Source organism: Notamacropus eugenii, chromosome X (genome assembly GCF_028372415.1).
Source record: "Notamacropus eugenii isolate mMacEug1 chromosome X, mMacEug1.pri_v2, whole genome shotgun sequence".
Taxonomy (NCBI): Eukaryota; Metazoa; Chordata; class Mammalia; order Diprotodontia; family Macropodidae; genus Notamacropus; species Notamacropus eugenii.
Genome location: NC_092879.1, coordinates 4,461,091 through 4,533,179, shown reverse-complemented (window position 1 = coordinate 4,533,179; position 72,089 = coordinate 4,461,091). Strand labels below are relative to the sequence as shown.

General features: G+C 39.2%; 2 pseudogenes; one reads left to right on the top strand and one right to left on the bottom strand.

Annotated features, from left to right (window-relative positions):
* Positions 1 to 46,844: 46,844 nt before the first annotated feature.
* Positions 46,845 to 49,574, bottom strand: LOC140515831 (putative phospholipase B-like 2 pseudogene; annotated as a pseudogene).
* Positions 49,575 to 66,016: 16,442 nt separating this feature from the next.
* The window catches only part of LOC140515830 (peptidyl-prolyl cis-trans isomerase FKBP7-like), a 20,004-nt pseudogene continuing 13,931 nt past the window's right edge, over positions 66,017 to 72,089 (top strand).

Below are 72,089 nucleotides of genomic sequence, written 5' to 3'. Positions count from 1 at the left end.
GAGACTGGCCCTCTTTCCTCTTCTGAAGGCATATGGCACCCAAGATATGAGGCTGCATCCTTGACCTTTCTTGGTCTTTCTTTGCAAATTGAAGTACAGTATGTGGAGTCTCCAACGATGGCGGAATGAGCAACAGAAATGTTGGAGATGGCTTTGAAGCCAGGTCAGCCCTAAGGAGTAAAGATGGGAACTGACTTTCTGTATCCCAGACCAGTGCTGAGATTGCAAGTATGACTTGTAATCATCTTTTCATACTGTGACGGGGGCATTCTATCAATCTACTATCACATAGGGTCAGTATTATCTCTGGACACAACTTTGGTGGGACTATATAAGAATATAGTGCTAAATTTTAAACGTATTCCAGCAGAGATGGTGCTGGTATAGAGACACATGTCAAAGTATGTCCTGGGGGTCCTGAAGAAGATAATTGTACATTTGTTCTAGCTAAATCTGAAGACAAAATAATTTCACAGTCAGTGGTCAAATGTGACCAAGGTATTAGTCACTTGTGACCTAACAATGGAGGCTGGAACAAATAGAATACCCAAACTCCTCAAGGTTTAGAACCCTGAGGGTCAGAAACAGCAAGCGAGCGACAGAGAGAGAGAGAGAGAGAGAGAGAGAGAGAGAGAGAGAGAGAGAGAGAGAGACAGAGACAGAGAGAGAGACAGAGAGAGAGACAGAGAGACAGAGAGACAGAGAGACAGAGACAGAGACAGAGAGAGAGACAGAGAGAGAGAGACAGAGAGAGAGACAGAAAGAGAGGAGGAACGAGTATATCACAACAGTGATATTTAAAATGTCTAGTTTTTTTTTTCTTTTCCTTTCTGAATTCTTTCAATTTGTTTTTCGTTTTCTGTTCAGTCTCTGTATGAGTGGAATAGTTCTATTTTTGAAGAATGCTATGATGGTAGTGACTGGAGTAGCAAACTTAATGTTAAGAAGACTTAGGTTCAAATTCTACCTCAGATACTTTTTGACTTTGTCATCCAGGGAAAGTTACATAACTACATTGTCTCAATTGCCTAATTTGTCAAATGACAAGATCAGTGGTATTGAACCTCAAGGTGATATGACATGTAATGTCCTTGACAAACTTAGAGCTAAATATAAACATTCTTTGGTAATTATAATTATTACGGTTGATTTCAAGTAAATTCATATCAACCCAACGTAACACACATTTATAGAATATTCACTAGGGTCAGGATCCTAGCCTTCAAAAGAAATGCTCCCCTTCTCACATCAGCCCAAAATCAACAACTTTTCATCTCAATCATAGGTTAAAATCTCACAAAAGTATATGATTGTCACTAAGTACCTTCACCAACAGTTCGCACTTGTACTGTTTGAGGTTTCCCACACAACTCCTGACTCATCACAGTTGAAATTTATGCTGTTGCCATTTATGGATCCTGTCTTGGCATTACACTGCTCAGCTCTGGAAATAAGACTGTGCTTCTTGCAGTAAGTTATTCTTATATGTATATTCTTATATATAAGAAATGATGATGAGATTGGAAAGTGACTGTTAATTAAGTTAGATACTTTGTGTTGAGAAATTCTCCCTAGAAGAGACATTTCAGCTGTGATGCATTCCACCATGGGAATTCATCTCCAACAGTCTGGAACTTACTTGACAATTAAAATAAAATTATTATTTTACTTTAGAGGTAGTACTTTGATGTTTATTTGAAATCTTCCTATTTTGTTTATTTTTCAATTATTGTAATTTGAGAGGGTGGCGGAGCCAAGATGGTGGAGTGGAAAGATGCACATACACATAGTTCCTAACCCACAACCCACAGAACACCTTTAAAAAGGAACATACGGCGAATTCTGGAGAAGTAGAGGCCACAGAACAGTGGAGCGAAGGAGATTTCTGTTCCAGAGGGACCTGCAAACTTCTCACAAAATGTCCTTCGCGCCACAGACTGGGTGCTGGGACTGGGAGCCGAGTAGAGCGCAGCACCGAGAGGACCAGATCCGAGTGGGATTCAGGGACGGGATCCCCAGCAGCCTCGCGGGTCCCTCCACCCACAGGTGACGGGGGTCAGTGAGAGGGTCTCTTTGGCAGGTCGAGAGGGGAGTGGGGTGCCCCCACAACTCAGGCCTCCTCAGGAGGCAGCAGCTGAGGCAGCGGCAGACCAGGGCTACCCAAGCAGGCAGGAGCCTGGATCCATTGTTGAAGGTCTCTGCATAAAGCCGCTGAGGGAACTGAGCCCGTGAGGAGGCCCTGCCCCCACCTGAGCATCTGAACTTAATCTCACACTGAATAGCAGCCCTGCACCCGCCCAAAGCCCTGAGGCTGAGAAGCAGCATTTGAATCTCAGACCCCAAGTGCTGGCTGGAAGGATCAGGAGGCGCGGTGGGTGTGAGGAGAATATTCAGAGGTCAAGTAATTGGCTGGGAAAATGCCCAGAAAAGGGAAAAGAGATAAGACTATAGAAGGTTACTTTCTTGGTGAACAGGCATTTCCTCCCTTCCTTTCTGATGAGGAAGAACAATGCTTAGCATCAGGCAAAGACACAGAAATCAAGGCTTCTGTATCCCAGACCACTCAATGGGCTCAGGCCATGGAAGAGCTCAAAAAGGATTTTCAAAATCAAGTTAGAGAGGTGGAGGAAAAGCTGGGAAGAGAAATGAGAGACATGCAGTCAAAGCATGAAGAGGAGGTCAGCACGCTGCCAAAGGAGACCCAAAAAAATGCTGAAGAAAACAACAACTTGAAAAATACGCTAACTCAATTGGCAAAAGAGGTTCAAAAAGCCAATGAGGAGAAGAATGCTTTCAAAAGCAGAATTAGCCAAATGGAAAAGGAGATTCAAAAGCTCACTGAAGAAAATAGTTCTTTCAAAATTAGAATGGAACAGATGGAGGCTAATGACTTTATGAGAAACCAAGAAATCACAAAGCAAAACCAAAAGAACGAAAAAAATGGAAGATAATGTGCAATATCTCTTTGGAAAAACAACTGACCTGGAAAATAGATCCAGGAGAGACAATTTAAAAATTATGGGACTTCCTGAAAGCCATGATGAGAAAAAGAGCCTAGACATCATCTTTCATGCAATTATCAAGGAAAACTGCCCTGAGATTCTAGAACCAGAGGGCAAAATAAATATTCAAGGAATCCACAGAACACCGCATGAAAGAGATCCAAAAAGAGAAACTCCTAGGAACATTGTGGCCAAATTCCAGAGTTCCCAGGTCAAGGAGAAAATATTGCAAGCAGCTAGAAAGAAACAATTCAAGTATTGTGGAAATACAATCAGGATAACACAAGATCTAGCAGCTTCTACATTAAGGGATTGAAAGGCATGGAATAAGATATTCCAGAAGTCAAAGGAATTAGGACTAAAACCAAGAATCACCTACCCGGCAAAACTGAGTATAACACTTCAGGGGAAAAATTGGTCTTTCAATGAAATAGAGGATTTTCAAGCATTCTTGATGAAAAGACCAGAGCTGAAAAGAAACTTTGACTTCCAAACAGAAGAATGAAGAGAAGCTTGAAAAGGTGAACAGCAAAGAGAAGTCACAAGGGACTTACTAAATTTGAACTCTTTACATTCGTACCTGGAAAGACAATATTTGTAACTTTTGAAACTTTTCAGTATCTGGGTACTGGGTGGGATTACAAACACACACACATGCACACATGCACACACACATAGAGACAGAGTGCACAGAGTGAATTGTAGAGGATGGGATCATATCTTAAAAAAATGAAATCAAGCAGTGAGAGAGAAATATATTGGGAGGAGAAAGGGAGAAACGGAATGGGGCAAATTATCTCTCATAAAAGAGGCAAGCAAAAGACTTATTAGTGGAGGGATAAAAAGGGGAGGTGAGAGAAAAACATGAAGTTTACTCCCATCACATTCCACTAAATGAAAGAATAAAATTCACACTAATTTTGGCATGAAAACCTATCTTACAATACACGAAAGTAGGGGATAAGGGGACAAGCAGGGTGGGGTGGATGATGGAAGGGACGGCATGGGGAGGAGGGAGCAATTTGAGGTCGACACTCATGGGGAGGAATAGGATCAAAAGAGAATAGAAGTAATGGGGGACAGGATAGGATTGAGGGAAATATAGTTAGTCTTATACAACACAACTATTATGGAAGTCATTTGCAAAACTACATAGATTTGGCCTATATTGAATTGCTTGCCTTCCAAAGGGAAGGGGTCGGGAGGGAGGGAGGTAAAGAAGTTGGAACTCAAAGTGTTAGGAACAACTGTTCAGTAATGTTCTTGCCACCAGGAAATAGGAGATACAGGGAAAGGGGTATAGAAAGTTATCTGGCCCTACAGGACAAAAGAGAAAATGGAGACAAGAGTAGAGAGGGATGATAGAAGAGAGAGCAGATTGGTCATAGGGGCTATTAGAATGCTTGGTGTTTGGGGGGGGGAGGGGACAAAAGGGGAGAAAATTTGGAACCCAAAATTTTGTTAAAATGAATGTCAAATAAATTAAAAAAAAAAAAAAGAAATGATGCCTTTTTCACATAAACTAGTTGGAAAAATTCTTTCTCAGTTTTCTGGTCCCCTCCTAATCTTGGCTTTATTGCCTTTGTCCAAAAGCTTTTCAATTTAATGTAATCAAAATTATCCATTTAGCATTTCATAATGTTCTCTATCTCTAGTTTGGTTATAAATTCCTCCATCCTCCATAAATTGGGCAAATAAGCTAAAAAAATTATTTTATTTTGAACTTAAGAAATAAAACAAATATTTGTGAGGTGAGTCAGTCTAATGAATGAGTGAATGGATGAATGAATGAATGCACTTTATGCTACTTCCTGTTCCTCACATAAGACAGGGCACGCCAAGTCTCATTTCCATGCTTGTGCACTGGATTTCCCTTATTCCGTGCATACCACCCCTCCTCAAGTACACATTTTAAAATCCCTCCTGTTGTCAGCTCAACACAAGTAAGTATCAACTTCTACATGAAGCTTTTGGTCACAAAAATTAAGGGCTTTTTGTATGTACTTATTTGTATGCATTCTGTTTGTTCCCTAGAAGGTAAGCTTTTTGAGGGAAGGGACTGTTTCATTATTGTCTTTGCATCGCTGGCACCTAGTCTGGAAAGTAGTAGTTGACTAATAAATGCTTGTTAAATGTTTATGATTGACCAAATGATAGATTTTATTGCTTCAATAAAACCACACACTGGTCATTAATCAGAGCATAGAGCCAGCTTTGGATTCTTACAGGATATGCCAAGCAAAGCATTTTCAGTTGCAGGGCCTACTCAACTGCAAAAACCCAGATGAGCCTCCAGAAAGGACTCATGCCTGCGATGTGAGGGAGAGCCTACCTTAGCTCATAGAGGCTAATCATCATGTTGGCCACAGGACTATCAGTTCCTCAACCACAGCACTTCTCAAAGATTCATTTATGAAATTCTAGAGAGGTTGAGACATACATCTCTGGCAGGAGAAGCCAGACCAAGCACTGAGGATTACCAAAGACAGGATCCAAATGCCAAAGGGATAGACCTAGGATTTGCTAGCAGAATGGCTCAGTTAGAACGAAGAGTTTCAAAGGCTCATTTCATGTTAAACTATCTTCGAGACTGGATGGGTCACAGAATCTACCTTTTACTCTTATATCAACTAGCCTAGTAGAAAGAACAGCAGTTAGAAAGCAGTTAGAAAGAAAGTAGTTAGAAGAACTGGCTAATATATTTGCTAGCTTTCTGAAAATTGGCAGGTCACTTCAATGTTTTCCATGTCAGTTTCTTTCTTTGCTTACTGTGGCAGTTGGACTAGGTGAATCTCCAGGATTACTTTCAGGTCTAACATGCCATCACTCTCTCGGCATTTCAGTACATATTTTGTTTTCCAAATTTGATCAGGGACAGAGGTTTTCCTTTTTTTTCCTTGTCTCCTACACTTCATATGGCACAGTGTTTGGCACATTGTGGGTACTTACATACTGGCACAAATGAGAAGAAACACAGCATAATGTATAGAGAATTGGCCTAAGGTCCAAGTAGACTCGATCTAAATCCCACCTTTATTATGTATTGACTGGTTGACCTTCCTCACAACCATTAATCTCAATCTCTCAGTGCACTAGCACCTAAGACTATCTCTTAGAGGAGCCAAGATGGTGGAATAGAAAGACACACATATGCTACCTCCGAACCCACAGCCCATAAAATATCTGTAAAGAAGAACTCCCAACAAATTCTGGAGCAGCAGAAGCCACAGAACAACGGAGTGGAGGAGATTTCTGTTCCAGAGAGGCCTGAAAAACTGACCAGAAGTGTCCATCGAGCACCAGACCCGCAGCGGAGCCCAGCCCTGCCTTGGCTGCACGGCACCGAGAGGAGCATATCCAAGTAGGCTTCAGGGACAGAATCTCAAACAGCTGCGCAGGTCCCTCCACCCACAGGTGACAAGGCTTGGCGAGAAGGTCTCTTTGGTTGGTCCAGAGGGGAGTGGGGTGTCCCCATAACTCAGGGCCCCTCTGGAGTCAGTAGCGGGGACAGCAGCAGATAGGGGCTCCACAAGCAGGCAGGAGCCCAGATTCATTGCTGAAGGTCTCCACATAAACCCCATGATGGAACTGAGCCCCATGCGGCAGCCCTACCCCAACCTGAGCACCTGAACTTAATCTCACACTGAATAACAGCCCCGCCCCAACCAAAAACCCTGAGGCTGGGAAGCAGCATTTGAACCTCAGACCCCAAGCGCTGGCGGGGAGGATCTGGAGGTGAAGTGGGTGTGAAGAGAATATTCAGAAGTCAAGTCACTGGCTGGGAAAATGCCCAGAAAAGGGAAAAAAATAAGACTATAGAAGGTTACTTTCTTGGTGAACAGGTATGTCCTCCCTTCCTTTCTGATGAGGAAGAACAATGCTTACCATCAGGGAAAGACACAGAAGTCAAGGCTTCTGTATCCCACACATCCAAAATAAATATACCATGGGCTCAGGCCATGGAAGAGCTCAAAAAGTATTTTGAAAATCAAGTTAGAGAGGTGGAGGAAAAACTGGGAAGAGAAATGAGAGAGATGAAAGAAAAGCATGAACAGCAGGTCAACATCTTGCTAAAGGAGACCCAAAAAATGCTGAAGAAAATAACACCTTGAAAAACAGGCTAACTCAATTGGCAAAAGAGGTTCAAAAAGCCAATGAGGAGAAGAATGTTTTCAAAAGCAGAATTAGCAAATAGAAAAGGAGGTTCAAAACTCAATGAAGAATATAGTTCTTTCAAAATTAGAATGGGACAGATGGAGGCTAATGATTTTATGAGAAACCAAGAAATCACAAAACAAAACCAAAAGAATGAAAAAATGGAAGAAAATGTGAACTATCTCATTGGAAAAACAACTGACCTGGAAAATAGATCCAGGAGAGACAATTTAAAATTATGGGCCTACCTGAAAGCCATGATGAGAAAAAGAGCCTAGACATCATCTTTCATGAAATTATCAAGGAAAACTGCCCTGAGATTCTTGAACCAGAGGGCAAAATAAGTATTCAAAGAATCCACTGATCACCGCCTAAAAGAGATCCAAAAAGAGAAACTCCTAGGAACATTGTGGCCAAATTCCAGAGTTCCCTGGTCAAGGAGAAAATATTGCAAGCGGCTGGAAAGAAACAATTCAAGTATTGTGGAAATACAATCAGGATAACACAACATCTAGCAGCATCTACATTGAGGGATCGAAGGGCATGGAATAGGACATTCCAGAAGTCAAAGGAACTAGGACTAAAACCAAGAATCACCTACCCAGCAATTCCCTGAGTATAATACTTCAGGGGAAAAAGCAGCCTTTCAATGAAACTGGGGACTTTCAAGCATTCTTGATGAAAAGACCAGAGCTGAAAAGAAAATTTGACATTCAAACACAAGAATGAAGAGAAGCTTGAAAAGGTGAACAGCAAAGAGAATTCATAAGGGACTTACTGAAGTTGAACTCTTTACATTCCTACATGGAAAGACAATATTTTTAACTCTTGAAACTTTTCAGTATCTGGGTAGTGGATGGGATTACACACACACACGCGCACACTTACAGAGACAGAGAGCACAGAGTGAATTGAAGAGGATGGGATCATATCTTAAAAAAATGAAATTAAGAGGTGAGAGAGAAATATATGGGAGGAGAAAGGGAGAAATGGAAAGGGGCAAATTATCTCTCATAAAAGAGGCAAGCAAAAGATTTGTTAGTGGAGGGAAAAAGAAGGGAGGTGAGAGAAAAACATGAAGTTTACTCTCATCACATTCCACTAAAGGAAGGAATAAAATGCACACTCATTTTGGTATGAAAACCTATCTTACAATACAGGAAAGTAGGGGAGAAGGGGATAAACAGGGTGGGGGGGAGGATGGAAGGGAGAGCAATGGGAGCAGGGAGCAATTTGAAGTCAACCCTCTTGGGGAGGGAGAGGATCAAAAGAGAGAATAGAAGCAATGGGGGACAGGACAGGATGGGGGGAAATATAGTTAGTCTTACACAACACGACTATTATGGAAGTCATTTGCAAAACTACACAGATATGGCCTATATTGAATTTCTTGCCTTCCAAAGGGAAGGAGTGGGGAAGGAGGGATGAACAGAAGTTGGAACTCAAAGTTTTAGGAACAACTCTCGAGTACTGTTCTTGCTACTAGGAAATAAGAAATACAGGTATGTGGGGTATAGAAAGTTATCTGGCCCTACAGGATAAAAGAGAAGATGGAAGCAAGGAAAGGGAGGGATGATAGAAGAGAGGGCAGATTGGTGATAGGGGCAATTAGAATGCTCAGTGTTTTGGGTTGGGGGAGGGGACAAATGGGGAGAAAATTTGGAACCCAAAATGTTGTGAAAATGACTGTTAAAAGTTAAATAAATTAATTTAAAATAAAATAAAATAAAATAATATAAAACTATCTCTCACAGAGAAGGAGCCAGTCTGTATTGGTAGAAGATGTTCTTACTGGGACCTATCTATACTAATGAAATCAGAGGTCCAGTTGAAAAATGTTTCAAAAGAAAAAGAAGTGAATGAGTGAAAGAGACAGGAATAAGAAAAGAATGATCTTTAAATATTAGAGGTTTTGCTTCCGTGTCAAAAAGCTCAGATAAGGAGACATGGGGTCAAAAATGAGGACCTGTGCTTTGAAAAGCTTTTATTTGCCTACGGAATAGAAGGCAGAGTAAAATTATTCCTTGATACTCTGAGATTTTCTTTAAAAGAAATTATTGTTAAAATAAAGGGCTTTTAATGGGGATATTTTATAGTATTTATAATTCTCTTTCTCATGTTTAAATAGGCACCCACAACTTTCTGCTTATAGATTAGATATTCCGTTAGATTATCAGCAGTTTTTTAGCACCATTCTCTTAGTAGGATAAGATAAGTGAACTCTAAAATTAGATTCAGAGAAATTGCCTGAGCTATTGGTAGTTGGTGCAGCAAAAGTATTGCTTGATACAAAATCAGAAGACCTAGATTCTAGTCCCAGTTTGTCTGTTCAATTGCTGTGTGCCCTTGGGAGAGTCTTTTCCCATCGCTGTGTCTCAGCTGACCCATTTGTAAAATAAGGATACTGGACTGGATGATCTCCAATTGATCTTCATCCTTTGCGTAAGTTATACCTTTTTATGTGAAGCAGTTAGTAGTCTTCTAACATTTAGATACATACAGATGAGCATTGGCCTTTCAGCAATTAGTATGACCTTGGCTGTGAGTCATCAAGTGACTTTTCCTCTTCCTGTGAAAATCATATCATATCAATTTAAGTTGTTTCGGAAGAAATCTTGTATTTGTGAATTGTTATTATTGTCATAGGATAATATCTCCAAACTTAAGACTATTAAAATGTCCAGGTGATTTTGTAATGCATCAGTTCTGGCTAAATTGTAAGTGCAACTGCTTTATTGCAGTTATATTTTATCATGGGATAGAATTACCTTATTTTCAGAAGGTAGTTGTTTATTAAATTTTGCTGTTATATTTTAATTATATTTTTCATTGGGAATCAGTGTGGCAAAAAGAATATTGCATATGCTTTAGAGTCTTCCTTAATCAAAGTCTTCTTGACCTGGGTTCAAATTATAGCCATGTGACCATGGGCAAATCAGTTACCCTCTTAGAATTTCAGGCAACTCTATAACTAGATTAGAGATGATTGATAAATCTATATCACTAGAGAGTATTTCTGTTGTGATAGCTTCCTAAACTGATGATCACAGAATCATAAATAGAGTGAGAAGAGATCCCAGAGCAAAAAGAGAGACTCGGAGAAAGACTTGCTCAAATTTCGAGGGTAATATATGTTAGCATCATGACCTGAACCCAAGCTCATATTTGGATGCAGTAAATGTAAGGGTTTATGATTTCCCTTGTGAAATATGGTGTTTTTAAAAGAACACTCATTGGTGATGCCATTGTCTAAAAAAATCACTAAGTGATTTCTAACAAAACGAAGATTTTTCAAATCCTTGGGAAGTGATGTGATCGCCAGAATCTGAAGTAAACAGCTCAAATTAGTCACCATACACAGCCACATAGCAAACTCATAAATTTTCTCTCTTTCAATGAAAATGTGCACTTTATTTTTTCAGGTATCCCAAATTACACCAGCTAAGTTGAGTTGCATGTAGAAAGAGGGGCATAGACTCAGCGAGATCTGAGTTTCAATTCTGACTTGAACCTTGGGTTAATCACTGAACCTTTCCCAAACTCAGTTTCCTCATCTGTAAAACAGAGATAATAGCACTGACTTCATGGGGTTTTTGTGAGGATCAAATGGTCTCACTTGATATATGTAAAGTGCTTTTTAAACTTTAAAGCACCATGAAAATGTTAGCTATTATTAAAATGTAGGAAGTTTATTGCTTAGGAATGATCTACCTTCCTCAGTCTGTGTCATCTAAAATACGAATATAAAGGAGATGTATATTAATTATGCCAGGGCTCAGCAGTAGGTGTTAAATGTGGCATTGAAACTCTTCATTTGATAACCTGTTCAGGATGGAGTTGTTTCAATTCTATGAACTCCTAAGCGTTTTAGAAGTCATATCTCCATTGAACAAACCCCAGGAAATCACTGCAGTGGAGGCTTACACATTTTTGTTACTGCTTCAGGCCAGATTGAGATTTTCAGGTAATATTTTGTACTTAACTACATTAACTAATGAAGTCTTTCTTAAAGTCCAGAGGGTTTTACAAAACTCAACTCAACTGGTTCATAAATATTTCACTTTATGGAAATTGAAATGTTAAATAAGACTAACCTCCAAGGAAACATTGTCTTGAAATTCTAACATAAACTAGACTTATTGACTAAAACACAAAATGATTTGCACCTTTTGTTGTATATGTAGTCAAAATTCAATAACAGCAATGTGACAACAGATCAGATAGAAAGTTGACTACAACACAAATATTACCAGAAGGCCTGTTCTTAGGGTCTTCTGATTGCTTAGTAGAGAAGCAGTATATCATCAAAGTGACTGTCGACTAGAAAACAAGACATACGAATTTCATTTTCATCTTTGTTATCAATTGCCTGTAGTCAGTGTTTCACCTCGGTGAATCAGTTTCTCTTTAGCTAAATTTCAGCTTGCTCATCTTTAAAAGGGCAGTAATGTGCTCCTCCTATCTAACAGGGTCATGGAGAAGACTGAATAATACAATAATAGACGTAAAATTCTTTATTGTTTATTAATGAAATATAGTTTCAAGAAAGGCAGTATGGCATACAACATAGGAATTTGCCATTGGAGCCAGGAATAATCGGACCCAAACCCTACCTCTAATAGAGATCCGTTGTGTGACCAAAGAGCCCAAGGGCAAGTCGTCTGATTTTTCAGTCCCTTTGGACAGTATTCTCAGACAGAAGTTTGTATCCTGGATTTCATGAAATCTCTAACGAATTTTCACAAGATTTCACAAGGTTGTGATTTTGATTTGTTTTGTTTTGTTTTGTTTTTAATGTTTATTTACTTAGTTTAGTTTTCAACATTCATTTCCACAATATTTTGAGCTCCAAATTTTCTCCCCATCTTTCCCCTCCCCTCACCCCATACCTCCTTGCATTCTGATTATCCCTTCCCACAATATGCCGTCCCCTCTGTCACACCCCTCCCTTCCCTTATCCCCATCTTCTCTCTTTTCTTGTAGGGCAAGATTGATTTCTATATCCCATTTCCTGAATTTCTTATTTCCCAGTTTTATGCAAAAACAATTCTAAACATTTCCTTCCTAAAACTTCGAGGTCCAACTTATCTCCCTTCCTCCCTCCCCACCCATCCCCACTGGAAAGGCAAGCAATTCAATGTAGGCTGTATATGTGTAGTTTTGCAAAAGACTTTCATAATAGTCATGATGTGTAAGACCAACTATATTTCCCTCCATCCTATCCTGCCCCCCATTTATTCTAGTCTCTCTTTTGACCTTGTCCCTCTACAAAAGTGTTTACTTCTAATTACTTCCCACTCCCATTTGCCCTCCTTTCTATCATCCCCTCACCCCACTTGTTCCCTTCTCCCCTACTTTCCTTTAGTGTAAGAAAGATTTTCATATCAAATTTAGTATGTTATTATCTCCTTAATCCAAATGTTAAGAGAATAAGCTTCAATTTCCCCCTCTCACCTCCTCCCTTTTCTCTTCCAATGAAAAAGCTTTTTCTTAACTGAAAAGTTTTTGCACAACCAAACCTAATGCAACCAAGATTAGGAGAGATGCAGAAAACTGGGGAAAAAAATTGTCAGCTAGTGTCTGCGATAAAGGCTTCATTTCTAGAATATATAGAGAAGTGAGTCAAATGTACAAAAATACAAGTCATTCCGCAATTGATAAATGGTCAAAGGATATGTACAGGCAGTTTTCAGAGGAAGAAATTAAAGATAGCTATAGTCATATGAAGAAATACTCTAAATCACTACTGATTAGAGAGATGCAAATCAAAATAACTCTGAGATACCACATCACACCTGTCAGATTTGCAAACATGACAGAACAGGAGGATGATAAATGTTGGAAAGGATGTGGGAGAGTTGGAACACTAATTCATTGTTGGTGGGACTATGAGCTGCTCCAAACATTCTGGAGGGCAATTTGGGACTATGCCCAAAGAGGTACGAACATATGCATACCCACTGACCCAGCAATATCGCTCCTAAGACTGCATCCCCAAGAGATCATAAAAATGAAAAAGGGTGCCACATGTACAAAAATTTTTATAGCAGCACTTTTTGTGGTGGCCAAGAACTGGAAATCAAGGGGATGCCTATCAATTGAGGAATGGCTGAATAAGTTATGGTATATGAATGTAATGGAATACTATTGTGCTATAAGAAATGATGAACAAGACAAATTCAGAGAAGCCTGGAAAGACTTACGTGATCTGATGCTGAGCAAAGGGAGCAGAACGAGGAGAACTTTGTGCACAGCAACGACCACAGTGTGCAAGAGTTTTTTTTTTTTTTTCTGGTAGACTTGTAACTTCATTGCAATGCAAGGAGTTAAAAAAATTCCCAATGATCTTTTACGTCAAACTGCCTTCCACATCAAGAAAAAAAAAACAACTATGAAATTCAATAGCAGAATGTAGCAGATCATTTTCTTTTGTATTACGTTTTGGTTTTTTTATATGATTTTTCCCATTCATTTCAATTCTTCTATGCAGCACGACTGTGGTGAAAATATATTTAATAGGAATGTATGTGTAGAACCTATGTAAAATTGTATGCCATCTCGGTGAGGAAGAGGGAAGGTAGAGGGGATGGAGGAAAAAAGAAATCTAAGTTATATGGTAGTGATTGTAGAACACTGAAAATAAATAAAATTAATAAAAAAAAGAAAAAGCTTTTTCTTGCCTGTTTCATGAGAGATAATTTGCCCCATTCCATTTATCCTTTTCTCCTCTCAATATATTCCTCTCTCACACCTTAATTTTATTTTTTATATATCAACCCTTCTTATTCATATCACTGTGCGCTCTATGTCTATATGTGTGGTGTGTGTGTGTGTGTGTGTGTGTGTGTGTGTGTAATCTCTCCAAGTACCCAAATATTGAGAAAAGTCTCAAGAGTTACAAATATTATCTTTCCATGTAGGAATGTAAACAGTTCAACTTTAGAAAGTCCCTTATGATTTCTCTTTCCTGTTTACCTTTTCATGCTTCTCTTGATTCTTACTTTTGAAAGTCAAATTTTCTATTCAGTTCTGGTCTTTTCATCACAAATGCTTCAAATTCCTCTATTTCACTGAATGACTATTATTTCCCCTGAAGTATTATGCTCAGTTTTGCTGGGTAAGTGATTCTTGGTTTTAATCCTAGTTCCTCTCACTTTTGGAATATCATATTCCAAGCCCTTCAGTCCCTTAATGCAGAAGCTGCTAGATCTTGTGTTATCCTGACTGTATTTCCACAATATTCAAATTGTTTCTTTCTAGCTGCTTGTAATATTTTCTCCTTGATCTGTGAACTCTGGAATTTGGCGACAATATTCCTAGGAGTTTCTCTTTTTGGATGTCTTTCAGGAGGTGATCAGTGGATTCTTTCAATATTTATTTTACCCCCTAGTTCTCGAATATCAGAGCAGCTTTCCTTGATAATTTCATGAAAGATGATGTCTAGGCTGTTTTGTTGATCATGGCTTTCAGGTAATCCCATAATTTTTAAATTGTCTCTCCTGGATTTATTTTTCTGGTCAGCTGTTTTGCCAATGAGATATTTCACACTGTTTTCTATTTTATCATTCTTTTGGTTTGGTTTTGTAATTTCTTGGTTTCTCATAATGTCATTAGCTTCCATCTGTTCCATTCTAATTTTTAAAGAACTATTTTATTCAGTGTGCTTTTGAACCTTATTTTCCATTTGGCTAATTCTGCTTTTTAAAGCATTCTTCTCTTATTTGGCTTTTTAGACCTCTTTTACCAATTGAGTTAGCCTATTTTTAAAGGTGCTATTTTCTTCAGCATTTTTGGGGGTCTCCATACGGTTGACTTGCTTTTCATGATTTTCTTGCATTGCTCTCATTTCCCTTCCCAATTTTTCCTCCACCTCTCTTACTTGATTTTCAAAATCCTTTTTGAGCTCTTCCACGATCTAATACCACTGTAATCCACTTTGGAGGTTTTGGATGCCGAATTATTTACCCCTAAGTCTTCCTCTGATAGCATTCTTTGCTCCTCCTCATCCAAAAGGATGAAAGAAAATACCTGCTCACCAGGAAAGTAACCTTCTATTGTCTTATTCTTTTTCCATTTTTTGGGCATTTTCCCAGCCAGTTACTTGGCTTTTGAATCCTTTGTCAAGAATAAGGTATACTCTGACTACTTGTAAGATCTCAGTTCCTCCAAGGTGGCATAATCAAGGGAAAGGAGTTTACTCCTCTACTGGCCTGTGCACTGGTCTGGGAGCAACCAAAAGCTTTTCTGGTCAGAACCTGTGAGTAGTAGAATTCCCTCTCTATAGCCACCTCCAACTCTGCCAGCACTCCTCCTCCTCACCCCAAGGCCCAGCTCAGGGCTGAGATTCAGATCAGGTGTTCAATTCCCCCAGGGGCTCTAGAAAATGGGCAGGGCCACCTTTAGGGGCTCAGAATTAGATCAGCATCACAATTCCCCCAGGGACTTTAGGTTGAGGGCTCCAAAAATGGACACTGCCACTGCAGTGGCTGATGGTGGCAGGGCTGGACAGCATTTTCTTCTAATCCAAATAAAAAAGCTTTGTCACTGACCTTTGAAGTTTTCTTTGGCATTTGTGGATTAAGGGATCTGAGAACCACCACTGCTGCTGAAGATTTCACGCCCGATGCCTGTTCTGGTCCTGTCCCTGCTCTGCTGTGTGGCCAAGGCTCCGTGGGCTGTGCTCTGCTTCGTGCCCTGTGTGATAGACCTTTCCTCTTGGCTTTCTAAGATACCTTGGGCTGAAAATTTCTTTCACTCTTGTTTTGTGGTCTGTGCTGCTCTAGAATTTGTTTAGAGTTATGTGATTTTGATTTTTAAAATATTTGAAGACTTCTCCAATATAATTGGTTTCCTTCTTAATCCTATTTAAATTAGTTTATGAATTTAAAAATATTCTTGTGACGTGGTCCCCAGCCTTCATCATAATGCGAAAGGGGAGTCCATGACACAAAAAAATTAAGAAAACTGCTTTTGATATATATGTTACAGACAGTTGTTTTTCTGAATGAGTGGAAGGAATTTCCATCCCTAGAGTTCCCCAAAATAATTAAATCGCAGACCCAGATAGAGGCAGAAAAAAGAGTTCCCGTGTTGTGTATCTTTGCTTTGATACCTTCATTTGTGTGCTGTTATTTTCTTGGTTCTGTTATTTGTTTGCAGTTTTTCCACATTTCTTCAATTTCCATGGCTAAAGCATTCGTTGCATAAGATGGAAGGTATGGAATGTGTTGTAAGCAGTGATCAGAGTGAGTACCTACATTAAAGAGACTATAGATCACTTGGAGTACTGAAGTGTAGCAGTCCTTTGAGGGGAAGTTACTTTTCATCACTTTACAAAATTTCTGGCTTTTCTTCTTGCCAATTCTGTTTTCCTCGCCTACATCACCCAATTCCATCTTGATTGTGCCTAGTGCCTGTATTTGTTAAATGGGTTTTAGAGTTTTTCAGAAGCCCAATATCTATGCCAAAGAGGTACTACTCAGGACTTTAAATATACAAACGTACATATGTATATGAGTACATCTGACAGGGACATCAGAACTGAGGATTCAGTGTATGGGACAAAATTCATACCAGGAAGCTTTATTGGTAGAATCTAGACTCTAGCTCAAGAAATTAAAAGGGAAGGGAGGGGGTTAGTTTCTCTCGTCAATACACAAAGCAAACCAAAAATCACCGCCAAGTTTACCATGAAATCATTTCAGTTTGTTTTCAAATGATCTGATAGGGGAGAGAGGTGATTTACAACACAGGAGACTTTTTTAAACAATTGTAGACTTATATGTGTTGTACTGCAAGTCACCTAGGCACGGTCAGCAAGAACTAGCCTAGTGGTAGGTTCCAAAAGGCAACCCCCAAATATCTTCATTTGATGGAGCCTTTGGCAATTGTTTATGGTAAGAAATACCAACTTCTTCATTATTTTAAACAATCATTGTGTCTGTTGTTATCTTCACCATGATAAGCCCATGCTGAGTACCTTAGTTATTGTGAAGATATTCTAAATCCATAGAACAGCAGACGCTTCTATTCTGTAAAATAAAGAAGCAAGTATTAGCACTGCCGGGCATGGAATACTCTGAGAGCAAGTTAGACCCTTGCAGTACATTTATACTGTATATATACAGTATGTATGTGGCATGGGGTGTATATGTGTGTGTATACATATACACATATACATGTGTGTATGTACATAAACACAGTATATATGTAAATATATACATATATATGATATTTATATACATATATATGCGTGTGTGTATTAGATATCATGTATGTATGCACATATATGCATGTATATCTCCAAAATTACACTTGACAATTTTGAAACCAACTAAAGGAGGAACTAATTGTCAGAAAAAGAAGTAATGAGATAAAATACGTGGCAAATAACAAGGGGCTTGGCTAACCTTTTGAAAAGGAAACTTAAATTTATTTTTAGAAGTTCTTAATGCAAATGAGAGCTAACCCCTTAAAGATAGTAATTTCCAATTCATTGACATTACTCAATTCCAATATTCCAATATCATTGACATTACTCAAAACAGGATTTAGAACTTGAAGAGTCTTTAGATATTATGTAGCGTAGGGCCCTAAAGACAGTTTTCAGAAACTTTTTGAGAACATTTTCAGTAGCACTGGATTACGTAGATTCCCTATTTTTGAAGAGGAAGAATCATTTGGATGGGCCAGTTCTGTTAAAATCAGTTATGTCTTGCACTCTCTCTATTAATGTGTCTGATCTCTGACCTCAGAAGCAACCAATAATTTCAGAGAGAATTTTGTCCCCATATCTGCATCCAGTGAACTCCAGCTCCCAAGGTTAAACGTTCTTCTTTTGGACACTCATTTTAGTATGGAGACCTGAACATATCCTCTCAGTATCTGAAGTTTGGACATACACTCCTCTTTTATTCTGTTTTAGGGTCTAAAGTTAGATATGCAGAAGGATGCAGTTGGGATAATTCCTATGAGAATTGGATTGGAACTACAATCTGCTATAGCAAGTAGGCAGCAGGTGGATTTAATCATGGAAAGCTAAAACAGTCTCTGTGCTTCAAGGTAATGTGTGTGAGGCTAATTCTTGGCTCATATGGTCACTAACTTTTTAAATTTCCAAAATGACAATCATAAATTCATAAACCAGCTGAAAAATGATGTACATGAAGAGCAACTACTTAGGAGTGGGTTAAACTAGGATGGAAAATAAGAAATCAACATTTAAAAAAGCAAAAAAGAATACGGGGATACCTCAAGGGAATACTAGCAAGAGAAGTACGAAAAGTAATCATGGTGAATTAGAGCCTGTGAGGAATAACTACAGACATCCTCCATTAGTTACTGTGAAATAAAGGTAAAAAAAGCACCCACTTCATACAGCATTTTATATAACATTGACAATTTCTTGAAAGTGCTTTCAAAATTTCCTATGATCAAAGGAAACCATTTTTATGCAGATTAAAAAGGCACACATCAGCATAAATAGACTGATATAGGCTGTTGTAATGCTCTATTTCAATTCAGGAGCAAGTACCAACAATTTTATCCCATATTTTATTAACTATATAAATCTGTACAATACCTCATGAAGCCATATAGGAACTTTGGGATATGGGCCAGTATAAATGCGATCCCCAGATAATTGTCTATGATGTGAAAACTTATTTCCACGAGTACACATTAGCTGGTTACTTTGCATTCGCAGGTTGTGCGTGGGGATCCAGCCATTGTCCAGATGCCACCACTAAGTCTTTATACGCCATAGCTATCTAGACAGATTTTTCTGACGTCATATGCAATATCATCTGCCAGGCATGGGTCACTGACACAACGGGGGCAGCATTCCCCCTCAGAGATTGAGGGTGTATTTACAACTCAGGTTGGGGCACGTGAGTGGCCGACAGTCCACCTCTCCTTCCTACACAGGGAGAAATAAAATGTCTCATTGAGTCTAGCTTAGTTTGCTCATTAAGAGCTGGAAAGGAAAGAAGAATGCCATTAATTTTACCAATATCATTGAAGGCAATACTAATCATAGCTAACATGTATATAACATTTTAAGTTTGGTGTACATGTATGTGTATGTACATAATCTCTTTTGACCTTAAGAGACTTCAGTGTTGTGAAGCAGGTACTATTATTATCCGCATTGTGTAGGTGAAGAGTCTAAGGCTTAGGGAGGTTAAATGTCTTGCATGAAGTCACACACCAGTAATCTGAAATATATGGGAGAGGACTTACACATTTATAGAACCAAAGATTTTTCTTTCTAAAAAAAATGAATGTCTAGTTGATTGATAGAGAGTGGAAGTGAGACAAAGATAACGATTTAAAAATTCACCAAGTGGCTATATATAAACGCCAGGATTGTAGGGCATATCTATGGGCTTAGAAGCAGAGTTAAGAGCACATGGCTCTTTATTGAGACACTGTCTGGCTGCAACATACACTAAGTCACTTTTCTTATATATACAAAATTGACGGGGCTTGAATGAATTTCTCTATGATAACCTCTGGGACCTGACCTCAGACCTCTTAGACATAATGTTGCTTTATGTAGTTTTATGGACTGTGGGGCTGATGATGGGCTTTTTTTAACTTTAAAGCTTTCTTTGCTCATTGGTAGGTAAATCTGAGTAATGTACCATGTATGATTCATGTAAGAATACAGGTAAATCCAGCAACCTGTGTATTATAGAGAAAATGCGGCCTGCTTACCAGAATAGCGGTCCCGTGGGGAAGACAGTGATCGATAGACATGAGACTGCAGGTTAAGGACATTTTGGGGTGCAGGAGGAGCTCCTTCTAGTTTATTTTCTTAAAAATGAATCTGACTTTTTTAGTCTGTAAAGTAAATTATTACATAGTTGGGAAGGGATTGAGGTTAGTTCTTAATTGGAAAAAGTACTATGATTGGGATTCTCATTAGTCTTCACTTTCATCAGTCTTAAACACTTTCTTGATCCACCAATGAAAAGTTTTCTATCAAAGATACTAGCAAAAAAATTAGTTCCAGAGAAAGTGAGTACCACAGAAAATGTGACAATTTTGAAAAATAAATGACTTTTAGGATGTTTATGTTAAAGTATTATTCATTATTTACTCAGAAATATCATGTGGTAAGAATAAGTGAAAGCTAGCATTTATCTCTATAAGTTATGAAAATCAGTTTTCTAAAAATGTATTGTTTGTTTCATTTTCCAAATTCAGTATCATCCAATAAGCATCTTTTAAGCATTTACTATGGACAAGATATTGTACTATGTGATAAAAGACATTCAATGAAAATGAAAAGTGGCTCCTGACCTCAAATACTTACATATCCTGAAATGATTTTTTTGAGTTGAATGAAAAAAATTTCAGGTCAAAACTAATAGAATTTTAAGGTTCTACTCTGATGTATTATTGGAGTGAAGAGGTAACCCTGACTTCTCAAATGTTATGTTAGTGGAACCACTGACTCTGCCAAGGACCTCCCAAATATTGAATGGCTGCACTTATGGTTCTGGGAAACCAGACTTATTCTGCTTCCAGACTCATTCCTTATTATTGGAAGGGAAATAATACTCTTATTTTAGTCATTATCATTAAACATTTATTCACAAGTATGGTGGGCATTTCATTAAAGAACCCATTGATAAAAGAAGGCAGAGAAAGATAATGTGTTTTTTCCAAGTTGCGATGTCTGAAAATCAAAATAGTTAAATTTGTACGGAGGCTCATCATTCAAATGGTGGTGACACATGTATATTGTAGTTACTCTGGAAAACCATTTCTTTTGGGATATACTAAACCATATAAGGGCTACAATCTATTTAATTGAAAGGAGTAAACATTATCTATCAAGTCATATGTCTGTAAGAATTAAAATATTGTGCTCAGGAAAGGGTGGGTAGTTGTGACCAAACTAATAGACAGAATGTTATATTAATTAATATAACCCTATTATGAATGTCTTTCTATCCTTCACTGGTCCCCAAGAGCATTATGTTATATATCACACCCTTTGTACAATTCAAACATGAAACTTTCCAAATTATAAGCCTTTTCTTCTGACTTTGCTGACTCTGACAAGTTTATGAATGTTATTTGTGATACTGTTAAGGCATTTGATTTACCTGAGTGAATTCTCCACTTCTCTTAGAAAAAGTTCCAACCAGGTTTAGTATCAGAATTGTAACATCACTACAGAAAATGAAATCCTCTTACAATAAAATCCATGGAAAACGTGATTTTTTTGTCACCTATGAATTACATTTAGCCTGGTGAACCATTGAAATATTTTTTGAGATTTGTGTAGATATGCATTGTCTGTAAAAATCTTCCTCATTGTGTAGAAACATCAACTGTTAATTTCCATACCAGGCAGCCGCATTGTTGGCAGCTGTATATCCAGTTGTCTCCACTTCGATTAGGTTTGTGTCCATTTTGGTCTAAACACTGACTGATAGCTCTGGTGTCACATTCCTGACAGCAAAAGTGATCAACACTTGGATTCTGACAATCACAAGCAGTCAGTTACAGAGTTTCCATCTTATTCAAAAGAGAATTGGGGCGGGGGGGCGGGGGGAGAGTTTCCAATGTTAGTGCTAGGATAACAAAAACCAGAGAAGATTTTTGCAAAGATTTTTAAGTGACTTAGAGAAACCTTGGGAAAGAAACTTTATGGTCTTAATATTGTTCACCCTCATCGCCATACTATTTGGATCACTGTTTCCTTGCTGGCTCTTGCCAATTGAAAACTGAAGAATTTACAATCTAAAAAAGCATTCTCCTCAAACTTCATTGTTATATTTGAATTACAATTAAGCTGTAGGGATGTTTGTTTTTTAATTTCTTGAAATCTCGCTGACTCAGTGGTCTTGGGGTAGGGAAAACTTAGGTTTAATTCATCTTTCTGACACATATTCATTATGTGATTTTGGTATATCATTAGCCTCTTAGAATTTTAGGCAACTAAGATTTAAAACCCTGATAAGATGTTACTCTGCCTTAGCAGAGAAAGGTCCTTATACTGATGAAATGACATATCCAGGAAAAATGACAGCAACACGACAGAAACAGTAACTAGAAGTTCATTTTTATTTTACAGAGAAAAGTTGTCAGCAGCTAAAGCTCAAAGTAGATTACTGGCCATAGTGCTGACATAGCCAAGGCTTCCAGTGTTTCAACATGTACTCATTTCAGGAAATTGAACTACACTTGCATATACTGCAACTATTGATATTGAACTAGGTTAAGAACTTCATTTATCTTGTGACAATACAGGAAGGTGCTATAAAAACTGCAAAATAATCATATTTCTTTTTATTTCTCAACATCAATATCATTCTCAACTTGACACCTTCACTCATCACACATAACCAGTCAGTTCTCAAATATTGTTATTTCTACTCTCACAAGCATTCTTGTATTGGACTGTACTAACAGAATCATAGCTCTAGACCAAGTCTTCATCATCTCTCACTTGGGCAGTAGTAATAGTTTCTTAATTATTCTCTGTGCTGCAAATCATTTTCTGTTCCAATCTATTTTTCCACACAGCTGCCAAAGTAATTTTCCTAAAATAAATTACTGACCATGTCTCTCCCTACTCAGCAAATTTCAATGGCTGCCAGTTGCATTTGGGATCAAATATAAACTTGTCTGATGGAAAAATCCTTTATGATCTATCCCCAAACTACCTTCCCGGTTTTGTTAGAAATTCCTCTCCATACTTTGTGGTTCAGTTTGACTGGTTCAGTATTTGAACTGGCTCTCTTCATGCCTGGAATGCACTCCTTCCTTTTATCTTTGCCTTCTGGAATAGTTTGTTTCCTTTAAAACTCACTTTAAATACCACCATCAACATGAAGAATTTCATGATTCCCAGTTACTAATGCTTCCTCCTTTACTAAGTTTTCTTTTATTTCTTTTGAGTATAGGCACAGACATACACACGCGATGTCTTCACCAGTACAATGTTAACTTCTTGAAGACAGAGGTTTCAAAAAACGACTTTGTATGCCTATTATTGGCTAACACAATGAAAGTTTATTGTTTCATTGTTTATTAGCTATATTATTTCAGCAGCATCCTGTCCTCTCTCTCACCCATGGAGCCCTGAACCATACTCCATATTATTATTAGAAGTGGTAGCTCTGGGAAAATGGAAGAATGTGCCTTTGCAGGACTTGGCCTTCAGAGAAATTCTGATTCTCCAAATCTCTGTCTCTTGTTTATCCTCTGGCTCCTTGATATCTTATGAAGTGTGTTTGTAAGTGCAGTTGTAACTTGGAGAATAGGGTAATAGGATTTCCTTATGGGGCCCTCTGATAATCTTTGTGTAGTTGGGAAAGGAATGTAGAAAATTTGAATCTAATTCTGAGGACATTGGATCACAGGTGGGTTGATAGCTTAAGGTAAAAATTGATTATCAGGTCAGTTGTCTCTTAGTCCCATTAACTGTTTATCTACCCAAGAGAAAAAAATAGATATCATCATTAGACATCATAAGGAGTTGAACTGACAATGGAATCCATATCACAAATGCTACAGTCTTTTTCATGGTAACAAATCATAATCAAAGAGTGACGATTATTTCCCCAGCTCCCTCTGTCAATGCATATCTCAACTTATATGCACTTTATTGAACGGTCTATTAACATACATAATCCAAAGTCAGCTTTACTTAGTGGACAACATTCTTGTGATAAGTTTGTCTAAACATACAATAGCTGATTTCAAGACAAGCTTGGGTCCACAAGTTAATCTTGGTAGCACCTACCAAAGCATCATATATCTAGCAGAGAATAGTTTATGGAGTACTACACTCATAAAACCAGCTTATAAAGGGATAGCATTAGTCCAATGAGCATTATGCTGGGCTTACTTTTACTATCTGTAGAATGTTTTATGATCATTGTTTCCATCATCTACTTCTCACAGTCACCCGGTGTCGTGAGCAGCATTTACAAACTCTGAGCCAGACTAGGAGATGATCAATCTCCAAGACGTTTCATTTATTTCTACTCTGGCTGTTTTTCAAGACTCCCTACAGTTTCAGTCACTTAAGAAATGGCCAAACTATGCTGGGGAGAGTTCTCATGTACTGGAAGGCTCATCTTGGCTGCTTTCATGCCTAACCAAGAAGAAAGGGAGTCAAAGATCTGTTGTTTTCAGTCCTAGGTGATATCCAATTCTAATTTTTAGACTTCATGGTTGCACAATAGTACAACAACTGTTACGAAATTGTCATTGAATCCCTGAGAAAAAAAATTGTCACTTCTTTTTATCGCATCATGGAAAATTAGTCTAGAACTAAGAGAAACTGAGAGACCATATGGCTCACTCCACTCATTTTACAGCTGAGGACAGTGAGCCTTAGGAAGATTAAGAGAGATGTTCCTAAGGTAATAGAGATTATACATACATACATATATATAGATAGATAGATAGATAGATAGGTAGATAGATAGATAATATATATCAGATTGTGTATATGTTTGAATATAAGCTACTTCTGACATGCACACACACACATGAAAACTATGCAAGAGCCTAGAGAATACCATTACAGTGGTTTTGCATGTAAGCAATCATTGAAAACTCCAAGAGCTTACTCATACTGGCTTACCTTCCTCAATTTACTTCTGGCCTTGCTCTAGATCTCGATCTCTAATCTAGTTAATGAAAACTAGGTAATCATAACGACTCTATTTCACATACCGAGGAAGTTAACAGTGACAACTTTTCTATTCTTTGTATCCCCAGCATTTAGCACAGGGTCTAGCATACAGCAGGCTCTTAACAAATATTTGCTGACTGGACTTTGAGGAAATATCAACATAAATAAGGTCATAAATCCATTGCACTATTCTCTGATGGAAAGAGTACGTAGTGCTATTGGTAGATAGTTAGCTTTAGAGTCAAGAAAATGAGGGTTGAAATCCTGCCTCTCACCCCCACTAACCATGTTATTAAGGCCAATGACTTATAACTCCTCAGCAACCCCAGACAACTCCCTAAGATTCCAATGGCGGTAAGAAAGCCTAACACTGAATATGAGAAGCCTGCATCAGAGTACCAGTGAAAATTTACAGGCAAGAAGTGGTGGAAAAGGTTATGGCAGTGAATAGACATCAGGACTTGAAGTTAGCAAGATATGAGTTAAAATCCTGCTTCAGAAATTTATGTGCTGTGACCCTAGGCAAGTTATTTAACCTTTGTTTGCCTCAGTTTTTTTCATATTTAAAATACTTATCATATTAGCACCTACCTCCTAGGGTGGTTGTGAGAGTACAATGGGGTAAAGTATTTTGAAAACTTTAAATTCCTATATAAATACTAGCTATTATTTTATATTTGGGGAAGGGTACTGAACCTCTTATATCATTGCTTCTCAGTGGAAGTTTCCACTGAGAAAATTCTCTCTGGTAATGCAGATTGGAACCTATTTTTCAGTTTGCAGCCTCAAGAGAGTTGCTTGTGGTTAATCAGAGGTTAAGTCCTTTGCCTAGTAAAACTGGAAAAAGAAAACACTCCATGTCACAGGAGTCAGAAAAGACTGCATGAATCTTGGCCTGTTGTCCATGAATGAGTAGTACAAGAATGAAAAGAGAGCCATTGGTGGTAAAGTTAAGTAATAATGGCCTATCAAGGTTGTTGCTAACTGCATTGCAAAAATGTAGACCCATCCAGAATAGTATCTGTCTTTCCATCATCCGGATACAAAATAAATCAGCAAACTGCTAGCTTAAGTAAAAATAGAACATGTGTCAGAGGTGTGTTCTCCAAATCAGACTCCAATCTAATAACCACAGTGGTGCTTAGGACGGCTACAGTGTCTTTCTGCCAAAGCTCTCAAAATGTGTTCACATATATTCTTTCATTTTATCCCTTCGTATCCCTGTGTGAGAGGGATGACTTCTCCTTATAAAGGGGCTTACTATATGCCTGAGAAAATATATTGATAAACAAAGTCATTGGCATAGTCAGGCTAGCAGCCTATTCTTTAGTAACTGACATGACTATGCCTCGTTTAATTTGAATGGATTAATTAAGTCATATACTGAAAAGAAAATTCTAGAGAGGCTACTTGTGATGGAACAGTTTTCTGGAAAAGACTAGGTACCTCTGAAACTTAGATTGGAGTCTGATTTGGAGAACACACCTCTGACACATGTTCCATTGTTACTGAATTTCCAGGGAGAGGGCTTAGATGTTTGTTGTGGAAAAGGAATTATCACTGTAAAAATCTGCTACTGAGCCTTTTTTAAAAGGAGATTAGAACAGGGAATAGAAAGGAGAATAGAAAGGAAATTACTTCTCATCTGACAACTTTCTGGAGGAAAGAATTTGTCAAAAATGGGTGTTCATGGACACCAGGTAAGCTAAAATCTGGCACACATTTATTACAGGAGATTCTCTTATTCAGGTTGGTGTGAAAAAGAGGGTTTCCCTCAACCAGTTCCAACCTGACATCAAAATAAGACTAGATCACAATAGTGCTGACTTGCAAATGACTGTTATGGAAGACAACATGTTCTAATATATATTTAAAGGTCCTGACAACTGCTTCATTCTAAGCAATCTCATATCTAGCAAAACCATGTCCATAATGATAAACTTCAGTCATCAACTAAAGGTCTATTTATGTCAAGTCTTGTGCTTTAAATATCAGGAAGAAACCACAGAAAATAGCACTCCAGGAAAAATCCTGGAACAGGGGACCAACAGAAAGGTGGGGTGTAGCAGTATACTTGGGGGATCAATAAGAAAGGCCCGTCTGGCTCTAGTGGAAGAGGGTGATACAAGATGGGAGGTGTTCTAGCAAACCAGCAGCAAGCCCTACCTCAGCAAACCAGTAGGAGATTCTAAACCACAGGATAGAGGAGCAGGCAAGGGCCAACACCAGAACCCCTCATGCCCTGGCACATCCAGAAGAACCGGTAGATTCCAGCTTGGAGAACCACCACATGTGCCAGCAGGAAGGTGCCCTCCAGTAACCTAACCTCTCTGTGCTTCAGTATAGTCCCAGCCAAATAGGTTCCTCCATCATCCAGCTCTCTAAGCACTTCAACACAGTCCCATGTGAGCAGTCATTGTCTAGCAGCCAGGCTCCCTCCATTCCACCCCTGAGTTCACTGTAACTCCAGGGAAAAGCACAAAAACCCCACCTGGTCTCAGCACATGCCAGCCACTACCACTAGGACCCCAGCTAAGCACCAAGTAAGCTGTCAGACCCCTACAACCTCAAGCTGACAGCACCTGAGGCCCTAGCACGCAAAACCTGTGACCAGGCCCCTGGCCACCAGCAAAAGAAACTTGAGACAGTGACCCTTGTGCTCCAAAAAGAGGGTTCAACTTTAAAAGCAAGGAAATAGGCAAATATCATGAACAAAAAGGAGAAAAATGACATTGACTATAGATTCTTTCTATGGGGACAAGGAAGACCAAAACACAAATTCAGAAGAGGACATTATCAATATACTGATATCCGAAAGCTCAAAGAGGAATAGGAAGTGCTCTCAATCCCCAAAAGCCTTCTTGGAAGAGCTGAAGAAGCACTGTCAAAGTCAAATGAGAGAAGGAGTAGATAAATAGGGAAAAGAAATGAAAGGTATGCAAGAGAGTCAACAACTTGGAAAAGGAACCACAAAAATTGACTATAGAAAACAATTCCTAAAAAAATATAATTGACCAAATGGAAAAAGAGGTATGAAAGCTAACTGAAGAAAACAAGAAGTCAGACAAATCAAAAAAAAAATGAAAAAATAGAAGAAAATGTAAAATACCACATTGGAAAAATGACTGACATGGAAAATAGACCTAGGAGAAATAATTTAAGAATTATTGGTCTACCTGAAAGCCATGATAACAAAAAGAGCCGGGACAGCATCTTTCAAGAAATTATCAAAAGAAACTGCCCTGAGGTACTAGAATCCCATGGCAAAATAGTAATTGAAAGAATCAACTGGGAAGGCAGAGCCAAGATGGCAGAGTGAGAGCAACTGCTCACCTAAGCTCTTAGACAAACTCCTTCAGATATCTCTAAAAAGAGAACCTGTCTAAATTTTGGAGGTGCAAAATCCAATAGGAAACAGACTGTGGCAGATTCACAGATCAGGACAGACTGGAAGTTCAATGGGAAGGATCTGCTCCCTGGAGGTGAGTGCACAGAACACAGCGCAGTGTGTCCCGCCATGGTGTGGCTGAGCAGGAAACCCCTGGGGTGGCCTGAGGCAGCAGCAGCACAACTGAACAGCAGAGTGGCAGCCCAGGGCAGGAGACCAGTGGGAGCCGAGTGAGTGACAGCCACTGAGGCCCCGGTGTCAGCTGCAGCCACTCCTGAAAATTTCAGCCTACAGATTAAACATCTGTCAGTCACCTACTTCACCTTCTAGGAGACAAAATGGCAGAGCGATCGGTAAATGCTCTCTCCTGCTCCCCTTGTTGACCTCGAAAGAACCATAAAATATTTCCCCAGAAAAATTCTGGAGCAGTGGGATCAGCAGAAGGGGGAAACAGTCTTATAGCACCCGAGGATAGGAAAGTAGTTAAGGGGGATTCCTCTTACTGTGGCGGAGGTGAACCTAAAGGAGAGGAGCCCCAGGGGGGAGAAAACTCGCCCTAGGGCCCAGATGTGTCAGGGGAAACAGGAAGACAATAGAGCAGTGCCGAGCTTGCCTTTCCTCTAGCTCAGCCGAGGAGATCTCCGTTGACCTGACCACCCCTGCCCCACACTTAAGCTAGCCTCAGGACTAATCCGGGGAAACACAAAACAAAAAGCAAAAGGCACCTGCCCTTTGCTTTTCCACACCAGTCAGCTTTACACCAGGTTCTCCAGCTGTTAGCTGAAAGAACCACAGGCCACAATACACAAAGCATCATTATCACGAGTAAGAAGAAGCAAAGCAAGAAGGAAAAGACCATAGAATCTCTCTATGGGGACAAGGATCAAAACAGGAATACCAAAGAGGTCAGTATTAAGACTGTACTCCCATCTGAAACTGCAGAAGGGACTATGAACAGCTCACATGCACAACGAAATCTCCAGGAAGAGCTGAAGAAGGAAATAGAAGAGAAAATGGTCAATGATTTTAAAAATATGAAAAAAGAATTCTGTGGGTAGTAGGGACAAATTTGTGGATCAAGGAATACTGTATTTATCAGATTTATGGAGAAGGGAAGAATTTTTGACTCAAGAAGAGATAGAAAGCATTATGAAGGGCAAGATGGATAATTTTGATTGCATTAAACTGAAAAGGTTTTGCACAACCAATCCCAATGCAACCAAGATTTGGAGGGATGCAGAAAACCGGGAAAGAATTTTTGCAGCTATTGACTGTGGTAAAGGCCTCATTTCTAGAATATGTAGAGAACTGAGTCAAATATACAGGAACAAAAGTTCTTCCCCAAGTGATAAATAGTCAAAGGATATGGACATGCAGTTTTCAGAGGAAGAAATTAAAGATATCTATAGTCATATGAAAAAAAATGCTCTAAATCACTATTGATTAGAGAGATTCAAATCAAAACACCTCTGAGGTACCACATCACACCTATCAGATTGGCAAACATGACAGAACAGGAAGATGATAAATGCTGGTGAATACGTGGAAGAACTGGAACACTAATTCATTGTTGGTGGAGCTGTGAACTGATCCTAATATTCTGGAGAGCAATTTGGAACTATTCCCAAAGGGCTCCAATAACATACATACAGTTTGACGCATCAATACTGCTTCTAGGACACATGTACAAAAATATTTATAGCAGCAGTCTTTGTGGTGGCCAAAAACTGGAAATCAAGAGTATGCCCATCAACTGGGGAATACCTGAATGAATTACGGCAGAACCAGGAGAACGCTATACACAGCAACGACTACAGTGTGCAAGAATTTTTTCTGATAGACTTGGAGCTTCATTGCAATGCAAGGAGTTAAAAAAATTTCCAATGGTCTTTTAAGGCAAAATGCCTTCCACATCTAGAGAATGAACTATGCTATCCAATTGCAGAATGTAGGAGATCATTTTCTTTCGTATTACGTTTTGCTTTGATGTATGATTTCTCCCATTCATTTTCATTCTTCTATGCAGCATGAATGTAATGAAAATGTATTTAATAAGAAAGTATGGGCAGAATCTATATTAAATTGTATGCCATCTCGGGGAGGGAGAGGGGAGGGGTGGGAGAGGGAGGGGAAAAATCTGAGTTATGTGGTAGTGATTGTAGAACACTGAAAATAAATAAAATTAATAAACAAAAAAGGAAAAGAACAAACTTTTCCAATGGAGGGGAAAAAGAGGGAGGTGAGAGGGAAAAAGTGAAGCTTACTGTCATCACATTTGGCTCAAGGAAGGAATAGCATGATCACTCAATTTGAAATGAAAATCTATCTTACATTACAGGAAAGTAGGGGCGAAGTCGATGAGCAGGGTGGGGGGATGATGGAAGTGAAGGCAAATGGGAGGAGGGAGCAATTAGAAGTAAACACTATTGGAGAGGGACACCGTCAAAAGAGAGAATAGAGTAATGGAGGACAGGATAGGATGGAGGGAAATGTAGTTAGTCTTACACAACATGACTATTATGGAAGTCATTTGCAAAACTACACATATATATCCTGTATTGAATTGCTTTCCTTTTCAGTGGAGATGGGTGGGGAGGGAGGAAAGAAGAGAAGTTGGAACTCAAAAGTTTTAGTAACAAATGTTGGGAATTCTTTTTGCATACAGCTGGGAAATAAGAAATACAAGTAATGGGGTATAGAATATAGGGAGGGGAGGGGTGTTACAAGGGAGGGCACATTGTTGGAAGGGGCAAGCAGAACGAAAGACGTTTTGGGGTGGGAGAGGGGAGAGATGGGAAGAAAATTTGGAACTGAAAATTTTGTGGAAATCAATGTTGAAAATTTAAATAAATATTTTAAAAAAGGAACTGTTGGATGGTTTTACAACCCCATCAATGAATTAATGTTCCAGTTTTCCCACATCTTCTCCAAAATTTATCATTTTTGTCTTTTGTCATGTTATTCAGTCTGTAGGAGTGATGTGGTACCAATTCTAGAAGATTTCTTAACCTACATCCAGAGCCTCCAATTCAAAGAACTACAGAAAGAAGAAAAAGGAACAAGTATGTATATCTATTAGTCAATAAGCATCGTTGAAGATTCGGTAGCTAATACTGTAAAGGAAAGGAGGAATTGGAATATAATATTTCAGAAGGTAGAAGCTGGAGTGAAACAATCCATTATGCGTGAATTACCATAGCAGTGTACAGTATTACAGATATGGAAATTGGACTTTAATAAATGGAATGGAATAAAGATGTATTCAGAGCCTGCTCTGTGCCCCTCGTTGTGGTAAGCATATTTAAAATATTGTCTCATGCCAAGCCTAGAGGCCTGTATTGGGCTACCCGAGTCTTTCTTACCTGTCCAGGTCTTCGGCTGGCCACGCCGGATGCACGTATGAGAGAAAGGACGTTCCAGAGTCAAACAGGGGTTGAGCTTTATTACAGGGTTTCGGTTACAAGTGCAGGGGGTCTTCTTTCTTAGGACGAAGAGGGGGAGATTTTCTAAGAAGGCTAAGCTTAAGGGATTGGAAGTAGAAGTACAAGCGGGGAGAGAGGGGGAGGGGAGAGAGGAAAGAAAAGAAGCGGAGCCCTACTTTTCTCTTTGGCTCCACACGTGCTAAGAGAGCTTTCTGGCTTCCTCAATCCTACTTAATCTTCAGCCGCACAGTTTGCATCTCAATACCATGCTGTTAGGTAACTAGGTGTGCTCCAATCCGGGACGACCTCGAGGGCAGGGAGACTCCACCCATCAGGTATCTCCGGGGGAGAGGCGGAAATACCCGAGCTAGCCGAGCTAGCTCGGTCTGACCTTCTCGAACCCCCGCTGTTCATGGAGGGCCTCGTAAGACTCTAAGATTTAGAAGTCCCACTTTTACCTGCCCGAGACTGTCCACACGGAATTGAGCTTCCAGTCCCAACAGTCTCATTTAGTCCTCACAACAACCCTGTGAGTTAAGTGCTATTATAGAATACTTACAATTATTTATGATGAATATTCTGCTTCTGAATAGATACTCTGAAGCTTAAACAGTAGAGTCAGGAGGAACATGGAGAAATACATTTGCTTTTGTGCATGTGGAATGGATTATGTGATGAAGTGTTCATATTCTAGTAACAGATAAAAACACGTCTTCTCGGAACTCTGTCTTCAGTGATCTTAGAATGAATATTAAAAAAAAAACATTGAGGTTAGTTTTGTGATTTTCTAATTATATTGAGACAGAGGTCAAAGGAATGGGAAAGGAGCATTGTAGGGAAGAAATGGGGATGAAAAAGGAAGAACTTACTATTTCACAGAATGAGGGAAAGTGCACAGACTAAACAAATATGAAATAAGTAGACTACCGTCTTTTCTTCTTCTGAAATAAACAGCAGTTAAATATAAAACATGTATAAAATATTTCCACAAACTGAATTTAGTGTAGACATACATAAACTCAAGCCACCCTGCTGCCTTTCCAAGCATTTGTTCTCCCAAATTCAACCTTTGCCATCACCTCTTAGAAGAAATTTTACATTCTGAGCTTCAGCAACATTTCCTTGCTTGTGACTAGACTATATGTAAGCTGTGGGCCATGAAACCATCAAGCACCTCTCCAAGAATACGATATTCATATACTGCCAAGTGGAAAAGTCATTTCATTAGAAGATTCAAGCAATTACTTAGGAGAAAAAACTCTTAAAGTCACCAGCAATGGTCGCATGATTTAAATATAAAATACTTTAAGCCTGTTGGAGTCTGAATATCTCAAAGACAATCTTGAGTTCTTTCTCAGATGATTAACATTCATTGCAACATTGTTGTCTCAATTCTCTACTATTACTAGAGTTAAAGGGAGCCTCCTGATAGGGTTATACTAGCAGGAACAAAAAAGACCAACCAAGATGGTAGAGTAGCAGGAAGAAATACAGACAAGCTCACCCCTCCCATCCCACTCCCGACCACAACACAGACATAGAAAATGCACCAATCTGAGTACTGAGTGGGAAACACAAGGACAAATTCATAGTGAATAATTTTTCAGCTCAAGTCAGAAATGGTCACGTTTGACTGAGAGGTCTTGCAACAATGAGGAGAGGCTATAGCTATTATTAAACTATGTGGAAGTTCTGTCCTGGGGGATAAGTGGGAACCTTTGCAAAACTGTGAACCAGAGTGAGAAGTGCCACTTCCCAGAACTACGTAGAGGGACTGCCCTTGTTCATGGTCCCACTGGAGAATGTGCTGCTTGCTACTCAGGGCTAGGCCACAGACCCATTGAGAAACTGAGGCAGGGACCTGTGCTTATGAGCAGCAGCCTAAGATCAGCAGTCTTCATGGGATCCTTGACTTTGTCCTCATGAAAGAACACATAGAGAAGCAATCTGCAGCTGTGAGGCTCTGACCCCAGGAGCAGATCAGGTTCAGAGATCCAGTGCCCCATCATTCCTAGAGGCTGCCATTAAATAACCAATGCAAGAAAGTCAGACCTAAGGGGATCCTAAAGTTCTGTCGTTTTGAACCTGTATATCTTTTCAGCTGCTTCATAGTGGGTTGAGTCCAGTAGGTTGAAACCTGAAACCAAGATCAGTAAATTTCAGAGCTCAGATCTGCAATACATGACTCAGAATGATCCAGATCAGACAGCTCTGAGAATAAGGAAAGTCTGTAGCTGCTGTCCGTGATATATTGGAATGACATACCACTCAACATCGCAAGAAAACAATAGCAGGGCCCAGGAAGACACTAGTATGCCCCAAATATTCTCTCCATAAGTCCAGATAGCCAAGAAGTAATAAGCTCAGAACCTGGAATAAGAGCCTAAAGGAGGAAACAAGACAAAAAGTAATGCCACCATAAAAAGCTGTTTAAATGACAGAAATGCTGAAGTAACAAACTTAGAATAACTGAATAACTTCAAAACATCTGTAATAAAACCTCAAAAAACGTTTAAGCAGAAGTGTAGCTAGACTTCTCTCTGTCATTTTTCAGTTGTTTCTGACTCTTTTTGAGCCTTTTAGAGTTTTCCTGGCAAAGATACTGGAGTGGTTTGCCATTTTTCCTCCAGATCATTTTGCATACGAAGAAACTGAGGCAAATGTGGTTTAGTAACTCAACTAGAATCACACAGGAAATAAGTGTTTGAGGGTTAGACCTGAACTTAGATATCCTGAACTCCAGTCCCTGACTGTCTGCTGTGTCACCAAGGTATCTGTAAACTTCCTAAAGAGATGAAAAAGAGTTTTTACAATTAATTAAAATTATTTTGTTAATGAAATGAAATGCCAAAAAATGGAAAAGGAAAGAGAACTACAGAAGAAAGATAAGTAAAGATTCTTAAGAGCCTCGAAAAAGAGCTTCATCCAGGAGAACATTATGTATAGTAACAACTATATTGCATCATCAACTGTGAATGACTTACTATTGTCAGCAGTACAATGATCCAAGGCAATTCTGAAGGCCTAATGATGAAAAATGCTATTCTTCTCCAGAGAAAGAATTGATGGAGTCTGAATGACGATCGAGGCATACTTATTTTTTACTTTATTTTTCTTTTGAGGAGTAGGTGTCTGTATTTTGTTTTACAATCTGTTACGGATATATGTTTTGCATGACTACTCATATATTTTCTCCATGAAATTTCTTGCTATCCCAGTGTGGAGTAAAGGAAGGGAGAGAACCTGGAGTTCAAAGTTCTAAAAATGAATGTTAAAATTTTTCACCTGTAATTGGAAAAATTATTTTAAACATTTAAAAAGCTTCAAAATGTTACCCAAGTCCCAGAGTCCCTACAAATGTTGTTGTTCAGCTGTTTCAATCAGATCCAAGTGTTCCTGACTTCCTAAGTTTTTTTTTTGTTTTTTTTCTATTTTTTTCAAAGATACTAGAGTGGTCTCTCTTTTTCTTCTTCATCTCATTTTATAGATGAGGAAACTGAGGCAAAGAGGATTAATTGACTAGTCTAGGGTCACACAACTAGTAAGTGTATGAGGCCAGATTTGAACTAAGGTCTTCTTGACTCCAACCCTGGCAGCCTTTTCACTTTGCCACTTAATTGCCCTCCCAAATAATTAGAATGGTCTAAATAAGAAGATAAGGGCTCCACAGGCCAAACAAAATACATTAAGTGAAAAGCAAAATACTGAAAAAAATAGATGAAAACACAACGTATCTATCTCATAGCAGAAGCAACTGATAATAGAAGAGCAACTGGACTATGTAAGAAACCATGATCAATAATAAAGTCATACATTAAATTTCCGGAAATCTTGTATATGATCAGAAGCCTTAAAATCAGAATGCAAAATAGAAATAAAATAACCCACCAATCACCTTCTGAATGAAAACTCAAAACCAAAATTTCCCCCTGGATTCAGAGCTTCCTAGTGAAACAAAAAATACCAAAGCTGGCAGAAAGAAAGAATCAAAATGCCAAGTACCCATTTGTCATTACACAAGATTAAACACCCACTCTTACGAAGAGTGGAGAATATACACACCATCGTATCTGACAAGGTACAAAAAAATACAGAGACTTATATGGAAAAAAACTTCCCCTGTAAAACTGTGTGTGTGTGTGTGTGTGTGTGTGTGTGTGTGTGTGTGTGTGTGTGTGTGTGTGTATATATGTGTGTGTGTGTGTGTGTACACATACGTATATATGTGTGTACATATACACATACATACATACATATAAACATTTATGTGTGTATGTCTGTATACGTATATGTGTGTGTGTGTATAAAGTTTGGGAGTGGGAGGTGGGAGGAACTATTAATGAAATAGAGAAATACAGAACTTCCAAAAATTCTTACCAGACCTGTGCAAAAACTTTGAAATACCAGTACTGGAACACAGAGAAAATTAAAAATGTAAAGATGAATGAGAATTTATATGGACCTAAAAAAGAATAAACTCCATTCCAATATATTTGATGATACATATCGCTTCCCCAAACCCACTGAACCCTATAACCTTAGTGTTTTATTATTATTAAATTGTATTTTTAATTTATGGAATGAAGCAATCATTTCTATAACAGTACAATAAAAAGATGATTGCACGTGAAACTACATATCTACTATGCACAACTTGCTATTTCTTTAAAAAATGCAACAATATTATCATGTAAATATCTTTTTTCCCCTGCTTCCTCCCACTTTGGAGATGGCTGCCATTAGATACAAATAGGCATATATATGTAAAATTATTTTATGCATTCTTCTATTTGTCATTTCTTTCTCTGGATGCAAATAGAATCTTCCCTCATATGTCCTTTATAGTTAATTTGGGTATTGGTAATAATCAAAATAAATTATTAGTTCAAAGTTGTTCTTAAAATAATATTGCTGTTACTGTATACAATGTTCTCTTTGTTCTGTTCATTTCACTTTTCATTATTTTGTGCAAATTTTTCCATGATTTTCCTAAAATCATTGAGCTTATCATTTTTTTAATAAAATGACACTATTCCATCACAGTCGTATACCACACCTTCTTCAGTCATTTCCCAATTGATGGGCATCCTTGCAGTTTCTAATTGTTTGCCACCACAAATAGAGCTGCTATATAGAGCTGCTATAAACATTTTAGAACATATCAGTTCTTTTCCTTCTCCCCTAAATATCTTTAGAAATAAATCAAGTAGTGTTATTGCTATATCAAAGGATAGAAGTAGTTTAATAACTCTCTGGGTGTAATTCCAAATTGTCTTCCAAAATGATTGAATCAGTTCATGATTCCACCAACAATGATTTAGTGTTTCAATTTTTCCACATCCCTTTCAACATTTGTCACTTTCCCATTCTAACATTTTAGCTAATCTGATAGATGTAAAATGATATCTCAAGGTTGTTTTAATTTGCATTTCTCTAACCAATAATTGTTTAAAGCATGTTTCATATGACTATAAATCATTTTGATTTCTTCATTGGACAACTCTCTGTTCATATCCTTTGACCATTTATCAAGTGGGGAATGACTCATATTCTTATAGACTTGACGAAGTTCTTTACATATTTTGGATATGAGACCTTTATCTGATAAACTCTCTATAAATTTTTCCCCAATTTCCTGCTTTTCTTCTGATTTTGGTTACACTTGTTTTATTTGTACAAAACCATTTTTTAATTTAATGTAATTGAAATTATCCATTTTACGTCTTACTTTGCTTTCTGTCTCTTTTTTAATTCATGAATTCTTTGCCTATTAGTAAGTCTGATAAGTAGTGTCTTCTGTGTTCTATTAATTTTCTTGTAAAAGTTGTCTTGATATCCATGATATACATTTTGACTTTGTCACCTTAAGAGGTCATAGAGGGGATCTAATAAGTCAGAGTCTGAGAATGACTCCAAGGTGAGGAGAAATGCGAAGGAGAATAAAAGTTCTGGAAGCCAAGCAGAGATAACCCTTTCCAGGGAGTGCTGTTCCTTTAAATTCTCAAGTTTCTTCTGACTCATTCGCTATCTTCCCCTCTCCACAGAGCCTTGCCTTGTGCTAGACAGGCATTAAGACCCCAGCGAATAGGTTTTCTAGAGTGAACTGACCTAAAAGCCAATGAACAAGGAAATGATAACTCATATTTACTTTGGCCACTGTTGTCTCAGCGCTTTCTCAAAATTTTTGATCCTAAAAAATCTTTGCTAATTGTTGCAACGCTTACACATAGACAAAGTTCCTGAAGATTTTCCAACCTTTTCTGTCCAGTGCTAGGCCTTGAAATGGAGAGTAGAAAAAACTACTCTGCTGAAATTCACATCAGTCATTGTTAGTGGAGCTGTGAGCTGATCCATCCATTCTGGAGAGCAATTTGGAACTATGCCCAAAGAGTTACAAAAATATACATACCCTTTGACTCACCAATACCACTTCTAGGACTGAATCCCCAAGAGATCATAAAAATTGGAAAGGGTCCCACATGTACAAAAATCTTTATAGCGACACTCTTTGTGGTGGCCAAAAACTGGAAATCAAGGAGATGTCCATCAATTGGGAAACTGAATAAATTGTGGTATGTGAATGTAATGGAATACTCTTGTGCTGTAAGAAATGATGAACAAGAAGGCTTTGGAGAGGCCTGGAAAGACTTATATGAACTGATGCTGAGCGAAAGGAGCAAAATCAGGAGAATTTTATGCACAGCAACAACCATAGTGTGCGAGATATTTTTCTGGTAGACTTCGAACTTCATTGCAATGCAAGGACTTAAAAAAATTCCCAATGATCTTTTATGGCAAAATGCCTTGCACTTCCAGAGAAAGAACTATGGAATTCAATCTCAAAATGTAGCAGATCATTTTTTTGTATTACTTTTTGGTTTGTTTTATGAATTCTCCCATTCATTTTAATTCTTCTATGCAACATGACTAAGGTGCAAATGTATTTAATAGGAATGTATATGTAGAACCTATATAAAATTATATGCCTATTCCGGGAGGGAGGAGGAAGGGAGGGGGCAAGACGAGGGATGGAGGAGGAAAAATCTAAATTATATGGAATTGATTGCAGAACACTGAAGACAAATAAAATAATAATAATAATAAAGAAAGTAGAAACAAAGAAATTCACATCAGCTCTTTTCTAAGCATAACTGACTCAGTGTCACTGGTTCTATGGTGTTTTGAGACTGGTATCCTGGAAGCAAAGGGCATCTGACCTGAGATGTTGCATTGTTCTGTTTCCTTAGCAGGCAGCTGTGGAAAGGAGGAGCTTTTCTGGGAAGTGATCACCTCACAGGGAGGTTTTATGCACAATCTGTCTTTTGCTCTTTGATGGCAGTACTCTATATACCTATGGCAATCCTCGGATAGGTGGAGGTGGGGGAGAAGGAGAGGATGCATTCCCATCAGACTCTGATAGACAGAAAATTTTCCTGAGAACTACAGAGTGGTAGAGCTAATATGTCACCTTAAGTGAGTATTACTGGATTCACTTTTTTCCCATGTAGGATATCTACAGATGATTTATATTATCTTTGGGACTGAAATGGTGATTTTATATATCTACTACTATCTCATAAACTAAGCTACTATATAAATCCTTTCAAACCAAGTAATCAAATGGGTGAAGGACTTGACACCTTCAGGACAGAATATTATGCAGACAGGAACTCAAAGAATTCAGTTCATGTCAATAAAGATCTGAGTGCGTAGCAGAGGAATCATTCCATTTAGGGGAAGTTCTTTTTTCCTTTAACATAAAAAAATCGAATTCTTCCTTACATCTTTAGTCTTAGAACTTCTAGAGAGATGAAACTAGATTAGCTAGATGAGAGAACAGAGGCAGCAGGATGTAGTGGACACGCCTTGAATTTCCAGTCAACAAAACCGAGGATCATATCCTGCTTCAGAGACTTACTATCTGTGCACTCTCAGACGAGTCACTTGACTTCTGTGGTTTCAGTTTCCCCCTCTGTAAAATGGGAGGGGGTGTGGAAGTAGACAGTCTATGAGATATCTTACAGCTCTAGTTCTGGTGTCCCATGGACTTACTGAAAGTCTTAAAGGAATGACTGGACAGAGAAGAAACTGAGGCAACAGATACATATTATATAAGCTTGACTGTGCCGGAAAGGAGAGAAAGAGACAGAGAGGAAGGGAGAGAGACAGAGACGGTTGCCTTTGTTCAGATAGATTATAACGATGGAAAACAAATGGTGAACATCATTTAGCATGTGAAAGTAGAATAGGGTTGAAATTCCAGCACTGCTACAGAACACAATACCTACAGCTGTAGCCTCACTTACTACTTAATTTTTTACACTCCCAGCGTTACTGTTTTTTGAATTTACTAGCCATGCTCACCAGTGCAACTGTTAGCCTGCTTGCCTGATGTCATAATGCTCAAGTCTCAAACGTTGATACTTCTTCCATCAATTTCCTTCCTTTTTGTATTTATTTTCTCTGCATATTTCACTTATGAGTGGGTACCTGGTAAATTGAAGGAGGACACCAACTCAATGGTGTCTCCACTGCAATGAATCCTGATCCTGTATCAGGTGACCTTTGTAATAATGAATAATTTACAGGTTATTGGATATTAATGGTTTAGGCTGAATTCCTGTTTGCATTTATGGAATTTATCATTCACTTCCTGTCATAAATTTTGGCCTTCATTTAGCTCCATTTCCCTCTTCCCTTAACCAAGAGCAAACTATTTCTCATGTTAAAATTCATTAAAAGCAGTCTCTGAAGTTCTTCTGAGTGTAATATTAGGAGTTGTACACAAGACAGCATCCTCAGAGTCATCACGAAATAATGAAATTTTTTGATGTCATTAAATGATGAGTTCCAAAGTATTTTTCCTTGTCCTAAACTTTTAAGCTAACTGTGTGAACACAAGATGCCATTTAAAGACTGTCCTATGTTCCCCAAGGGTAATTAATGGGTCACTAAGCATTTATTATGTGCCTACTTTCAACTGAATTGCATTCAACACTCATTGATTGCTCACCTACTATTTGCGGGTTACTTTGTGCTGTCGTGGGGGGCTTTCCAAAATTAAATTGCACATACGAGGAAAAATAAGTAGGTAATTAAAGTAAAGTACATGAAAGAGAGTAGTATATAACCACACTAACAAGGTCGGATATAACTGAAATGTGAAAGCCTTGAAATGAGAAAGAGAGGAGTCTCTGTTTGCTCAAAGATGTACAGGGGAGACACTGGAGTTTTTTGAATAGATGAACTGACCAGATGTCTACTTTCTGTAAACTGCAATTCCCTTTTGATCTCTAGATGTTACCCAAAGACTGCACTATCTTGTTCAGAGACAACTAATGGACCACAAGCATTTAAGTGCCTAGTCTGTGGGAGTCAGGGGGAGCAACCTTTTAAAAGGCATGGACATGGGAAAGGAAGTATCATATGTGAGGAACAGTAAGCAGGAAGATCTTCCTGAATGGAGCTCCTGAAGGGGAATCGCCCTCCTTCCTTTCCAGTCTTCTTACCCCTTAGTCTTTGAACCAGTGACATTGTTGCACAGACGGGACCCTAAATCTCTAAGCTCCTAGCATTTCTCTGGCTGTCTGCCATGCCTGAAATGCTCTTCTTTCTCAACTCTGCCTACTCATTTCCGTGGTTTTCATTAAGTCCCAACTAAAATCTCATTTTCCTTAAGAAGCCTTTCTTAACCCTTCTTAATTCCCTTGCTTAATTATTATCTTCTACTTATTCTGTACATAAGTTTGTTTGTGCGTATTGGTTTGTTATCTCCCCCTTACAGTTGGAGCTGCTTGAGGTCAGGAATGATCTTTTGTTTCTTTTTGTATCCCCAGCTCTTAGCACAGTGCCTGGCACATTGGAGGCACTTAATAAATGTTTATTGACTAACAGAATTACTATTGAATAGTTGGTTGGTGGTTGTCCTTCATCTTAGAGGAGGACCAAAATGAAATCACCATGATAAAGTGAAATTTCAGTGTGTCCGACTGTGGCTGATCAGACCAATAGAAGCTCAGAATGCTCTACCACAGGTTGGGCACAGATAGTCCGTGTGAATATTTGGGACGGATATCCCAAATTTGCGCATCCTGCATTTACTTTGTGCTGTCTCAATTCTGTTTTGCTCAAAGAGCACAGCACCTTTTCTGGTGTGGGCATGCCATGCTGTGTAGTCTGGTGCCAGTGTCTCCCATGTTGCACAGTCAAATCCAAAGTTCTTGAGAGAGACCTTGGGAGTGTCCTTGTATCATTTCTTCTGGCCACCATGTGATCACTTGCCCCATGAAAGTTCTCTATAAAATAATGTTTTTGGCAAGCGTATATTTTGCATTCGAACAACGTGGCCAGCCCATTGGAGTTGCACTCTCTGAAGTATGGTTTGAAAACTTGGCAGTTCAATTCGAGCAAGGACTTCAGTGTCTGGTACTTTATCCTGCGAGGTGATTCTCAGAATCTTCCTAAGACAGTTCAGATGGAAGAGATTCAATTTTCTTTCATGGCGCTGGTACACTGTTCATGTTTTACAAACATATAAGAATGAGGTCAGCACAACGCCTCTGTAGTTGTTCAGTTTGGTAGTCAGTCTAATAACTCTTCTCTCCCAAACTTTTCATCAGAGCCTCCCAAACACTGAACTAACTCTGGCAGCGCATGCATCAACCTCATTTTCAATGTGTACATCCATGGAAAATACACTACCAAGGTAAGTGAACTTATCCACAGCATTCAAAATTTCTCCATTTGTTGTACCTGATGATTCCAAGTATGAATGGTGTAGAGATGGCTGATGGAGCACCTATGTTTTTTTGGTCTTATTAGGCCAAATTCAGCACAGGCAGCAGAGAATTGATCCACACTTTGTTGCATCTCAGCTTCAGAGGCTGAATTGTGTGCACAATCATCTGTAAACGGAAAATCATGTACCAACACTCCCTCCACTTTGGTCTAGACTTATAGCCTTTTCAAACTGAAGAACTTACCAGTGCAATAGTTGATCTTGATCCCATGTTCATCCTCATTGAAAGCATGTGTCAACGTGGCTGAAAACAACATGCTAAAAAGCATGGGAGCAAGCATACATCCCTATTTCACTCCACTGATGACTGGGAAGGCACGAGAGCTTTGTCCATTATCCAGAATTTGGACATACATGCCATCATGAAATTGACATACAATATTGATGAACTTCTCTCGTCAACCAAATTTTGACATAATTTTCCATAATCCCTCATGACTAACACTGTCAAAGTCCTTGGCCAGATCAGCAAACGTTGTGTATAGACCTCAGTTCTACTCCTGGCATTTCTTCTGGAGTTGTCGGGAAGCAAACACCATATCGACAGTTGCTTTGACCTTTCCGAAGTCACATTGGCTCTCAGGTATATGATCATCTTGCAGGTGAAGGATCAGTTATTAAGGAGGACTCTAGCAAGAATTTTGCCAGCAATGACTAAGAGAGAGACTCCTCTCCCCGTGACTGTCCTGGAACAATATGTTCCCTTTACCCGTATAGAGATGGACAATGGAGGCACCCTTGAAATCCTGGAGGATAACCTCCTCTTGCCATATAACCTGGAAAATTTCAAACAGCTTTTGTATGAGCAAAGGTCCCCCTACCTTGTAAATCTCAGCTGGAGTAAAATCAGCACCAGGTGCGTTGCCACATGAAAGGAGCTTAATGGCCCTCAAACCTCTTTTTCAGTTGGAAGTTCAACTAAGGAGGGATTGACTTCAACCTCAGGTAAATGGTCAATGGCCTCAGCATTGATTGATGAAGGTCTATTGAGAACACTATGGAAGTGTTCAGCCTATGTGTCTAGGATCATGTCCTTATCACTAATCAATGTGACTCCATTAGCACTGAGTAGTTGTGATGCACCATAGGTTTTTGGTCCATAAATAGCTTTCAGGGAATCATAAAAGCTCTTTGGATTATTACTGTCAGCACAAAACTGAATTTCATCTGCCTTCTTACTAAGCCAGGAATCTTGCATCTCTCCAAGTTTCGCTTGTACTTTGCTTTTGATGGAATTAAATGCTGCCTTCTTAGAGGTGGATGAACTATCCTTCTGGTAAATCCTATGGAGTTTTCATTTTTAATTTAACAGCTTCTGAATTTTCCCATCATTTTCATCAAACCAGTCTTGGTCTTTGGGAGTGTTCTGAACCAGATGAGCAAATGCAGTGCTGTACACCAAATATCTAAGAGCTGTCCACTCCTTTTCTGCTCCACTGTTGCCAATTGTGTGTTAGCTCAACTTTCTCTCCAAGTCAGCAGCAAACTGTTCACACTCAGAGAAGAGCTCTAATTTGTTCGCATTAATTCTTCTGGTAGTCATTTTGCCTTGGGGGCAGCGCTTTTGATGAATTTGAATATTTAGCTTGAGGTTGATGCGTGCATTGTCATTAGCCTATGATCAGTCCAACACTCTGCATCCCACATTGCCTTTGTCACTCTCACATCTTGCCTGTCTCTTCTCCTTAAAATCACATCGTCTATTAGATGCCAGTGTTTTCTGCTAGGGTGCATCCATGAAATTTTATTCCTTTTACGTAAATGGAAAACAGTGTTGGTGATGAGATCATGCAATACAGAAGCCCTGAGCAATAAATGACTATTGCTGTTGCTGTTTCCAACTCCATTGCTCCCTAGGACTCCGTGCCAAGTCTGGTAGTCTGAGCCTACTCTAGCATTAAAGTCACCCAGTATTATAAGCTTGTCTTCTTTTGGCACATTGATGATAAGGGTCTCTAGGTCTTCATAAAATTTTTCTTTGACTTCTTTAGGGTTTGTCATTATGGTAGCATAGGCACTGATGATGGTGGCATGGTGTTTTCCTGGAAGTGGCAATCGCATTGTTATGAGCCTGTCATTCACTTCTTTTCGCAAGCATACCAGCTTGCTGATTAGATTAGTTTTGATTGCAAAACCCATGCCATCTTCATGACACTCTATTTCACTGTGCCCACTTCAGAAAAAGGTGTATCCAGCTTCAACTTCAGCAAACTGACCTTCATTTGCCAACCTTGTTTCACTCAGAGCTGCTATTTGGATGTGATACCGGTTGAGCTCTCTTGCAACAAGAGCAGTTCTTCTTTCAGGTATACTGGATTTTGTGTTGTCTCTCAGAGTGCACACGTTCCATGTGTCGATGGTGAGTGTAATCATCTTTGCTGATGTTTTAGTACATTATTTTTTTGTGTGTTTCAACCACATAGTGGGATTCCCAGACTGCCACGGTAATCAGGCCAGAGTTGGTTAAACACGCAATGTTTAGGGCACCTTTTCTAGCCCCCTTCCTCACACCAGGAAGTGAGCAGTATGATCCTTAAAAGGCTGCTCAGACACCCAGGGGGCTGCTGAGTCTCACCGCTGCTTCCAGCGAGAAATGACCTTATGACCTGGGCCACCTGTGTGCAAGGATGTGAATACAGCTCCCAGTGTATCCACATATGCTGCTTCATCACTTGCCTGTCACCACAGGACTTTGAGGCATAATAGTGAAATGGTATGGATGATGTCTTTTAATTCGTGCTTAAATTGGATTTAAGTGAGGCAGAGTTGCATGAAGTCGTCAATCTCACACTCTCCTTCAGAGTCATCATAGTCCAGTGGCAGGACAGAGTCAAGAAGGCTGGCGATGGCTCAAGATGCAGTGGATGACCATGGCGTCTTCGATGTCTAACCAATCTCTAAGAGCTCCACATCACCTGCCTCATCTGCCTTCATGGCCATTGGAACAAATTGTTCTCATCCACCCATTCCACCAGATGAAGTCTTCAAATGCTTGGGGTAGACACCCCCTTAACTCACCAATGGGTATGAGACTTTTGGTTACCCTCAACTTGATTTGGCCCTTCTGCCAAAATGGTTTGTCGGGGTGTGGCCGCTACATGCTCTTAGGTTGGGGTTGGACTTAGGTGGACAAGCTTGGACACTGAGGTCCTTTTCATCTTTGAAGTCCTGCTTCCCTCTAAGCCCTGGAGTATTCCTAGTCAACAATATCCCATCTCTCTCCCAGAAGCAGAGTGGGGCTGGAGGCCACAGTCTCTCTCTTTTAATAACATTACATCCATTTGTGGCATGGCCACTGGAGAGCCGAAGGCTCAGTACCCACAAAGCCCTCCAGTACTCTCAGCGTGGCCATTGGGAGGGGAGGGGCTGCAGCAGAGGCAGCTCAGGAATAGGAAGGCTTAGTTATCTCATGGAGGCAGCTGCTTCTCCACCTCAGCCTTCACTCCAAGGCTTCTAGGGCTGTAAGCATGGCCAATCGCTACCCTGCCATCCACAGTGGGTCCAGCCAGTGAAAGGTGGGAAGAGTTAGCTAGGGTGAGGCAGGGGCAACGCTGAGGGCAGGGTAAGGCAGATGTCAGCAAAGGACCACAGGACCAGGAGCCCCACCCCAGACCCAAGAAGGCCAGCTCCCTTCCAGAGTCCCCACATATAACAAGGTCAGGCGCTAGAAGAATAGTCCACAAGCCTAGGCAGCCATCACTGGGAAGAAGGGGAAAGGGACAGGGAGCCCAGAGAAATCCAACGTTCCCAAATCTCCAAGTCCAGGGTTTCAGGGGAAGGTCTGACGTAGTTTTGTGGTCATTTGTCTTTTCCAAATTTGTTCCTGCAGGGCAGTTCAGTGAAGGAGACAGACACCGTGAACGTGGGAGGAATGAACCAGAGGGTCATCTCTAGCTCCTCCACCACCATGTCTGGGGGGATGGTGTTCAGTCTCAGTAAACAAAGAGGTAAGTGTGAGGTGCCCAGAAAGGGACAGAGGAAGGTAGAAGTCTGCTTCCTCAGTGAGACAGGTCTGGGGAGGCAGGAAGCAAGCTACTCAGAGTCCAGTATATCCTTGAGGGTTTCATCCCAGAAACCTCCTCCCCTTTCTTCCTTCTCCAGGAAGGCCACCTTGACTTGGGAACAGGATACTTAGAGGCTGCATTCGGGGACTCAGGAGGGAATGGGAAGAATGAGGCTGGGACACTGGTGGTCCCCTAAGGCCCTCGGGGCCCTTTGCACAAGGCACGTGGCTCAAGAGCCAATGAAGCAGCAGAGAGTGGAGGGAACTCAGCCCTCTGGGCCTAGAAGGCATTTTCCTTGGGGTTCCAGGGTCAGCCGGACAAACAGGCAGTCAGGGGATATGAGGAAGAGAGGAAGAGCCAAGTTCTAAGGTCACTGTGGTCAAGGGTACTAGGGTGGTAGGGAGAGGGCTTCACTCCCAGGAGACCTTGATGGAGAAAACTTCCAGAGGTCTGGATGGCTCATGTGTAACAGCTTGTCAAAGGGTGAGGAGCTCCACTGGAACGGGTTACTGAATGCAATTAAGTGGAAGTTTCTTAACAACTCATATGAAGTAACCTTCATATGGATGCCCCCATGATATCTCTGAGACAGAGCAGAAAAGAAGTATGTCCCATTAGCTAGGTTGAGGTCTGCGTGGGTCGAGATGGCATTCTCCCTATTCTATGTAGGTTTGCAGTCCTTACACTGGAACCGTCGATCATTGGGAAAGTTGTTGAACATCATCAGCCTGATCATGGAGTCCATATCGTGCACCAGTGACTAATTCTGTTCAAAGACCCAGGCTCGGGGTCTATTCTTGCATGAGAACAAGTCCCCAAACTGCTTCCCCAGGTCAGACATTCTACTGGCATTGAACACCGAATCAAAATGCAGTAAGTTCTAACTGGCCCAATAGCCCTTCTCATACAGCTCCTGAGTCTTGTCAAACACCACCAACAGACTCGAAATCTCCTCAAGAATAGTGAGCAAGCCATTCATGTGCTTGAAGTTTCCAGAAATGAAACCACTGTAATCTACAATCATCAACTGGTTATTGTAAGTGCCGTTGTTGAATTTCTTAAAGATGGCAAACCACGTTGGAGCCATCCTGGGCCAGTCAGTTGGCCAAAATATTACGTAGCCACTCAAGAACGCTGTTCTGAGGCTTAACTTACTTCCACAGCTCCGCGTTGCTGTTGCCAGTGGTCGTGTCTATATTCACCAACTCACTGCAAGATATAGAAGACATCACAGGAGAAGATGGTGACAGGGTAGGAGGAGAAAAATTGCTTGTTCTCAGGGTTCAGGGGTGACACACCTTTGGGCAGTGTCCGGAAACGGAAGTCGTATTTCTTTTTTTTTTTTTTTTTTGAAGACAGCTGATAGATATCCTTTAATGTGTGGAAAACAAACAATAGGCAATGAATTAGCTTGGAATTTTTCTTCAGGAGTAAATCATGGGATGATAGAGCTGAAAGGGACCTTATAGACATCTAGTTCAGTCCCCTTGGTCAACAAATGAGGAAACTGAAATCAGAGAAGTTAAATATATAGGGAAACATAAAGTTAGTTGACTTTCTGTTAGTGTATCATCTCAACAGTTCTCCAGTGATAGTGATTTTATTTGAGAGGCAGATTTTGGAGAAATTAAGAATAGATTCTACCTCCACCTGTTAGAATACCTAGTTTTTTGTTTTTTGTCTTTTTTTATTATTTTTTAATGTTTAACAATCACTGCCATACAATTGAGATTTTATCCCCCCCACACCTACCCCTCACTACCCCCCTCCCTCCCCACGACTGCATACAGTTCTGTATAGGTTCTACATATACTTTCCTACTGAGTATATTTTCACTATAGTCATGCTATGTAGTCAGACTAAAATAAATGAAAGAAATCATATAACAAATCAAAACATGATACACAAACACATACACATACACAAACGTGATCTGCTACATTCTGTGAATGGGAAGTCGTATTTCTTGATGATGTGAAGCATGTGCTGGTAGGAATTCCAAGTACTGTGGGACACCAGACGCTCACTGTTGTTGGGCAGCAGCTTGATGAGGGCTGAGCAGGATCCCAAGCCCATGACCCACCTCTGATCCCTTTTGTTCAGGGCCGGCTCCAGGTCCTCCAAATGGACTGACAGCTGGAACAAGAGGAAGTCAAAGGGAGTGATAGTGAAATTCTTAGATGGGAAAGCTATGCGTCCTTGATAGCTGTCCTCCAATCCCTTCAGATGCAGGAAAACAAGCTCCACCTGGTGCCAGTACTCGACATCCTTGCCAGATGCAATCTGCTTCTGCATCCAAATCAGGTTCAGCTCAATGGACTTCTTCAGTTTCTCAGTGTCACACTTGAAGGGGCTACAGTAATCTATCACCGTGTTTATCCACTCCATGTAGATGAGCTCAACAGACACAGGTACCTCCCCTAACCTGGCTGCACAGGCCTTCAGGGCATCACTGAATTTCTCACTGGTAGCCAAATGCAAGAAGCCAAATCCACCCGTTCTCCCTGATGGTGTTGGTGAGGTTGGCCCAGGCAATGGCCCCAGTCTCCTAGCCCTGCACTACGTTGAGATGACCTATGGCCGAGTCCATCACCACCAAACTGGTCATGGAGGATGATCGCGGCAGCCAAGACTGAGGCAGACTCAGCGCCATCCCCAGCCTCAGCACCAGTCCCAGAGCAAAATAGCAGCCCTGATGTGAGTTTTTGTCTTTCTAAGACACACTTTGATCAAGGTTTTTTGTTTTTTTTTTTCCATAATGGCCTTTAAAGCAATCACCTTAAAATTTCAGCAATTTATGTTTAAACCGGATACTATCATTTTAAAGGCTATTTGTATAAGTAATGTTGGTAAATATTCTGACAGACAAAAATACCTCTCTATTTACTCTCTCCAGATTCTGAAAAATGAAACATAATCAGAAAAGAGATGAGACTACAAGCGATTAATTTACAAATTGGTATGAGTTGTTTCCTACAGTAGACCATTTGTTAACAGAGATGGGAGAACCTAGAACTCCATTCCGGGGATTCAATAAGCTTCTGTAAAAGTTTTTGTGGTTACTAAAAACAATTTAATGGATTTTTTAAAAAGGTATTTGTCCCACAAACTTCTTTTGCAGCTAGCAGTACGCAGTGCATATTCGATCTTTGAAGGGAGAATGTGAGTGGTTTGGAGCTCTTTGGTCTAGGAGACCATAACAGAATTGCAGCTAATCATGCAAAGGGTTATAATTGTGATAGGTAAATTAAAGAAGAAAATCCCTTGGGTTGAAATGAACTCTATAGACTGAGAAGGTTTAATAACAGCATGAGCAGTCTGGACTATGGTTGAAATGTAAAAGAAAGCTGGGTCGTCTGAGTAATGAGTTTGAAAGCTTCTGAAAAGAGAAAAAAAGTCTGGAGGGAAAATATGAAAGGTGTATAAGGAGTTTTGGGGACAAATAGAGGACGTATCCTGTACACAGCAGGTGGGCAACTGCTCCAAGCCCCTCCTGTTCCTGGACAGTTGATCCCGGTGCCCATGCCCAGGTTTCAGATCGTTTAAACATGTTGAGAAAGTGTCACCAAGTTTGATTTTAAGTAGAAAGACTGAGACTGGAAATTTGGTGGTTTGATTTCAAAGCCAATAGAGGGTTAGGAGAAATTTGATAAACAAGGTGTTCTTAAGTATAATAATTAGAATAAATTACTGTCACTTAAAATCTTTTGCAGTAGATTAGCTGGAAATAATAAAGCCCATAATATGAGGTGCTGGAAATAAATAGCCTTTGAGTAAACTATAATACTAAGTAATTGAAATTATAAATTGAGGTTCTAAATGGTAACATTTGGAAAATAGGTCCAGATGTAATTGGATTAATTCTGGTCACATTTTAAGTGGAATTCATTATTATCATTATTCCAAATCAGGAAACTTGTTAGTTTGGTGATTATAAGTCACGTTACCCAATGTCTGATATGTAATGCATATGAAGAAAAGAAACTAACGTTGTTTTGATAATTCATTATGTTAGAAATATTACTAGAAATGTAAACTCTTACTCATTTCTTTTGAGTTATGGATGTAAATATGGCATTAAAAAGTTTTAGAACTATAGTAGATAGTAATAACAGTTATCTGAGAAGTTGGCATAGAAAGGAACCTTTAAAAATGTCCGCAACTGTCAAAGTTAAAGTCTTAAAATCATACCAGTATGCTCACAGTTTTTTTTTTTATTAAAATTTATTTATTTGAGTTTTCAACATTCATTTCCACAAAATTTTGGGTTTCAAATTTTCTCCCCATTTCTCCCCTCCCCCCACTGCAAAACCCCGAGCATTCTAATTACCTCCATCACCAATCTGCCCTCCCGTCTAACATTCCTCCCTTCCCTTATCCCCATCTTCTCTTTTGGCCTGTAGGAAAAGATAACTTTCTATACCTCATTACCTGTATTTCTTATTTCCAAGTTGCAATAACAATGCTCAACAGTTGTTCCTAAAAGGTTGAGTTCCAACTTCTCTTCCTCCCTCCCTCCCCAACCATTCCCTTTGGGAAGGCAAGCAATTCAATATAGACCATGTCTGTGTAGTTTTGCAAAAGACTTCCATAATGGTCGTGTTGTGTAAGACTAACTATATTTCTCTCCATCCTGTCCTGCCCCCCATTTCTTCTATTCTCACTTTTGATCCTATCCCTCCCCACGTGTGTTGACTTCCAACTGCTCCCTATTCGCACTGCCCTCCCTTGCATCACCCCTCCCACCCTACATATCCCCTTCTCACTTTTGCTGTATTGTAAGATAGGTTCTCATATGAAAATGAGTGTGCTTTTCATTCTTTCCTTTAGTGGAAATGTAATGAGGGTAAGCTTCATATTTTTTCTCTCACCTCCCCTCTTTTTCCCTCCACTGAAAAGTCTTTTACTTGCCTCTTTTATGAGAGATAATTTGCCCCATTCCATTTCTCCCTTTCTCCTCCCAATATATTTCTCTCTCACCCCTTAATTTCATTTTTAAGACATGATCCTATCCTATTCAATTCACCCTGTGCTCTCTGTCTCTGTCTCTGTCTCTATGTATTTGTGTGTGTGTGTGTGTGTGTGTGTGTGTGTGTGTGTGTGTGTGTGTAATCCCACCAACTACCCAGATACTGAAAAAAGTTTCAGGAGTTACAAATATTGTCTTTCCATGTAGGAATGTAAATAGTTCAACTTTAGTAAGTCCCTTATGATTTCTCTTTGCTGTTTACCTTTTTATGCTTCTCTTCATTCTTGTGTTTGAAAGTCAAATTTTCTTTTCAGCTCTGGTCTTTTCATCAAGAATGCTTGAAAGTCCTGTATTTTATTGGAAGACCATTTTTTCACCTGAAGTATTATACTCAGTTTTGCTGGGTAGGTAATTATTGGTTTTAGTCCTAGTTCCTTCGACTTCTGGAATAACATATTCAATGCCCTTCAGTCCCTTAATGTAGAAGCTGCTAGATCTTGTGTTATCCTGATTGTATTTCCACAATACTTGAATTGTTTCTTTCTAGCTGCTTGAAATATTTTCTCCTTGACCTGGGAACTCTGGAATTTGGCCACAATGTTCCTAGAAATTTCTCTTTTTGGATCTCCTTCAGGAGGTGATCAGTGGATTCCTTCAATATTTATTTTGTCCCCTGGTTCTAAAATATCAGGGCAGTTTTCCTTGATAATTTCATGAAAGATGATGTCGAGGCTTTTTTTTATCATGGCTTTCAGGTAGTCCTATAGTTTTTAAATTGTCTCTCCTGGATCTATTTTCCAGGTCAGTTGTTTTTCCAATGAAATATTTCACATTATCTTCCATTTTTTCATTCCTTTGGTTTATTTTTGTGATTTCTTGGTTTCTCATAACGTCATTAGCCTCCATCTGTTCCATTCTAACTTTTAAAGAACTCTTTTCTTCAGTGAGCTTCTGAACCTCCTTTTCCATTTGACTAAGTCTGCTTTTTAAAGCATTCTTCTCTTCATTGACTTTTTGAACCTCTTTTTCCAACTGAGTTAGCCTATTTTTCAAGGTGTTATTTTCTTCGGCATTTTTGGGTCTCCTTTAGAAAGGTTTTCATGCTTTTCTTACATCTCTCTCATTTCTCTTGCCAATTTTTCCTCCACCTCTCTTACTTGATTTTCAAAATACTTTTTGAGCTCTTCCATGGCCTGAGACCACTGAATATTTATTTTGGATGTTTGGGATACAGAAGCCTTGACTTTCATGGCTTTCCCTGATGGTAAGCGTTGTTCTTGCTCATTCCGAAAGAATGGGAGAAGATATCTGCTCACAAAGAAAGTAAGGTTCTGTAGTCTTATTTTTTCCCTTTTTTGGGCATTTTCTCAACCAGTTACTTGACTTTTGGGTCCTTTGTCAAGAGTAGGGTATACTCTGGGAATCTGTAAGATCTCTGTTCCTCCAAGGTGGCACAATCAAGCGTGTACACTGGTCTGGGAATAGGCAGAGATTTTTGTGCCCGGATTATTTGCAGTTTCCTCTCCACAGCCACCTGGCCTCCAGTTCCACCACCATTCAGTGTGAGATACAGATCACCTCCCTCAGGGCCTCTATACGGGCAGAGGTAATAATCAGCTCCTCAGTGCTCCCAGAAGTTTTACAATCCAACAATGGATGCAGGCTGCTGTGGCAACTGCTGCCACCTTCCCAATGTGTCTTCTGTGGGCTGCTGCCTAAGGCCAGAGCTATGGGAAGGCCCTTCTCCCTTTCTGGCCAGCTGAAAAAAACTGTCACTAACCTTTTGCGCCTGTGGGTTGAAAGATCTGCAAACCTGCTGCTACCGGGACTGGGGATTCCACGACTGGAGATTCCGCCCCCGAGGGCTGTTCTCAAGCCATGCACCCCACGGCCAAGGCTGGGATGGGTTTTGCTCCACGTCTGGTGCAACAGACATTTTCCTTGGGCCTTTCAGCTCACCTTGGGCTGGAAATCTCCTCCATTCTATTGTTCTTCACTTCTGGTGCTCCAACATTTGTCGAGAGATCCTCTCTACAGGTGTTTTATGGGCTGTGTGGGGAGAGCCTGCATCTGTGTGTTTTTCTACTCCGCCATCTTGGCTCTGCTGCCCTGCTCACGGTTTAAAGTAACATTGAGTTCTTGCTTTTGTGGCAGATTGACAAATGAATAGAGTGTCAATATTTGAAGACTGCAACATTTAACCCTATGCTCAGGTTGAAGTACAGTGATTGAATTTTAGTGAAGACCTAGACATTTCTGAGGAAAACATTTTTATTACTTAAAAAAATACAAATTAAATGTTGGTCTCTAACCATTGGACAATACTGGTCTCATAAAGGTTTTTTTTTTTTTTTTAGTTTTAGCTTTATTTTCCTCTGTGTAAAATTAGATAAAGCTTCCTGGTGGACAAGTGGTGGGGAAATTGAAAAGAACTTGTAACCGTGAGCACAATCTGCAGTCACGTACAAAACATGATCAAAGTCATTACTCTCAGTTTTCCTTATGAGATGAGGCCTGTGTGTGCTCACATCCCCATCAATGTTGTTATTCAAGAGAATGGCTCAGTTGTTGAAATCGGAACCTTCTTTGGTGAAAAATATATCCTAAAAGTGCACATGAGACCAGGTGTTGCTTGTGCTTTTGCTCAAGCCCCAAAAGATGAGTTAATTCTTGAAGGAAATGATACTGAAATTGTTTCAAACTGAGCTAAACTGATTCAAAAGGCCCCCCAGTCAAAAAAAGAATAGCAGAAAATTTTTGGATGGCATCTCTGTTTCTGAGAAAGGCACAATGCATCATGCTGATGAAGAAGTTGGAAAAGGTAAAGCAAGAGATGGGGCTTTGGTGTGTGTCAAGTGACAAGATGACTTAGTAAGATAATGTATAAAGCATTTTGAAAAAACCTTGAAGCAATATATAAATACCAAAGTATTTAGATAACTGTATATTGTATTATATAGACAAGATTGTTATATTTTGCCATGGCTTTCTCGGTTTCCTTCACTGATCTGCAAATGTTTCCCATTTGTATTGCTCTGTGTCAGTTGTATAAGATATTTTTTTCTTTCTACAGATGCCAAAGGCCATCTGAGGAGTCAACACTTACTCAGATGTAAAAATGAAAATTTCTTTGTCCAAAAAAAAAAAGAAACTCAATGATATGTGTTGAGCAAAAGCTAAAAAATAATTTATAGTTAGTTAGTCTATTCCTTTGATACTCATAATTTTCTTTTTGGTTTATTTCTGTCTTCCATTCATCTGAACTTTAATTCTAAGGGTTTTTTTTTGAACAATAAAAAAATTCTTTTTGGTTTGCTTATAAAAGAAGAAGTTTGCAAATTTTCGTTTGTGCTGTATGTTTTTAGAATGCAATTAATAAAGTTGGCTATTATACTGATTTTTATAACTTTCATATTTTGCCTTGCTTGAAGTCCTGGTGTATCTTTTGAAAGTGATTATCGCTAGCATCCTCAATTAGTTTCCACCTACCTTTCTATTAATTGTGTTGTCTTATAGAAAATTGTGTAAATAAAAAGTGAAACATATGCTGTAATCGTTTAATATTTTCCACTACAGAATTCCACCTAAAATGATATAGATATTGAAAGAAAAGCTCACCTTAGTCAAATTATAGCCTTCTGGTTTTGAGGAGACTACAAAATTGATATTTCCAATTTTAAGTGTTTAGAAAGTGACCAGAAATACCAGAAATATATATGCTTTTCTCTCCCTCCTTCTTCTCAGTAATTGATGCAATTAATATTTTAGCGACAAGTGCATAATTTCATCATCTGTGTACACTCCATGACTGGATGTGTAAATTAAGCTGTAGGTGAAAACAGCAAACCACCTGCTTCTTAAGGGCAAATAATTTGCTGCCGTTTTACTGACCAAATGATTCTCAAAAACAGTTTTGTTATCCCTTAGATAGAATAGCCAGTGTTATAAATACAATTTTTTTTTTATTTGGAGATACACTTTATCCATAAAAGCCATTTCAGTTTTAAATTGTCTTATTCTATTGCTGCGTACTTAATATTTGAATTTTGCTTACTGGTCTGAAACAGAATCTGTGATGTAAAAACATATCAAGGATTTTAAATTTCATTACTAATAAGCTTACTAAGTCATGCAGCAATGTAAACTATTTAAAAATGACAAATCCTGGAAGGGATGAGGGAAAAATAGGCACACTAATGAATTGTTGGTGGAGAAATAAACTGATCCAATCATTCTGGAAAACAATTTGCAAGTATGCCAAAAGGTTCACAGAATTGTGTATATCCTTTGATCAAACAATATCACTACTAGATCTGTATCCCAGAGAGAAGGAAAAGAGTCGAAAAAAGGACATACATGTAAAAAAACTATTTATATCAGCTCTTTTTCTGGTGACAGAGAATTGGAAATTGGGGGGATGCTCAAGAAATGATGAGGGAGTGGTTTCAGAAATAAATAGAAATATGACAAGGTTTACATTAATGCAACTTGAAGTCAGAACTGGGAGATCATTGTACACAGTAACAGCAGTTTTGTAATGATGATTAATGTAATGATCCAAGACATTTCCAAAGGCCTCATGATGAAAATTGCTAACCACCTCCAGAGAGAGAACTGATGAACTGTAGTGCAAACTGAAGTATAAATTTCTCACTTTTTTCATTTTTTTTTGCAGTATGATTAATATGGAAATGTTTTGTGTGATATGGCATGTACAGTTGTTATATTGTTTGCCTTCTCAGTGGGTGAGAGACGGTGGGGGAAGGAGGGAAAAAAAATTTGGAACTCAAAAAAAAATATTTTTCACTTTAAAGAAAGTTATGTTAAAAATATATAAATAATATTTTCTGAAAACCCTAGGTGACTTTGATCCTTGGCCTCCCATTAGTTCACCATAGGCATGCTTCTGAGTTTTCTGGGGACCTTATTTCTGTCCTTTCACTTCCCATGAATACTCTCTTCAAATTACACTTTAGGATAAATTTCCTGAATCACTGTGGTGACTATATTTGGTGGCCATATTTCTCCCCCTTTTTACCCCACCTGACACTTATGGTCACTGGGATACGAAAGGTGTCTCTATTGTTATACGATTCTAGGAATCTTTAATAGTTTTGATAGATACATGGGAAACAATCTAATAAAAAGAGAGTTGTGTTTCTATCATGTCGGATGCTTTCCTTCACAGAAAATAAACAACATAAGTGAAGGAGGATCTTGTATTATCTGGAGAAGGAATTGGTCAAACCACTGAAGAAAATTCCATGCAGAAAGTCTATGGAGTCACGTATAGTCAGACAACACTGAATGACTGAACAAAAACAGCATCTTACGTTCTCAGCATTCCTGCATCAATGGTGTGACAGTAAAAATGCAATCTGCTGTAGAGCATTACTTTTGAAAGTTCAATATTTTCATCAGTGATGCTCATTTGCATACCATTCTTATATTTTTTTTAATTTAGCTCTTTATGCACCTGTCTTCTAATTATATATCTCTGTATCTGTCTGTCTGACTGTTTAGCGTTTCTATTTAGGCATCCTCAGGTTGGGCTCACAAATACTGTGGCAATTACCTCTCACAGCTCAGTAAGTAGTCGTGTAACGAAGACTAGGTTCTTTTCTATAGGGATTGGGTCTGGTCAGGGTGGGGGTAATTTTTTAAAGTGTTTACTAGCTCATTAAATCCCCATCCCCTTGAAACTCAGTCATCAAATTGTAACCAGGAAATTAGCACATAGTTCCCAAATCTGTGACATAATTCCAAAAGGGGATGGGGAATTGAAAAACAAAATGTATTCAATGTAAAATATGAATGCGTATCATTCCTATACACATAACAAAAGCAAAACATTACAAATAACCTTGAGTGTGCAGAATAGGATGCAGCAGCTTAACTTGTAGCAACTGGTAGGAAGGTGATATTTAAACTTCATCAGGAAGATGGCGAAGTGAAAGCAACGACTCACCCAAGCTCCTGGAAAAACTCCTCTGGATATCTCTGGGGGGAGAGTCTGACCAGACTTTGGAGGTATAGAATCCAGTGGGTGACGGACTTTGACGGATTCGGAGCCCAGGTTAGACTGGAGGGTCCACGGGAGGGATATGTTCCGAGGGGGTAAGACCCCGGCGCACAGCGCAGAGCGTTCGGCTCGACAAGGCAGAGGGGACCTGAGGGGCCCGAGAGTGGCGGGCGAGACAAGCGGAGCAGGAGATAAGCCAGGCCGAGCCGATGAGAGCCGCTGAGTGCCAGATATCAGCGCAGCAGCCCTTAAAACCTTCAGCCTGAAGACTGGACTTCGGTGGGTCAGCCACTTGAACTTCCAGGAGTTGGGATGGCGGAGTGATCAGTAAGTGCTCTCTCCTCCCCCCTGATGACCGTGAGGGAACCATAAGATTCTTCCCCAGATTAATCCTGGATCAGCGGGAAGAGTAGAAGGGAGCGGATGGTCTCACAACACCGGAGGCTGGAAAAGTGGCAAGGGGGAATTCTTCCTACTGTGGCGGAGGCGATCTGGAGGGACAGACGACCCAGGGCAGAGAAAATTCGCACTGAGACCCAGGCAAGCCTCACAGCCGGGAGACAAGCCCCAGGAGGGGCGGGAACACGCATTAACTTCTAGGCATACCCCAGCCCTCCAGGGGAAAAGGGAAGACAATAGGGAAGTTGGGATCACCATCCCCTGACCTTGCCTTTGCCTCAAGTCAGCTGAGGAGATCTCCTGAGACCAGACTACCCCTCCCACACACCCAACAAGCTAACCCCAGGGTTGATCTGGGAAACAACAACAACAACAACAACAAAAAGCCTGCTTTCAGCCTAGACACACAGCACCCCAACTTAAAAGATCTGTATCTTCTGACTGAAAGAACCAAAAGCTACAACACTCACCCAACATCATGAATCGGAAAAAGCAGACGAAAAGTGAAAAAACCATAGAATCTTTCTATGGGGATAAGGACCAAAACACAAACACCAAAGAGGTCAGAGCTGAGACTGTACTTTCATCTGAAACCTCAGATGGGACTATGAATTTCTCGCAAGCACAACTAGATTACCTGGAACGTCTGAAGAAGGATATAAAAGAAAAACTGGCCAATGATTTTAAAATTATAAAAAAAGAATTCACTGATGAGAACATCACTCTGAAAAGGAAAATTGAAGAAATAGAAGAGGAAGTTCAAAAATTAACTGAAGAGAATAACTCCCTAAAAGGAAGAGTTAATCAAATGGAAAAGGAAACCCAAAACCTAATTGGGAAAATTGAACAGATGGAAAAGGAAACCCAAAACCTAACTGGGAAAATTGGTCTAATGGAAAAAGAAATACAAAAATTAAATGGAGAAAATAGCTCCTTAAAGGGAAAAATTGGTTAGATGAAAAAGGAAATGCAAAAGCTAACGGAAGAAAACAATACGATGAAGATTAGAATTGGGCAAGTAGAAACTAATGACTCAATGAGGCAGCAAGAATCAGTCAAACAAAATCTAAAGAACGAAAAGATAGAAGAAAATGTAAAATATTTAATTGGAACAACAACTGACCTGGAAAATAGATCCAGGAGAGAAAATTTAAGAATTATTGGCCTGCCAGAAACCCATGATCAAGAAAAGAGTCTGGACAACATCTTCCAGGAAATCATCAAGGAAAACTGCCCAGAAGTACTACACTCAGAGGGCAAAATAGTCATCAAAAGAATCCACCGTTCCCCTGCCGAAAGGGATCCCAAACTCAAAACCCCAAGAAATATCTTTGCCAAATTCCAGAGCTATCAAGTGGAGGAGAAAATACTACAAGCAGCCAGAAAGAAACAATTCAAATATCAAGGACACACAGTCAGGATCACACACGACCTTGCAGCTTCTACATTAAAAGATCGAAAGAACTGGAACCCAATATTCTGTAAGGCAAAGGAGTTGGGACTTCAACCAAGGATCAGCTACCCAGCAAAGTTCAGCATAACATTTCAGGCAAGGAGAAAGTCATTCAACGAAATAAGGGAATTCCAGAGCTTCCTGACCAAAACACCAGAACTCAATAGACAATTTGATCTTCAAATGCAGGTCTCCAGAGAATCATAAAAAGGTAAACAGAGGGGGAAAAAACAAAAACAAAAACTTGCTACTCAATTAGGGCAAACTGTTTACCTCCCTATAAGGGAAGATGATACCTGTTAATCATTTTTTTTCTTTTTTTTGTAATGTTTAACAATCACTGCCATACAATTGCGATTTTATCCCTCCCCACCTACTCCCCACTACCCCCCTCCCTCCCCACGACTGCATACAATTCTGTATAGATTCTACATATACTTTCCTATTGAGTATATTTTCATTATAGTCATGCTATATAGTCAGACTAAGATAAATGAAAGAAATCGTATAACAAATCAGAACATCATACACATACACATACACATACACAAACATGATTTGCTACAATATGTGAGTGACTTCCATATTTCTCTCTCTGAGTGTGGCAGGCATTATTGCCTTGAGATCCTCCACTGGGATTTTTTTTTTTTTTTTGGTAAGAAGTTCTTGTGTTATTACAAAAATCTAAGTCCACCAGAAAAAACTCTCACACACTGTGGTTGTTGCTGTGCATAAAGTTCTCCTGGTTCTGCTCCTTTCACTCAGCATCAGGTCATATAAGTCCTTCCAGGCCTCTCTGAAGTCTTCTTGTTCATCATTTCTTATGGCACAATAGTACTCCATTACATTCATATACCATAATTTATTCAGCCATTCCCCAACTGATGCACATCCCCTTGACTTCCAGTTTTTGGCAACTACATAGAGTGCTGCTATAAATATTTTTGTACATGTGGGACCCTTTCCCATTTTTATGATCTCTTGGGGATACAGTCCTAGTAGCGATATTGCTGGGTCAAAGGGTATGCACATTTTTGTAGCCCTTTGGGCATAGTTCCAAATTGCTCTCCAGAATGGTTGGATGCGCTCGCAGCTCCACCAACAATGAATTAGTGTTCCAACTTTCCCACATCCTCTCCAGCATTTATCATTTTCTTGTTCTGTCATGTTTGCCAATCTTATAGGTGTGATGTGGTACCTCAGAGTTGTTTTGATTTGCATCTCTCTAACCAATAGTGATTTAGAGCATTTTTTCATATGATTATAGATAGCTTTAATTTCTTCCTCTGAAAATTGCCTGTTCATATCCTTTGACCATTTATCAATTGGGGAATGACTTGTATGATTATACATTTGGATCAGTTCTCTATATATTCTAGATACCTGTTAATCTTGAGAACTGTGCAGCTATTATGATAAAAGGGATATATGTAGAGGGAACGGGCATAAAGTAAATGATGTCATGTCAAAAATATGATTTAAGTATGAGAAGGGAAAGTAATAGGAGGTGTGGAAAGGGGAAAGCAGAAAATGGCAAATTATATCACAGGAAGAAGTACAAAACTATAGTAGAGGGAAGGAGGGGAGGGAGATGAGCATTGTTTGAGAGGTACTCTCATCTGATTTGATCAAAGGAGGGAACAATAATCTTAAGTAGATAATCCTAACTATATAGGTAGTAGGAGGGGAAGGGGGAAGAAACGGGAGGGTGGCTAAAAGGGAGGAAAGAAGCAATAAGAGTAAAGGGGAGTAAAAGGGAGGGGGGCTAAAAGAAGGAGGGGAAGGCTGCAGGAGGAGGGGGAGAAAAGTGAATACTATTGAGGAGGGGAAGGGAGACGGGAGAGCTAAAAGCACAAATGGTGGGAAAGAGGTTGGAGGGAAATACACAGATTGTAATCATAACTGTGAATGTGAATGGAATGAACTCTCCCATAAAACGGAGACGGATAGCAGAATGGATTAAAAGCCATAATCCAACAATATGCTGCTTACAAGAAACACATTTGAAACGGGGGGATACACATAGGATAAAGGTCAAAGGATGGAGCAGAATATATTGTGCTTCAGCTCATGTAAGAAAGGCAGGAGTAGCAATCCTAATCTCAGACAAAGCGAAAGCAGAAATAGATCTAATCAAAAGGGATAAGGATGGAATCTATATCCTGCTAAAAGGCACCATAGACAATGAAGCAATATCATTACTAAACATGTATGCTCCAAGCGGTATAGCATCCAGATTCGTAGAGGAGAGGTTGGGGGAGTTGAAGGAAGAAATTGATAGCAAAACTATACTAGTGGGGGACCTCAACCTCCCCCTCTCTGAACTCGATAAATCTAACCTCAAAATAAACAAGAAAGAGGTTAAGGAGGTAAATAAAACGCTGGATAAGGTAGATATGATAGATCTTTGGAGAAAATTAAATGGGAGTAGAAAGGAATATACCTTTTTCTCAGCCGTACATGGAACATTTAGAAAAATTGACCATGTACTAGGACATAAAAATCTCACAATCCAGTGCAGAAAGGTAGAGATAATCAATGCATCCTTTTTAGATCATAATGCATTAAAAATTACATGTAATAAAAGGCCGTGGAAAGAGAAACCAAAAATCAATTGGAAACTAAATAATCTAATTCTAAAGAAGGGTTGGGTTAAAGAAGAAATCATAGAAACAATCAACAATTTCATTCAAGAGAATGACAATAGTGAGACAACATACCAAAACTTATGGGATACTGCAAAAGCAGTTATTAGGGGAAGTTTTATATCTTTGAATGTTTACATAAATAAAATAGAGAAAGAGGAGATCAATGACTTGGGCTTGCAATTGAAAAAGCTAGAAAAAGAACAAATTGAAAATCCCCAAGTAAATACCAAATTAGAAATAATGAAAACCAAAGGAGAGATTAATAAAATTGAAATAAAGAAAACTATTGAATTAATAAATAAAACCAATAGTTGGTTTTATGAAAAAAGCTAATAAAATTGATAAACCTTTGGTCAATCTGATTAAAAAAAAGCAAGAAGAAAACCAAATTACTAATATTAAAAATGAAAGGGGTGAACTCACCTCCAATGAGGGGGAAATTAAAACAATAATTAGAAACTACTTTGCCCAACTTTATGCCCACAAATTCGATAATCTAAATGAGATGGATGAATACTTTAAAAAATACAAATTGCCCAGATTAACAGAAGAGGAAGTTGAATACTTAAACAACCCCATCTCAGAAAAAGAAATTGAACAAGCCATCAATGAACTCCCTAGGAAAAAATCTCCAGGGCCAGATGGATTCACAAGTGAATTCTATCAAACATTTAAAGAACAGTTAATTCCAATACTACATACACTATTTTTGAAAATCGGGGAAGAAGGAGTCCTCCCAAATTCTTTCTATGATACAAATATGGTTTTGATACCCAAACCAGGAAGAGACAAAACAGAGAAAGAAAATTATAGACCAATTTCCCTAAGGAATACAGATGCAAAAATTTTAAATAAGATTTTAGCAAAACGAATACAGCATCTTATCACGAGATTAATACATTATGATCAGGTAGGATTCATACCAGGACTACAGGGCTGGTTCAATATTAGGAAAACTATTAGCATTATCGATCACATCAACAACAAAGCTAACAAAAACCACATGATTATCTCAATAGATGCAGAAAAAGCTTTTGACAAAATACAACATCCATTCCTACTAAAAACGTTGGAGAACGTAGGAATAAAGGGAACTTTCCATAAAATAATAAGCAGTATCTATCTAAAACCTTCAGCAAGCATTATATGCAATGGGGATAAGCTAGATGCATTCCCAATAAGATCAGGGGTGAAACAAGGTTGTCCATTATCACCACCATTATTCAATATGGTACTAGAAATGTTAGCTGTAGCAATTAGACAAGATAAAGATATTCAAGGAATAAGAATAGCCAAAGAAGAAACTAAGTTATCACTCTTTGCAGACGATATGATGATTTACCTAGAGAATCCCAGAGATTCAAGTAAAAAATTACTTGAATTAATAAACAATTTTGGCAAAGTTGCAGGTTACAAAATAAACCCACACAAATCTTCTGCGTTCCTATATATTAGCAACAAAGTCCAACAGCAAGAGATAGAAAGAGAAATCCCATTTAAAGCTAGAGTAGACAGTATAAAATACTTAGGAGTCTACCTGCCAAAACAAACCCAGGGATTATATGAACACAATTACAAGACTCTTTTTGCACAAATAAAGTCAGACTTAAGTAAGTGGAAAAACATTAGTTGCTCATGGGTAGGCCGTGCTAATATAATAAAAATGACAATTCTACCCAAATTAATATACTTATTTAGTGCCATACCAATTAAACTATCAGACAATTACTTTCTAGAGCTGGATAAAATAATATCAAAATTCATTTGGAAAAACAAAAGGTCCAGAATATCAAAGGGACTAATGAAAAGAAATGCTTGGGAAGGTGGCCTAGCGCTACCAGACCTCAAACTCTACTATAAAGCAGTAATTATCAAAACCACTTGGTATTGGCTAAGAAACAGAGAGGTAGACAAGTGGAATAGACTTGGCACTCAAGATGCAGTAGGCAAGCAATGTAGAAACCTTCTGTTTGATAAACCCAAGGACCCCAGCTTCTGGGATAAGAACTCATTGTTTGACAAAAATTGCTGGGAAAACTGGATAACAGTGTGGCGGAAATTAGGCATAGACCCATACCTGACACCGTACACAAGAATAAAGTCCAAATGGGTACATGATTTAGGTGTAAAGATTGATACCATGAATAAACTGGAGAAGCAAGGAATAGTGTATTTATCAGATCTATGGAGAAGGGAAGAATTCTTTAGTAAACGAGAGATAGAAAGCATTATGAAATGTAAAATGGATAACTTTGATTACATTAAACTGAGAAGTTTTTGCACAACCAAACCCAATGCAACCAAAATCCGGAGGGATGTAGTAAATTGGGAAAGAATTTTTACAGCTAAGCTCGGGGATAAAGGCCTCATTTCTAGAATATATAGAGAACTGACCCAAATGTATAATCATACAACTCATTCCCCAATTGATAAATGGTCAAAGGATATGAACAGGCAATTTTCAGAAGAAGAAATTAAAGCTATCTATAATCATATGAAAAAATGCTCTAAATCACTATTGGTTAGAGAGATGCAAATCAAAACAACTCTGAGGTACCACATCACACCTATAAGATTGGCAAACATGACAGAACAAGAAAATGATAAATGCTGGAGAGGATGTGGGAGACTTGGAACACTAATTCATTGTTGGTGGAGCTGCGAGCGCATCCAACCATTCTGGAGAGCAATTTGGAACTATGCCCAAAGGGCTACAAAAATGTGCATACCCTTTGACCCAGCAACATTGCTACTAGGACTATATCCCCAAGAGATCATAAAAATGGGAAAGGGTCCCACATGTACAAAAATATTTATAGCAGCACTCTATGTAGTTGCCAAAAACTGGGAGTCAAGGGGATGTCCATCAATTGGGGAATGGCTGAATAAATTATGGTATATGAATGTAATGGAGTACTATTGTGCCATAAGAAATGATGAACAAGAAGACTTCAGAGAGGCCTGGAAGGACTTATATGACCTGATGCTGAGTGAAAGGAGCAGAACCAGGAGAACTTTATGCACAGCAACGACCACAGTGTGTGAGAGTTTTTTCTGGTAGACCTAGATTTTTGTAATAACACAAGAACTTCTTACAAAAAAAAAAAATCCCAATGGTGGTTCTCAAGGCAAAATGCCTTCCACACTCAGAGAGAGAAATATGGAAGTCACTCAGATAATGTAACAGATCATGTTTGTGTATGTGTATGTGTATGTGTATCATGTTCTGATTTGTTATACAATTTCTTTCATTTATCTTAGTCTGACTACATAGCATGACTATAATGAAAATATACTCAATAGGAAAGTATATGTAGAATCTATACAGAATTGTATGCAGTCGTGGGGAGGGAGGGGGGTAGTGGGGAGTAGGTGGGGAGGGATAAAATCGCAATTGTATGGCAGTGATTGTTAAACATCAAAAAATAAAAAAAATAATAAAAAAAATGAAAAAAAATAAAATAAACTTCTTCAGAACACAAAGCAGTTGGTGGGATTGCTGATTAGGCACTTTCCATTTAACCCCAGTTTTACACCATCAGAATAGCAGGCTCCTAACACAACAGCTTGACTAGTCCAACACTCTTGTCGGTGTGTGGATCTCTGTAGAACAGAAATTTACCCTGCTTCCATGAAGTGTGAACCTTGGATTTCAGGATCTTTCAAACGTCAAATTCTAGACACGTCTGCCCCGGGATTTTCATTGGCCTTAGATAATTCGGGAAAGATCAAACACACCAGGGGCAAAGAAAATGAGACACTGGCAGAATCCCCAGTATACCTGGGGAATCACAGTGACTATTGTAGTAGAGTATGCTTTCCTTTACTATGCATCACTGGAGTCACATCATGCTGTCTGGAGAGTTTCAAGTGAAGGAACCCAGCAGGGTTGGGGGAGAGGCCAGGGGTGGTCGAGTCCCGGGAGCGGCCAAGTCCAGGGCGGAGCCAAATTTCGGGACGAGGCCAGGGGCGGGGCTGGGAGGCAGCTCTTTCAGAAGGCACTCTAGTACCCTGCAGGCTCAGCACCCTCTCCAGTCTTCTGGGCTCCCGCGGTCTCGAGGCCCTCCTGAAGCTATAGGGGAGGCAGCACCATGCGCGCGGGGCGACAGGACCTCCTAGGCTGGGAGCGGACAAGCAACGCTGAGAGTGTCAAGACGTGGGCCGTGTGTTTGGAGGTCTCTGTAGCTCCGTCGCTGTCCAGCACCTCAATTCCACCCCTGTCATGGTGAGGGGACAAAGTCACGGCGGGGGGAGGGAGAGGGGGAGCGAGGGCCTAGGTGGGGTGGGGGGAGGGAGGGAAAGGAAGGGGGGAAGGGCGATATCCAGCAGCTCCCCCTGCACTGCCACTTTTGTCATCTTCTCCCGGATTTATGAAGGGTCTACTTTGTGCTTCTCACTGGGCTCAGGGCACGGTCGAGAAGGATCCTCCCCTGGACATCCTCTGGTTGAGGGTGGCCTCAGTGGCATGAAACAGAAGCCGAGGCCTCTGTCCGCGTGGGATTCTTATTGACTTAGAGCACCACACGTTGACATCCTCTATGCTTTACTGTATTTTTATTCATTTTGTTAAACATCTCGCAGTTATACATGTTTTAATCTGGTTCGGGCTGCGTTCGGGGAGTGTTGGTAGCGGCATTGCGCCCACAGCCCTACCCCCTCAGTGTTTTGTGGGACTTGGAGTTTTATTATTCATTTCAAAAACTTTTTCTCTCTTACCTCTCCCCATTCCCCGATAAAGAAAGAAAGAAACCGAGAAAAAAATTCCTTGTCAACTGAAACAACTTGCATTGTCCACATCCAAAAATGTATGTCTTATTCAGCATCTCGGTCCAGAGGATGGGTAGCCTACATCATCGTGCCTTCTCTGGAATTGTGGGCATTGCCTAATGCGGGATAAAAGTTTCCCTTCAAAGTTGTTTTTTTTGTTTGTTTGTTTTCTTACAATGATGTCATTGTGTAAATGATTCTCCTATTTATCACTCCACTCTGCATCACTTCATACAAATCCACCAGTTTCTCAAAGCCTCCCCTTTCATTTCTTACAAATGTCATAATTTGTTCAGCCATTTCCAGATTAGTCAGCACCCTATTAGTTTCTGCTTCCTTGCCACAAGCTGCGTACTTTTCTCCATTTTTTTTGACATCTTTAGGCGTGTAGGCCTAGGGATAAAACATAGATTTTGGGGTATTCAGAGCTGAGTGACTTTGGGGGCTTGGTTCTAAATTCCTTTCCCAAGTAACTGGAGCAAGCCACAACCCCACCCAGCAATATGTGTTTGCATATTTTCCCTCCAACATTTGTCATCATCTAGTTTTCTCATACCTGAGTTTGACATATACCTACAGAGGAAACTCTTGTTTCTGCTTTCTTTTTCAGATTTTTGCACACTTCTCCCCTCTATGCAACCTATTTCTAGCCAAACTGTCCTATTTCTACTTCCTCTAAACATCACACCGGCTGCCTTCATGCCTTTTGATCAGCTGCCCCCTATCGCTTAGAATTCACTCCTTTGTAGAAATAAAGCAATCATAGAGGTATAAGATTTTGAAAGACTAAGTTTTCCTTTCTGGCAGCTGGAGAAGGGGGGATTGACTAAAGATGAATTTCCTCTTTATTCTTGTTTATGGTGTCAGGCTTTGGTCTATGCCTAGTTTCTGCCACACTGGCTGAATAAATTATGATATATGAATGTAATGGAATACTATTGTGTTATAAGAAACGATGAACAAGAATAATTCATAGAGGCCTGGAAAGCATTATATGAATTGATGTTGAGTTAAAGGAGCAGAACCAGGAGAACTTTATACACAGCCACAACCACAGTGAACGAGGAATTTTTCTTGTAGACTTAGTACTTCTTTGCAATGCAAGGACTTAAAAATTCCGAATGGTCTCTTAAGACAAAATGCTTTCCACATCAAGAAAAAGAACTATGGAATTCGATTGCAGAATGGATCAGATCATTTGCTTTTGTATTATGTTTTGTTTTATGATTTCTCCTTTTCATTTTAATTCTTCTGTGCAACATGACTAAGGTGAAAATGTATTTAATAGGAAAGTATGTGCAGAACCTACATAAAATTGTATGCCGTCTCAGCGAAGGAATGGGGAGATGGGGGAAAGAGGGAGAGGGAGAGGAAAAAGTCTAAGATTTATGGAAATGATTGTAGAACACTGAAAAGAAGTCAAAATAATAATAAAAATACAAAAACAAGATTAAGTTCCTCTTTCCCATATTAACGGATAAGGTTTTTTTTCTTTTCTTTAGCTAGAAGTTAAGTCTAATTTGAGTAACGGAATCTTCTAAGATTGGTAACTGGAAGATGGAGCAGGGGATAGGGGTAGAGGTGGGTGGTGTGTGAATGCTAACTACAGACCACACACTTCTATTTCCAGGTGAGCTTTTTGATTATAAAAAGGCATGGCCTGTAGAGCAAGGACTTCTGGCTTAATCTCACTTTGAAAATTTGGATTTAGAAATCCTGAGAAAAGCAAACTGGTCAGATTACCTGTTTTATCCAGTTGAATTGTGTTCGAAAAGCTTTCCTGGTTTGTTTATTTTTTTTTAGTTCTTCTTCTCTGTTATAAAAAATAATCTTTTAAAATCTCTCCTTAGTCACTGGTAATAATATTAAAATCATTTTTGGATATTAACAAGAGCCAGAGCTTGAATAAATCAATAAGAAGAAGACCCTGGACCTAATGTCTTTGTTCTCTGAAGGAAACTCAGAGAATCCTTCTTCTTATATCAACAAGGCCAGATGCGACTGACTTAACATATTTGATGAGACCCTTAACCCGAGACACTATGCTCAATAATGGAACTTTTTCCATATCTTCATATTTTGTGGAAATATACTGTTATGTCACATTAATGGTAAAGAATATACAGATATCCTGGTTTGTAAATTCAATAGATACTTTGTCAACTCTGTTACCTTACCGTATTTACAACCTATCCAATTAAGAAATTCCTTGCTCGTGGTATAAACACATATGGAGACCATCAAGCTGAGGGAAACACACACTCTTAAATTGTCCTTCAACAGATTTAAGTCTGGTCGTTCCTGCAGCAGACATTCAGAAGTTTTTCTGGCTCCATGATCATGAAAGTGCTAGCTTTAAGGGAATAAACAATATATATTTAGCCTGCTTGCCATTTTTAACCAAACTTTCAGGTCGACAGATACGGTGCTGTGACTCGGATTGGAACTAATGGACTAGGACGGAAGAGCTCTTCACTTCACAAAACGAAAAGATTTAAGCACCTCAGGATTCATTTTTTTCTGAAGTCTTAAACCTTGATGGGGTCGAGAAAGTCCTTCCAGCTTGCAGAGGACTCGAACTAGTTTGTTTGAAGTCCGAAAATTCTCTTTATGCTAGCTTTAAATTCACCTTAAATCACTTTCCATTATTTAGGTCTCTTTGACAGTCAATCTTAGGAAAATTAGTACAAGTATTGCTAGTATTAGTGGCAATTAACTAAAGATGGGCTTAAATTTTGTTGGGTAAGATAAGGCTCTTTTGGACTGGTCAACATAACTTTGTCTTAAACCAAATTAATTCAAAGGCCAAGAGAACATCTAGCCAGCAGTGGGAATGTTTTCATGTTGGGTTTGCTGACATAGTTGAGGAAGAACAAAAGGCAGCAGTCTCTTCCCTTAAGGCTCCCAAAGCTGCTTCAGCATCAGTCAAGTGCTGGCTAGCTCCCTCTACCCCAAGAGCCCCAGCCTATCCTTTCCTTTCACACTCTCTGCCTTATTCCTCACCTCCTCCCTTCCTCTACCTTCCCTTAAAGACCTTGATCTGAGGAGGATGACTGCACTTAGACTTTATATCCTCCCTCCCCACTTTCCCTTACCTGCTCTAGCCTTGAGGAGGATAACTTTGTTCTGTCTCAGTTGCTTCCTCATACTGCTACCTTCCCTCTGTACCTTAAGGGTCTGGTCTTGAGGAGTACGGTTAAAATTCACCTACAAACAAGAGGCCTGAACCTATTCCTATGGGGCCTGTCCCTTTAAGAAAGTCAGAAACTTTGGGTGCAACAAGGCTCCTCACCCTTCCAACGACCATAAGGGTGCTCCGAGCAAAGGGTGCAGGATCCATCCTTATTCTGTCAGGTCTTCAATCCTTGCAAGCCCCTTTCCTTGGAATAATAATAGTCAATTCATGATGGAGATTTTTCACAAGCTTCTGATTCCCCCTCTCTCTGTTGTTGTGAGCTCTGTGTGTATTTGTCCTGTCGTTAAATGTCAATTTGTCTGTCAGTGTATGTCTCTGTCTGTATCATGTGTTCTGCGAATGAGTCTGTCATCTTGTAAGAACTAAAATGCAGGCAACTAGAGACTTCTAAAGGCTGCAGCTAGGGAAACAAAGAAACAAAACTTAAAGGCTTTTTCTTGCTGTTCTGGTCTAGCCAAACTGGATTTCAATGGAAAGTTAGATCTGACGTCAATGTTTATTGACTGGGACTGCAATGAACTATTGTTTGAAGCTCTGATTACAGGAATAGTTTCCTGTTATCATGAAGCCAATTGTCAGGTGCCACAGGCTGAGAAGACACAACCTGAGTAGAATCTTTCTAACTCTCTTTCCTAAATGTGCTATTTCCTTTCTGTAAAATGAAATCCCCAATTTGAATATTCCTAAGTCTTCTTTCCACCACCTAGTAACCACAATGGACTATCAGATAATGACTCATTCCAGGACACAAACAGAGCTAAGGAAGTCCCTTCCTTCTGTTCAGTTATGTGATATTGTTCCACTTTTCTTTTTAAAGAAAATGTCTACAAACAAGAAGTTTTGTAAGCACAAGTATCAATCTATTACACAAAATATGGATATTGTAACATCTCTGAGTTATCATAATGGGATTCAGGGATGAATAGCTTACTATTTTAACTTATAGTCAAGCATGGCCACATAAATACATAAGTATAATATGATAAAGAGGTAACATCCTCCTAAGGAGAAAATGATTAACACATAGTAAATAGACAAACATGTAAGGTGACAGACGTCTAATTAAATAAGATAGCAAATTTTGAGGAAAAGATTCAGGATCAGACTGATTCCTCTAAGAATTGTATATAGATGTATATGATTGGCTTCTAAAAACTTTTCATGTTCCGGTAATAAGACCTCAAATTTGGATTTTTTTGCACAAAAATTGTATAAGATAGTGGTAAAAGTAAGTGAAATTATTTTTTCTTTGTTAAAGTAACTGTTCAATAATTTTGAAGGCAAATGAACTAATATGGTTGAAATCTCACATTTTAAAAGACTCTTATACCAGGTATAGGATTTAGGTAAAGACAGAAACAGCAAATAGTATAACCTAGTATAGTATGATATTTTCAAAAAAAAATGGAGAATAAAATTTTAAGTGTTTGTACTAATTGATATTGTCAGAATTATAAGGAAACTTGTAGATCTGAAGCAGAGAAGCAGAACTCCCTTTTGGAACCATCCCAAGAATAAAATCTTTGTCAAAGAGAGGATATCTAGTCATGAGATGCCATGACACAACTGGGATTCATAAAAGTGATGTTTAAATGAACATTAGGAATGGATTCGTTTGATATCAGGATGCAATATTATTTATCACTGATATTTGATTAATTAACATTGATTTGTTTGATTCGTGTCTAAGTTTTCTACTTTGTCTTGGTGACATATAAATCTTTCTTCTCAAAACCAGTCTATTATGAGCCATGTAAGTTTTAACCTATGCCTGAAAATGTAAAAATGTAATTTCGTGAATTGTGAGAAAAACTTTATTGCATTGCTTGAACCTATCCCTGCATTGTTGAGAAAGTGATTTTTTTCTATGTGCTTCAGCCATATTAACTATATTGTACTGTTTCCTCTCAATGATTAAATCATATGTTTTGTGAGAGTCCCTATCAGGTTTTTCTGTATTGACTCCTGAATCCATCTGCATATGAATTGACTCTCTCCTGATTGGAACTTGCACTCCAATTCGGAAAGGGCTTCAAGAAGACATCAGACATAGATAGATTTCCCAAGAATCCGGACCATACCTGTAGGAAGAACAACTCCCTCTTTATCTGACCCTTTGCATAGCAAGGACTGGTTTTTTAAAGTTTTTCCCATACCTTTGTTGGAATACAGGCACAGCCTTCAGATTGCCTTGGACAAAA